At 45.1% G+C, this 71,398-nt stretch overlaps 1 protein-coding gene, 1 long non-coding RNA gene, 1 other non-coding gene and 1 pseudogene across 4 annotated transcripts; 1 reads left to right on the forward strand and 3 right to left on the reverse strand.

The window, feature by feature from the left end:
* Window positions 1-16,988: 16,988 nt before the first annotated feature.
* Window positions 16,989-18,876, reverse strand: LOC116558888 (annotated as a pseudogene).
* A 797-nt stretch (window positions 18,877-19,673) lies between these two features.
* NEK2 (NIMA related kinase 2) lies at window positions 19,674-32,976 on the reverse strand. 2 transcript variants are annotated; one of them, XM_032289158.1, is made up of 8 exons: window positions 32,715-32,976; window positions 31,636-31,853; window positions 30,825-31,065; window positions 28,556-28,638; window positions 27,632-27,758; window positions 26,492-26,711; window positions 24,003-24,128; window positions 19,674-20,589 (listed from the first exon to the last, which is right to left on the reverse strand). In XM_032289158.1, exons 1-8 carry the CDS (start codon window positions 32,808-32,810, stop codon window positions 20,387-20,389), a joined length of 1,314 nt encoding a protein of 437 aa, XP_032145049.1. In that variant the 5' UTR covers window positions 32,811-32,976; the 3' UTR covers window positions 19,674-20,386. The 2 variants fall into 2 exon arrangements, with proteins under 2 accessions (XP_032145049.1, XP_032145048.1); XM_032289157.1 differs by having other exon boundaries at window positions 19,674-20,613.
* Window positions 32,977-33,121: 145 nt separating this feature from the next.
* LOC116558889 lies at window positions 33,122-44,763 on the forward strand. The gene is made up of 4 exons (XR_004272220.1): window positions 33,122-33,188; window positions 38,342-38,344; window positions 40,625-40,628; window positions 43,452-44,763. It is a non-coding gene; the product is annotated as an uncharacterized LOC116558889 (long non-coding RNA).
* A 24,216-nt stretch (window positions 44,764-68,979) lies between these two features.
* On the reverse strand, window positions 68,980-69,084 carry LOC116559129. The gene has a single exon (XR_004272326.1). It is a non-coding gene; the product is annotated as a U6 spliceosomal RNA (small nuclear RNA).
* Window positions 69,085-71,398: the final 2,314 nt, after the last annotated feature.

Below are 71,398 nucleotides of genomic sequence, written 5' to 3' on the forward strand. Positions count from 1 at the left end.
TTAGACCAACTGAGCTCTTGGAAAATGGCCAAAGTTGCTGCGAAGCCCCTGGCTAAATCCTTCTCATCCTGAGACTCTCCTTCAGCATCACCTCCCCAGGGAGGCCTGGGCTGGATTTCACCCCCAAGTTCACCCACATAGCACTTTGCACTGTTAAAAGAAAAACTTCAGCCAAATTAAATTTAAAGGAGTTTAATTGAGCAATGAACGATTCGCCAATTGGGCAGCCCCCAAATCACAGCAGATTCGGAGACTCCAGTGCAGCCACGTGGTGGAAGAAAATTTATGGACAGAAAGAGGAAAGTGACATACGGAAAATGGAAGTGAGGTACAGAAACAGCTGGACTGGTTACAGCTCGGTTTTGCCTTATTTGAACATGATTCGAACAGTTGGCTACATTTGATTGGCCAAAACTCAGTGACTGGCACAGGTGCGGGCGACAGTCAGTTTACACCTCCGCTTATTAGAGTTCACAATGTACAGAGAAACCGTTAGGCCGAACTTAAATATGTAAAGATGTAGCTTTAGACTAAACTTGATTTAACAGCGTATTCCCATCAAAAAATCATCATACATGTACTTTGTATTTATATATTGCAGTAAATATTTATTGAGTGCCTACCATGTGCAGTTACTTGTTTATTGTCTGTCTTCACACTGGACTCCCTAAGTCAGGGCAACATCTTGCCACCACTGGCTCCTTGGTGCCCTGCATGGGGCCTCGTCCATGGCGCTTCTCCATCTGGTGAACATTGTTATATCGTTCAGTGAATGTCAGAAGCCCCAAAGTGTCATGATTCCACAGCATCATCACAGCTAACATGTATTCGGTGTTTTCCACATACACATACCAGGAATGGCATAGGTGTTGTCTAGTTAATTCACTCAACAACTCTGTGAAATGGAGTTTCCCTTCTCACTTATTTTTTAGTTTAAAAAAAAAATTGTAGAGATGGGGGGTCTCACCATATTGCTCAGGCTGGTCTCGAACTCCTGGGCTCAAGTGATCCTCCCGCCCTGGCCTCCCACAGTGTTGGGATGACAGACGTGAGCCACCATGCCCAGATCCTTTCCCACTTTTGCATCTCTAAGCTGCCACCTTGCTGACCCACACACAGCTGTGGGTGAAATCCAGTGGCTCAGCAGCTATGGGCTAATAGCCACATGCACTGCTCCTCCTGCATAAAGAAAGATTTATTGTTTTGAACCCTTGACTTAGCTTTGAAAACAAAAACAGTAGGCTCCAATTTTCCACGTTTTTAAGGTATGGTCTACTGGATGGATCCTGAGACAGCTTTCATCTCTAGGGTCAATTAGGGTCTGGGCATTGGTCATGCGAAGATAAGAGACTCTGAAACACGCAAATCAAATGCTCCATTTTTGGCTTCCTTGGGAACAGGTGGAGACTGGGATAGGATGGAATGGAAAATCACAGAGAAGCAAACAGCCCACCCAAGAAACGGCGAGCCCTCCTGCCTTCACCACCTCTGGCCACTAGAGTAGATCAGATAAAGGGACTAGGAGAAGGAAAGAATCCAGTGGGGGTAAAAGCGGGGGTCTTAATAAACTCAGCTCTCAGAAATAAATGTAGAGTTCAGATTCCACCTGAGTTTCCAATGTCCTTCTCAGTGGCAGTCAGGGACCACCAACCAGGGAGCGGGTATGAGAACTCATCTTGGTTCTAGAACTTTTGTAAACTCATGCTTGCTATTTTGGTGAACACTTACCTGACTTTCCAGAGGAAAACCAACCCAGGGAAGCAGGGAGGAGAAGCCCTGAGCCTGTGTTGGAGGCAGAAGAGGGGAGGTCAGCATTTCACCTTCAGCCACGTCCTAGCCAGAGAGGGGAGTGACAGCTTTCTCAAGGAGAGGAAACTGGGCAGATTCCTGGAAACTGATCAAGGATGCAAGGCAGTGAGCACAAGGGGCCTTTGGGTTGAGAAGGGCCTGGAGGGTTGCAGTGGCTGGGCCTAGGGGTGGGCTCCATAATGACCCAGAGCTGGGACAGCAGAGGTGCCTGGCTCAGGAATCTGGTGGATGTGGGTGTGTATCCATCCATCCCCAGCTAGCAATTCACTAGTTGTGTGACCATCCTCTATCTCCAAGCCTCAGTTTCCTCACCTGTGAAATAGAGATAATCCAGCAATTGTGACGAGAAATGTGAGAGAATGCATGTCTGCAGCTATTCCAGGGTCTGCCCTGGAGTAAAGGCTCCATGAATGCTGGCTGTCCTATGGCCTCCCCGACGTGTCCGCTCTGCTGGAAGGCTTTCCTCACTGTCTCCCTCATAAGCAAAGCCAAGGTCAAGGCTGCAGCCCATGGTGAGAACAGGGAGAGCTTGTGGGAAGTTCCCTGCCACAGCCCCTCCCACGTCCCTGAACGGTGAGCCTCCTTCCTGGGTGTGGGCTAACATCCATGGACTCAGAGGCCCAGAAAGAGTGAGACATGCCAAGGCTCGGACCCTGGGCTTCTGTTTCCTGGCACCCCTGAGCAGCCTGGGACACAGGTTGCCCTGGTGAGATACCCCATGGTTGGCACCCTAGGCCTTGGCATTTTGCAGGCTGCTGGTGTGAGCTCCACCTCTCCCTGCACAGAATTTGCCAGCCTCCCAGCATTCCTGCCAGCCCAGCCTGCTCCCAGACCCTGCCAAGTTTCACCCAGGCAGTCTGCATTCCCATTTTGTGCACCTTGTCCTGCCCAGAGGCACCAGCTGCTGAGGGGAGCGTGAGGTCCTTGGAAGGGAGCTGCCCCAGCAGGCTGCTGTGCTGGGAGCCCTCAGCCTCTTCTGGGCTCCTCCACCCCGAGCCCTGCATCCTGCCCCAAGCGGCCTGCCTGCCAGCTTCTCGCGTCTCGTCTCATTTACTTACTGCTGTTTGTTTTGGAGACTTCTGGGAAGCAAGGCTCCACCTGAGGGAATCTTTGGCTCTGGGGACTTGTGACACCTGAGACTTTTAACTTCAAGAAAACATAAGACTCCACTGACCGCTTCCCCAGGTATGGGGACAAATGTCACTGCAGTGCCTTGGGCTCGCAGGAGGCCCCTCCTCCTCTCCAAAGCAGCTAAGGCAGAGCTCATGGACAGGGATCTGCCTGAAGCAGCCGCCATCTGGGGGTTGGTGGCTGCCTGGTCTCTTGCTATATCTGAAAAAAGAAATCATAAGCATTTCAAATTTCTCTTATAATTCATTTGGATTTGTTTTCATATAAAAGTAATGTCGAGGGGAAGATTAGTCAATTGTGCACATGTTCTCGTGTTGACCTATTAGCAGAAGCCACAGATTTACCCCAGTTTGAGAAACAAGTATGCGATGTATCTTTCGCAGGTCGGGTGTGGTGGCTCACGTCTGTAATCCTAGCACTTTGGGAGGCCTGTGGATCTCCTGAGTTTGGGAGTTCAAGACCAGCCTGGCCAACATGGTGAAACCCCATCTCTACTGAAAAAAAAAAAAATTAACTGGGCATGGTAGCGTGTGCCTGTAGTGCCAGCTACTGAGGAGGCTGAGGCGGGGAATTGCTTGAACCTGGGAGGCAGAGGTTACAGAGAGCTAAGATTGTGCTACTGCACTCCAGCGAGACTCTGACAAAAAAAAAAAAAGGAGTATCTTTTGTAAAACCTCTGCTCAATAATTGACTGTTAAATGCACAAATTATCTGGAAATATACCAATATTTACTTTTTTTAGAGAGAGAGAGACAAGGTCTTGCTCTGTTGCTCAGGCTGGAAGTGCAGTGGCAAGATTATAGCTCACTTTGGCCTCAAACTTCTGGCCTTAAGCAATCTTTTCACCTCAGCCTTCCAAACCTTCCAAAGCCCTGAGATTACAGGCATGAGCCACCCAGCCCAGACCCCAATTTTTTTTAATTGCAAAATAAACTTTTAAAATCTCTGTGAAGGCTGGGTGTGGTGGCTGACTCATACTTGTAATCCCAGCACTTTGGAAGACCGAGTCAGGCAGATCACTGGAGCCCAGGAGTTTGAGACCAGCCTGGGCAACATGGTGAAACCCTGTCTCTACAAAGCAACAACAGCAACAACAATTAGCCTGGTGGAGTGCCATGTGCCTGTAGTCTCAACTACTCGAGGGGCTGAGGTGGGAGGTTTGATTCAACCTGGGAAGTTGAGGCTGCAGTGAGCCAAGATCATGCCACCACACTCCAGCCTGGGCAACGAGGCAAGACCATGTCTCAGAGAAAAAAAAATCACTATTAAATTTGGTAGAAATGTAATATAAGCAGATTTATTATAGTGAGTTTGGAAAGAATAAAGAAAAAGAACTAAGTTACTCCCCCACACAGAAGTAACCATTTTGGTGTATATTTTGGTATCTTTAAGATGTCATGCAATATATACTATTTTGTGCCCTGGTTAGTACTTTTATCTAAGTATTTCTTCCCAATCAATCAATTAATGTTCAGTAAGATTTTTTATTTTTACTTTTTTGAGATAGAGTCTCGCTCTGTCTCCTAGGCTGGAGTGTAGTGGTGCAGTCTTGGCTCACTGCAACCTCCACCTCCCAGGCTCAAGCGATTCTCATGCCTCAGCTTCCTGAGTAGTTGGGACTGCAGGTGTGTGCCACCATGCCCAGCTAACTTGTGTATTTTTAGAGAGATGGGGGTTTCACTATGTTGCCGATGCTGCTCTTGAATTCCTGGCCTCAAATAATCTGTCTGCCCTGGCCTTCCAAAGTGCTGGGATTATAGGTGTGAGCCACCGTGCCCAACTGGTAAGATTATTTTTAATTTTTAGTGGCAGCATAGTCCATTGTGTGGTTGAACAAAAATTTTGTTTGTTTTTTGAGACAGAAACTCTATCTGTCACCCAGGCTGGAGTGCACTGGCGTGATTTCAGCTCACTATAACCTCTGCTTTCTGGGTTCCAGTGATTCTCCTACCTCAGCCTCCTGAGTAGCTGGGATTACACGTGCCCACCACCATGCCCAGCTAATTTTTGTATTTTCAGTGGAGATGGGGTTTCACCATGTTGGCCGGGCTGGCCTTGAACTCCTGACCTCAAGTGCTCTGCCCTCCTCAGTCTCCCAAAGTGCTGGAATCACAGGCATGAGCCACTCTGGCCAGCCTAAAAGTTTTTTAACCATTCCTTTTTTGACACTCAAGTTGTTCCTATTTTTTGCTCTTATAAAAAACATTCAATAGCCACTTTTGCAGAAACATCTTTGCACATTTATCCGAGAACATACTTAGGATAAACTTCATAAAAGTGGAATTGCTGGGTCAAAGGATAAAGACATTTTAAGGTTGTTGGTACACCCTGCTTGGGTGGTTTCTTCCTTTGCTTCAATGAAAACCATTCCCACCTTGAGATCAGGGAAGTATTTGCCTAAACTTTCAGTAATGTTACGATTTTGCCATTAGATGTTTAGATTATAATTCATCTGGACTAATCATAACACTAATAATAATATGAGATAATACTGAGTGAAGACTGTGAGCTGGACATTGGGCTAAGAATTTCTCATGCATAATCTCACTTCACCCCTACAATTATGATAAGGGAACCATTTTTATCACCTCTTACTTAGGAAGAAACTAAGATTGTGAGTTTAACTTGGGATGAAGTAGGAATCTAGCTTTATTTTTCTTTCTTTCTTTCTTATTTTTTGTTCTAAAGACAAGGTCTCACTCTGTCACCTAGACTGGAGTGCAGTGGCAAGATCTCAGCTCACTGCAATCTTGACCTCCCTGGGCTCAGGTGATCCTTTCGCCTGACCCTCCCAAGGAGCTGGAACCGCAGGTACCGCACCCATGTCCAGCTAACTTTTCTTCTGTGTGTGTGTGTTTTGTAGAGATGGGATTTTGCTATGTTTCCCAGGCTAGTAGCTTTGTTTTTTCATATTATTCCAACATCATTTATTAAATAATAAATCTTTCTATTACTGATTTGAATATCCCATTCAACATACACTACCAATTTCTTGTTATACGTAGGATCTGCTGCTGGGCCTTCTCTTCTTTTCCATTGAGCTGCCTGTCTTGTTTCCATTTCACACTGTTTTTGTGTTTTGTTTATCACTGAAGCTTTAAAATGTATTTTACTGTCTGAGAATGCAGAACCACCCCGTCCCTTTTTCCCAGAAATTTTATGATTCTATTCACACATAATTTATTTCCAGGTGAATTCATTTTGTCACATTAAAAATAAACCTTAGATATTTTTTATTAGAATTGCATAAGACTCATACATTTGGGCAAATGGCATTTTACAATGTTGAGTTGTTGGTGTGGTATTTTTGCCTTTTATTTAATTTCCCTCAGTGTCATTCAGAAATTTTTCATTATGAGTATTGCACAGTTTCTGTACACTTCATTCCTTGGCTTTGCTATTGTAAGTGGAAATTCTTTGTGTTATATTTTCTGGCTAGTTCACACCAGTGTATAGGAGAGCTATGAATGGGTACTAGTATTTCTCATTTACAGATGAAGAAGTAGAACTTAAGGGCGCAGTGCCATGTGAGACTCTAGTTGAGGGCAGAGCTATCCAGAGGCGTGGCTGTGTCTGAACCTGCCTCGGTCATATCCGCCCTCTTGGAAGGAAGCTGCCTGTGCCCTCCAAAGGCAGTGTCTGGTCAGACCCAGCTCTCCTGGCATGGTATGTGCTGCCTAGACAGCTCCAGATTCAATGGCAGCCAAACATTTGAGGGCAGCAAGCTCCCTGGCCTGATCAAGCTCTGGGTCATGACTGTGCCCTGCAAACCCCAGAACCCAAAGAAAGGAGGCCCCATTAGGTGGGCACAGATGTGGGTGACTGCTGCACAGTAGGACTTTGGACCACTTATTCGAAAGTTGCTGTTCTTACTGTTTGGCAGCAAAAAGAATGTGATGAGCTCTATGGACTCTCAGACAAATGCCCCAAATGCTGTTGGCACTTTCAGAGGATGTATGGACAGCCCCCAAACACACCCACGGATCCTGGGTTAAATTAATATTCCTCCAGGGATTCCTCCAGCTGGGAGGTGCCCAGGGATGGGGTCACGTTCAGAGGACAGACGTCCTTGTGTCTGTGTGACCTTGGATAGGTCACTTCCCTCTCTGAATCATTATTTTCTCCATGAGAACAATATCTACCCAGTCTAGTTATAGTGTTGTTTGGGAATCTGGTATCCTGTCTTGCAAAAGAGCTTTGAAAACTGCAGCTAAATAACACAAAGGTAAAAAATGACTCATGCCAGGAAAGGGCATAGCATGAGGCCCAGCTCTGATATACAGCAAAGGCCTCTGAGATTCTTAGAGAATATTATTGGTTCTCACACCACCAGCTGCTCCCAGAGAACTTGGCCTTTGCCCCCAGGAATGGCTGATAAAGGCCTTCACTGATCTCCACTTCTGAGCTTATGGGACTGTTACGCTGACCTAGCTAAAACCATGATTAAGTGGTTGGATATTGGAAAAGAAGTGTTGGGGCTCATGGTTCACAGATGCCTTTCTGGGTTATTATAAAAATTAATAATTAGGCCAGGCATGGAGGCTCACTCCTGTAATCCCACACTTTGGGAGGCCAAGGCAGGAGGATTACTTGAAGTCAGGAGTTCGAGACTAGCCTGGCCAACAGGGTGAAACGCCATCTCTACTAAAAGTACAAAAAATTAGACAGGCGTGGTGGCAGGCACCTGTAGGCCCAGCTACTTGGAGGCTGAGGCAGGAGAATTGCTTGAACCTGGAAGGCGGAGGGGGCAGAGCTGAGACCGCGCCACTGCACTCTAGCCTGAACAACAGACCTTTCTCTTGTCAAAGCTTGACCTCTAGATGCTGCAAACTCCACTATCCTGCCTCTGTGCCTTGGATGTCACCGGCTGCATAAGGACTTTTTCCTTCTCTTGACATTCTTGCTGTAACAATCCCAATCCTCCTCAGGTCATTCTTCTTGAAAATGACGCTGGGGAGAGAGGCAAATATACAGAACTGAGAAAGAGAGAAACACACGAACATACTTCAAAACTACTTTCCCAGCAACAATTGCTTTTTCTGACTTGGGCTTGGGGTGATGCCAGCAGGCTACATGGAGAGTAGAGGTGAGAAGGGGTGGCCTACACTTCACAGATGCCACAGAGGAGGATACTCCTTCTATCACACCATCCCCTGTTTAAGGATGCAAAAGAGAAAACCCTCACCTTAGCATCAGAGTGGTTCATATTTCCCAAGCAAGTGAACTGCCATTTTAACATGCCTCTAGGGGATAACTATCCATTTGCCCTTTTTTGCTTTGGCCACGAGGAAGTTCAGAGCCAAATTTGTGGCCCAATAATGGTAAGTTATAATCACGTCTACTTCTCAAGCTGGACTGATTCCTGGCTCACCCTAGGTTTCTTCTTCCTCCTTACTTTTCATATATGCGTTTTATTATAGCCATATATTCGTACAAGCCACTTGGAATCTTTCCTGAAACAAAGTGGAATACCTTATACGCAGGTACTGTGTCAGGTCCTTGGCTACGGCTTTTTCCCTCTTGATCTTCGCCAGTGTTACTGTCCGCATTGCACAGGTGAGGACACCGAAGTTCAGAGAGGTGAACCGAGTAAGCCAGGCTCAGTGCAATGTGAGCATCTCAGCTCTCTGTGTTCAGAGTTTGGGCCCCAGCAAACCACCTGGATCCTGTCTTGGCGGCAGCAGGCCGACACGGTGCTGAGACGGAGCTGAGGGGAGGGGTGGGTCAGATTTCTGGCAAGCCCTGAGGCTGTCAGTGAACCACTGTGGGCTCTGCCCAGCATGTGCTTTGGGGCCACACCCTAATGGGGGGGTCTTCTTTATGTTATGAACACTCCCCCAGTTCATCAACCACAAGGCTCTTTTTTTTTTTTTTTTTGAGATAGTCTCACTTCATCGCCAGGCTGGAGTGCAGTGTGTGATCTTGGCTTACTGCACCCTCCACCTCCCAGGTTCAAGCGAGTCTCCTGCCTCCGCCTCCCAAGTAGCTGGGACTACAGATGCGTGCCACCATGCCCAGCTAATTTTTGTATTTTTAGTAGAGACGGGGTTTCCCATGATCCGCCCTCCTCGGCCTCCCAAAGTGTTGGGATTACAGGTGTGAGCCACCAAGCCTGGCCTTAAGCACGAGGTTCTTAAGGATAGTGCTGGGGCCAGTGATTCTGTGACTGGAGCCAGTGAACTGCTTTGTGGGAACAGGGAAGCGCTTCAAAGGCGTGTGCCCACCTTAGCCGCAAGGCCCTGAGTTCTTGAGGCAGGAGCTGACTCTCCCCCTTGCTGGCTGGTCTAGGCAGGCCAGTTCCCTAAAGACTTGAGGTACTTGGGGTGAAGGTAAATGATTGCACAAGGCAGCTGTCTGAAAAAGAAAGGTTTATTTATAAAACCAACAAGAAAAGATTGTTGGTTTTTTTTTTTGAGATACAGTCTCGCTCTGTTGCCCGGGCTGGAGTGCTATGGCCCGGTCTCGGCTCACTACAACCCCCATCTCCCAGGTTCAAGAGATTCTCCTGCCTCAGCCTCCTAAGTAGCTGGGATTATAGGCGCCTGCCACTATGCCCGGCTAATTTTTTGTAATTTTAATAGAGATGGGGTTTCACCATGTTGGCCAGGCTGGTCTTGAACTCCTGACCTCGTGATCTGCCTGCTTCGGCCTCCCAAAGTGCTGAGATTGCAGGCGTGAGCCACCGTGTCCAGCCAAGAAAGGGAGTCTTTTTAATTGAAAAAAAATTAAAGAACAGTACATGTATTCAGATCCCATTTTTCCTAGTGTGGTGGTGATGGTGTTGTTGAGATGAGGTCTCCCTCTGTCACCAGGCTGGAGTGCAGTGGCACAATCAAAGCTCACTGCAACCTCCACCTCCCAGGCTCAAGCAATCCTTCCACTTCAGCTTCCTGAGTAGCTGGGACCACAGACCTGCACCACCATGCCCAGCTAATTTTTTGTATTTTTGGGCTTCCCCATATTGCCCAGGCTGGTCTTGAACTCCTGAGCTCCAGTGATCTGCCTGCCTCAGCCTCCCAAAGTGCTGGGATTACAGGCACGAGCCATTACACCTGGGCTGAGTGTGTTTTAAATACACATACTCAGATATATCCACGAAGACACACACACACACAGACTCCCATACACAGAGACATTCCATCCCTACCCTGTAACACACACACACACCACACACACCACACACACACACACACACACACACACACACACACAGAGTCTGGAAAGGACCACCAAACACCAAATTGTTAATAGCTACTTCTGAAAAGAGAGATAGAAACTAGGGTAATGGGTAAGGAATGCTTACCTTTAAATTTTCACTAGATATACTTTCCATATTGTTATAATTTTTTACAATGATGTTGTCACTTCATAATTTAACTGTTTTTTTTTTCTTGTTTGTTTGTTTTTTTGTTTTGAGAGAGTTTCGCTCTGTCACCCAGGCTGGAGTGCAGTGGCACGATCTCAGCTCACTGCAACCTCCGCCTCCTGGGTTCAAGCGATTCTCCTGCCTCAGCATCCCAAGTAGCTGGAACTACAAGTGCGCACCACCACACCCAGCTAATTTTTATATTTTTAGTAGAGACAGAGTTTCACCATGTTGGCCAGGATGGTCCCGATCTCTTGACCTCGTGATCCACCTGCCTCGGCCTCCTGAAGTGCTGGGATTACAGGTGTGAGCCACTGCACCTGGCCTAATTTTTGTATTTTTTTAATTGGAGACAGGGTTTCACCATATTGGCCAGGCTGGTCTCGAACTCCTGACCTCAAGTGATCTACCCACCTCAGCTTCCAGAAGTGCTGGGATTACAGACGTGAGCCACTGCACCTGGCCTGTTTTTTTGTTTATTTGTTTTTGTTTTAATGGAGTGAATCATCTGTTGACGCTTTCTGTGAACGTGTGACTACAATTGTGGAACACTCTGTTGCATCAAGATTGCCAGAGATTGTCTCAGAGAGAGTCTGGGCAGCGGGAGAAGGGGGGATTTGTTTCCTGGCTGGGTGGTCGTAGGGCATCTAGGGATGAGCAGCCTTGGTTGTCTGGGATTTCAGCAGCTCGAGGGGAGCCGTGGGGCCCCGGAGCTGTGGCTGCGGCTACGGTGTGAGAAATGTAAGTAAGGTGCCTCCGCAGAGGTTAGCAAGGGTGTCCCTCTGAATGCGGGGTGGAATGCAACCTTTCACACAGAGGAGGCTCCTCAGCAGCTGACCTCTGTCCTCCTTGTGTAGAGGGAGGGAGGCTAAGGCTGGGACTGAGTGAGGGGTAAAGTAAGCCACACGTAAGCACAGCCTGGGCTGGTTCCATCCTCCCCCATGGTGTGAAATCCATCAATCTAACAGGGATCCCTATTTTCCCAGCCACCAAGTCACAATGAGCAATAATCTCTTCTTGCTGGTACATACAAATTCACTTCATTCTTTTTTAAACAGCTGCCCTGTATCACCTTTTGCATTCAGCCCCAGTCCAGCCGAGGAGGACAGCCTTGTGTTTAGTCACTGAGAAAACTAGCTTGCCTAACTGAAAGGGTGTTGCTCTGGAAGGAGAAGGGTCTTCTGGAAGTATAAAAGGCTTCAGGGGAGGGCAGTCCTGAATGAGGTGGCCCTAGGGAGTGGGGGACACTGGACTGCCTGAGGGCACTGGGCAGCTGGCCCAGGCTTTTGAGGAAATGCAAAGCCATGCTACAGAGGATGCTGAGCAAAGGTGGGAGGGAGGCATGAGGTCTTACTGGGGTCATCCGGAAACCCCCTCTCCGGCCTCCCCCGCGCTAACTCATCTCTCCTGGCACATAAGTCCAGAAAGGCCACTGGCCCTAACCATGCTGGCTCTGCGTCCACCTTCCTCTTCAATTCAAATGTCTTGGGTAAAGCCATGGGTTATGATGCTAAACCCATCCCAGTGGGAAACTGAATGGCTTGGGGAACAAAGCTAACCTTTTGCTGTCTTGGGGAGGCAGTGGAGGGTTATTGCCAAAAGCCTGAGCTCTGGAGCTGTGATCTCTGAATCAGTTTCCCCGTGTAAAATGTGACTTGATACCCCTACTTCACAGGAGTATTGTGAGGATTGAAGGAAATAATGGGGAGAAGGCATTTATCCAATGCCAGGTGCAGACTCTCACAGTAACTCCCAGCTGCTCATACTACTTGGGGAGGGTGGGACTGCAGCTCTAGCAGAGCCATGGCGCCACCTTGTGGTTTTGTCAGCCAGGACAGCTGGTTAACAGATTCAAATCCAGTGACCCTTTTTCAAGCGCCTGTGAGTAGGCTGTGCTGGGTTGAACTCATTATTATTTAAACATGTAAACTCTGTAATGGTAAGTACAGTGCTAGTATCTAGCAGAGCATCCTGCTGCACCCCAATCACCACCTCTTCTGAAATTGCAAGCTCCCAACTCCTGCTTCTCTCTCCCGCTTTGTTCTGCTCCTTCACACTTATTGCTAACATGCTCTATGGATGATTAGTTGCTGACTGTCTTGCCCCATTTGAAGGGGTCAGTAAGGGCAGGGATTTCAATGTTTCTTCATGGCTGTATCTTCAGCACCTTAAACAGTGTCTCGCTCATAGTGGGTGCTCAATAGCTGCTTGTTGGTTGAATTAAGCAGTGAATGAAAATAAAGGTGAAATCTGGGATGGGGAAAATTAGAGAAACTGTCCAGCATGCCTCAGGTTTCAAAATGAGAAGAAAATGTATTCTTTTCTAAAGTAGAAAGGTGTTTCCTAGAGAAAGGGGTGGTTTCATAGCCGAGTAACCTGCACAGCCACACAGGACCCCGCATGCAGAAAAACCTGGTATTTGGAATGGCTTGGCACCTGGAGTCTAGTGTTGCGAGATTGAAGTCTTGAAATTCTTAGTACTTGTATCTTTTTATTTGTTTGTTTGTTTCTTTTTGAGACAGAGTCTCACTCTGTCTCCCAGGCTGGGGTGCAGTGGCATGATCTCGGCTCACTGCAGCCTCCGCCTCCTGGGTTCAAGAGATTCTCCTTCTTCAGTCTCTTGAGTAGCTGGGACTACAGGCACCCACCACCATGCCCGGCTAATTTTTGTATTTTTAGTAGAGATGGAGTTTTACCATATTGGCCAGGCTGGTCTCAATCTCCTGACCTCAGGCGATCCACCCTCCTCAGCTTCCCAAAGTGCTGGGATTACAGGTGGGAGCCACCGCACCTGGCTAATACTTGTGTCTTTGAATTTGCCTTTTGTAAGTGGAGTTTGATGGGACAATGGAGCCTGCATGGGGGCTCAGGGCCTCTGCTCAAGCATGGTCCCACCTTCCATCAGCCCCATATACTCCCAGGATGGCTCTCAGACCCCTCCCTAACCTCTAGTGCACAGGGCCCCAACCAACTTCCCCTTCTCATAACCAGAAGGGGCCTACGCATAAGCAAGGGGAGGGTCAGTGTTGAGTATTCAGTCTCCAGTGCATTCCCAGGCAGGGCATGGCAGCAGCTGTCCTGAACCCATTTCCTCTCTCCCCCATGGCATGTCTGGTGGGCAGCCAGCTGGAGGCCATGTCTTGGCAAGGGCCATCCAGGTACTCTGTTCCAAGTATAAAGTCCCAGCTTGGAGGTTTAAAGATCCTCCTTGGAGGTGGCCCGTCTGCCATGGCCTGGGCCAGTTGGCCTGTGTGAAAGGAAGATGTCTGCTCCTGCTCCTCCAGGCCTGGCGTTGCGAAGGTCTGGCGCCTGGAGTGGGAGGAACCGAGCAGGTGTCAGAGTCAGGGGTTCCCAGATGACTGAAGGTCTTGTATGTCTGTCTCCTCTGGTCAACTTGAGGCACCCTCCAAGAAGAGCCACAAAATGTGAATTGTATAATTCATTCCCTATCTGAGCTGAATGCTCTGCTATTTACATTTAAAATCAGCATCGTACAACAGAAATGGTAAAATTCATGCTAATTATTTAAAATTTTAATTTTTCTTTACTTAGAATATTAAATAGCAAATAGCATCGCAATTGGAAGAAAGGGAAACGCTATATAGGTACCTTTGAAGGTACTTGTTTCCTGGGTTTTGGTTTTGTTTGTTTGGTTGGTTTGTTTGTTTGATTGTTTGGTTTTTGTTTCCTGCTTTTTGAACAAGAGTCCTACATTTCCATTTTGCACTGGGTCTTGCAAATTATATAGCTGGACAGGAGTTATACTCAATATCTATGTAAAGCTGATTCTATTAGGATTAAAGGCCTGGTAGTCAGTTTCTGATTGTGTTTGGATAGTATCATTTGTACTTGATGGAACTACGTTACCAGCTGAGTCATAACCCTACATATATGAAAGAGCTATTTCCTCTCACTGATTATTAACCCCTCATAACTTGGTCTTATTTCATTAAGCTAAAAGCACTAGCATTGCCAGGAAAATCTGATAAAGAAAAAGGCATAGCAGAGACTGCTAATTTATACTAAAAGTCAGATATATATATATATATATATATATATATATATACATTACACACACACACACACACACACATATATATATATATATATCAAAATCCAAAATAGCTTTCCTTCAAGGTTGAAATATATCCCAACAAGTTTGAGCTTATATCAGGTTTCTCAAAAGTGGCACTATTGACATAGTCCTGAGAGATACAATGTCAAATGCCATAATCCCCAATGTCATAATCCTGAAGTCCCAAAAGGTCAAAATCCTTAAAGTCTAAATCCTGAAAATCATAATCCTGAAAGAGCAGAAGCCTAAAAATGTAACTCTGGAAAAAATAATTCAGAAATTATTTCAAAGTTATTTATTTACTTTTTTTTTGCATTTACATTTATTTACATTTTTAAAAGGGAATTTGAAAACATATAAAAACACAGAATACATGCTGGGCATAGTGGCTCACGCCTGTAATCCCAGCACTTTGGGAGGCAGAGGCGGGTGCATCACCTGAAGTCAGGAATTTGAGATCAGCCTGACCAACATGGAGAAAGCCTGTCTCTACTAAAAATACAAAATTAGGTGGGCATGGTGGTGCATGCCTGTAATTCCAGCTACTCCAGAGGTTGGGACAGGGGAATCACTTGAACCCTGGAGGCAGGGGTTGCAGTGAGCCAAGATCATGCCATTGCACTCCAGCCTAGGCAACAAGAATGAAACTCCATCTCAAAAAAAAAAAAAAAAAACACAGAACACTTCATAGGTCACTTTATGCAATAAAATAGACAATAGTAACATACATTTTTGTGCAAGCATAAACATTCATATAGTAATGAAAGCTGCATAATTATATCAGTTACAAACAGACAGCCATATTTATAAAGAAATAGGTCATAAAGGGGTGGGGTGCAAAGGTTCCTGCCTTTAATCCCAGCCAAGGTGGGAGGATTGCTTGAGTCCATGAGTTCAAGACCAGCCTGGGCAACACAGTGAGACCCTATCACAGGAGACTGAGGTGAAAGGATCACTTAAGCCCACAAGGCCAAGGCCACGCTGAGCTGTGATTGCACCACTGCACTCTAGCCTGGGCAACAAAGTGAGACTCTGTCTCAAAAAAAAAAAAGAAGGAAAGAAGAAAAATAGGTCAAAAAGGGAACTGTGTAAATGCATAGCCCTGTGGTTGGTAAATGTGTGCACCCAGTCCTGCTATCATCTGAAATACCGTAACAAATAACCTAAGGTTCTTTTGATGAGATCTGTCCAAACCAGGATGGGTCACTACTGCATATATGACCATCTAAAGAGCCAAGAAGTTCAAAAATTTTATCTTTCACAAATGCAGATATACAAAAAGGACACCTTTTCACTTACTGAGGACGTCTCAATGTTTTTATGTACAGGAACGATGCTTACACACAGTCAATGTGATAATGTACTTTCATGGAGTCACTTGCAAGAAAATAGAACTTTCTAAAAGTGTCTACACAATTTATAACTTCAGTATCAGAAATGATTTGAAGCTGAATTATACAGCAGAGAAAACTGTAAAAAAAGAATGGTGACAATTTTAAATAATGAAAAAAACATAAAAAAGAAAAAACAAGAAAATTTGACATATGCATAAGTGTATTATAGGAATGGATTATGGGCAATTGCATAGAGATAGCCCATAAGAGCTGGCCAACCTCCACAATCATTAACTATATTTTGAAGTCTTGTATCATGAGGAATAGCTGCTTTTTCTCTTCTAGGGCATGGCTCTACTTGGAGAATGTGTTCACATTCATTTTCCACATGGTGCTGTATTTCCTGACATTCTTCTATGATTCCATATACACTGACATGAGCATTCCCTTCTAAATTTCCCTGTTTTCTGTGTCATGCTTCTATGTTGTTTTGGGTACTCAAAAATCCATTCTGCATGCACTCATTAGACCACAGATTTGACAGAAACAGTACTGGTGATCAAACAGCTACACCATTGTGTATTTTCTTATCCTACGATGTACACACTTATTTTCAACCAGTCAGTAACTTTGCTGGCGTCTTCAGGCAAATGTGGTTTTAATTCATTAAAAGCTTCTAGAATGTCTTTAGCTAGAAGGAATGCCAATGCAGGCAAATGACACATTCTTTCCCATCTCTTTTTTTTTTTTTTTTTTGAGAGGAGACGGAGTTTCACTCTTATTACCCAGGCTGGAGTGCAATGGCGCGATCTCGGCTCACTGCAACCTCCGCCTCCTGGGTTCAGGCAATTCTCCTGCCTCAACCTCCTGAGTAGCTGAGATTACAGGCACGCGCCACCACGCCCAGCTAATGTTTTGTATTTTTAGTAGAGACAGGGTTTCACCATGTTGACCAGGATGGTCTCGATCTCGACCTCGTAATCCACTCGCCTTCAGCCTCCCAAAGTGCTGGGATTACACTTTTTGAGCCACTGCGCCCAGCTTTTTCCCACCTCTTAATACATACTGCATACAAGAAAAAACCCCCTTTTTTTTTTTTTTTAATTTTTAAGACACAGGGCCCCTGTCTGTCTCCCAGGTTGGAGTACAGTGGCTTGATCGCAGCCTCCTGAGTAGCTGGGACTTTTAAAAAATTATTTCTACAGACAGTGTCTCACTACGTTGATCAGGCTGATCTGGAATTCCTAGGCACAAGTGATCCTCCCTTCTTGGCCACCACACCCAGCCAGAAAGTGCAGTTTTAAACTGAAGTTTTTTGTTTTGTTTTTAAGGTTACACAATAATTTACTAAGAGCCTCCTCTCTCTGCCGTTTCAGTCTCTAGGTCACCTTTTCCGCTTGCAGATTTTGCACACCAGCCCCAAAAAGATGGCGGCGGGCAGGGGCGCCACATACTGTTCAATGAGACCCATAACGTGGCTGTTAACTGTCTTCCTCATACCACAAGAGCACAGCCGGCAGATCCAGCTCCCTGTATAGTGCCTTCACCCAGGCCACCTTCTTGGCCTCCTTTTGCCCATAATTCTCCTTCAGGACCTGGTGCTGTTCCGGAGAGGCCCGTTGCAGACACTGAACCACCAGCCAGCTGCATTTGTTGTCCTGGATGTCAGTGCCAACTTTGCTGGTCACACTGGGGTCCTCAAAGAGGTCAAGGTGATCATCCTGACTCTGAAGGAACTCTCCCATCTCCAGCAGGATCTTGGCATTGGTGTGTGCCTTCTCACCATCAATGCCTGCCATATGCATAGCTGCAGCTACAGGAAGGTAGAAGGAGTAGAAAGCTATCTTGTACTTGACAATAGATTTGTACCTTTTTTCCGTGAATCTGCCAAGATCCGCATTGCCCTGGGGGTCTGTGATGAGCTCCAGGGTCTGCCCAGTCTGTCTGATAGCAACTCTGCAGGAAGAGCTCAGTCAGGTTCAGGTAATAGTGCTGCTCCCAGCAATAGAGCTTCAGCAGGCAGTAGATACATGTGCTTCTAGAAGCACTGCATCATTGACAGCATCCAAACCCACGCCTGGCTTCTGATACCAGCAGATCTGTCCCTGGTGGGTGAGGGATGAATCAGTGATGTCATCTGACACCAGGAAGAAAGCTTGCAGCAGTTCCACACACCAGCCCACAGTCAGGTTCCCCTGGAGATTCTCAGCATCCTGTTTCCTCGGCTCCACCAGCTCCCGGACTGCTAAGTACCATCAAACCCCAGTGATAACTTGCCTCCAATGGCATTGTACTCCAGGATCTCCTTGAGCCGGGTGATAGCATCTCCTGTCTCTGGGTGCCCCATCTCATCCTCAGTCAGCACCCTAACAATCTGGGAGAAGTGCTGAATGAAATCCTGCTTTTCTTGGGCATAAGCATCTGATTTCTGGTCTCCATTCATTCTGAGAGAGGAACAAAGGGCTCTGTTCCTGGATGCAGGTTCCTGCTTCTAAACTGAAGTGTTTGTCATTGCTGTATCTCATGGCCTGCCTACTCATCTAATTTTCTGTCAAATGCATTGGGCTGAATGGAAAAAAACAAACTTTATTGGTAACACTTTGAAATTCACTTTTAGAAGCTTTGATCATACCTAATTCCAAATCTGTTGTTATGGTTTGGGGATTCCATCGAAACCTATTTTTTTCTGTAAAGTGCAGCAAATCTTCAAATAAGTGTTTAAATGACTAGATAAGTTATAGAATCTTCAGATCCAAAATCTGAAGATTCATGAATCATGTATAGTTGATAAAAACCAGTGGGGACAGTTTCGAAAAGTGCCATCCACTAGCTGAAGTGAATTATATGCTAGTTTTTCTGTTCAATTTAGTGGTAAATATAAGCAGTCTGTCTTTGACTGTCAAATTCCTAAACTAGAACAGTTGGGTTAATGAGTTTTGTAACATTGGAGGAACCTCAATGTCAGCAAGTGTCTTGGTTCAGAAGGTTCCTCAGCTTGTCAAATTTTATTCTCTGACAAAGGGTGTTTTCTGAAGGCAAGCATGGCACTCTGCATGAAGGGGCAGAAGTAGTATCTAACTGAATAATTTGGCAGGAGAGATATCTTGTACTTTTCACCTGAAAAGTCACTTTTATGATCTTCAAAACAGTAAACATTGAGAAAAGATATTCCCCACCTAGTCTGAGGCTCACATATTAATCTCCTCTGGAAACACCCTCAACAGACACACCTAAAATAATGCTTTACCAGATTTCTAGGGATTCCTTAATCCAGTCAAGTTGACACATAAATCAACAAGTTCACCCCTTATTAACTCGATAAACATCCACATCTCTTAAACCATACTTCATTTCCAAATGAAGACCAGTAACAAAGTAACAGTTGTGCCTAACATGATGCAGTTATCCTGTATACAACTGAAACTGCTAATCCCTGACTTAGAATTTGACTTTCAGGATTTTAACATTTGGGATTTTAATCTTTTAGGATTGTAATTTTTGGAAGTTCACACGTTAGAGATTTTGATCTTTTGGGATTTAAGACATTAGGGATTTTGGTCTTTCAGGATTTTAGCATTTGAGATTGTGTCATTCAGGATTATGATCCAAACTCATTGACATTTTGTTGCCAGAGGCTGTCCTGTGCATTGTAAAATGTTTATAGTGTCCCCGGCCTCTATCCACTAGCAGCCAGTAGCACCCTACCCCCAATCATGACAATCAGAAAAACGTCTCCAGACATTGCCAAACGTCCCTTGTGGAGCAAAATCCCCTGTTAAGAACCACTGGCTTACATGGATTAATGAGAAGGGAGGTAAAGCGCCATACTGTTTAGGACTGGAATACCACTCTCCTGAGCATCAGATCCACATTTCCTTCCCTACCCTACAGTGAAGGCCTACAAATCATAAACACAACTTCCGTCAACTAAGAGACCAACAAATGCAAGACACATAAATACAGGGAAACTAAAGAATTCTTTTATTTAGTGGGAATGAGGTGGGTAAATGACAGCCAGCTCATATTCTGTTAAACAGAATAAAAAGGAAAAAAAGAATACAGGCATCACAGTGATGAATTTTCACAAAGCTAATAGATTTCAACTACAGAGCAATAGAATATTTATAAGCAAGATGTCATGGTATTAATGACCAAATTGCATCCAACTAGGTTTCTAAGCTCAAAAACATTTAAAACCTCAGACTTAAAATTTAAATCTAGACATGACAATCTTTTTTTCTTCTTTTTTCTTTTTTGTGTTTATCTTTTTTAGACATGACAATCTTAAGCATACCACTCAGTCATTTAAAACTTTTCAGTGAGTGCTACTCCCGGCTAAATATGTTTTTCCTAATATTATCTTTTTCTCCCAAGATTTAGAATGTCACATCTCATGTTCCTACTAGTAATCACACACAGGATTAAAAGCCCAACCAACCAAAAAAGTATTCTTTTTATAATGTGTCCTTAAAAGATGAAAGAAAAATTAAATGTGAACATTTTGTACAACAGTTGCTGAAGAACAGCAAAAGCAATTCCGAAATATCATGTGTACTACACAAAAAGGCATGGCTCATGGAACCAAGTATATAACACTACAGCATTTGAGTATCAGTCTTTACAGATTGGTAATATTACATCCTGTACACAGCTCTATGTCTCTCTACCTGGCTAGCGCATGCCCAGGATCTGTCTGCTTTTTAGTTGATAATTTTTTTCAATATCTGACAGGGCTTGAGCCCGCAGCTGGGCAGCATGAAGCCTTTTCTTCAGGTCCTTGCACTTGGACTTAGACGTGAGCTGACTCTCAGAATTCTCACTCTTCATGACGTTCTCTTTACTTTCCCCAATGAAATGAACTTTCTTCTTAATCACTAAGGATGGAAGATTAAGAAGTTCTTTAGAAAGAAAAAGAAAAAGGTCTTTGAGTTACCTGTACAGAATTCAACTCCTTATACTTACTTATCAAAAAGGATTTGCTCTTATGGCTCACATTTGAAATCTAGGTACCTGTTTTATTTTCTCAGGATAGGAAGTTAGGGGTGTAGGACTGGCAGAAATCAGCCTTTCAATCCACAGCACTGAGAAAAATAATATTGGAATGTGCCCAAAATCAAGGAGCCTAAGTTTTATTCTCTTAACAATCAACAATCAATTTTACTCTTAAGGTTAAACACACTGAGGATTATGGGCAATATAAAACTTTTGGAAATCAATGTTATTTATCCTTGAAAATAAGTGCTATCCTATGCAGAATACCTTACCTCCAGAAAAGTATAGAAGCAGAGGGTTTTTTTTTTTAATTTATTTTTTTGTTTTGTTTTATTTTTTAATAGAGAACACGTACAGTTTTGGTTAAATGTTCAAGAACACTTAGTTCAAAGCATCTTAACGGGCCAGAAATTTGTTTCCAGAAGTACCTAAACAAATTCTGTGTGGAAAAGGTAAATCAAGTAAGAGTAAATAAAAAATAATAATATTTATTATTATATAGTTAATAGTGGCAACACTATTAAATGCTGACAGAATTACTGGGGGCTGGAGGCTTATAGATGCCAGAATCTTTTTATTTTTTCTTTGTGTTGAAGGAAATATGTTCAAATATTTACTGAGCTTATAGGATGAGCCAATGTGAACCAAACAAAGGCCCTATTCTAGTAGGAGGAGATAAACCAAAAACAAATAAACAAGGACTGGTGGGGAATATTTGATGGTAATATGTGCTATTAGGAAAAATAACCCTGGAAAAGGGAGACGGATGTGCTGGGTGCTGGGTGTAGTGATAGAAAGCCTCATACAGTCATTTCTGAAGTAAGAAACTATAGGGCTATCTGGATGAAGAGTGCTCCAGGCAGAAGAAATGGAAAAGGCTGGCACACAGGCACACTGCCTTCCAAGGGTCCTGTGACTTCCTGCTTCATACATCGCTTCTGCTTCAAAGCAAACTGGATTGCCTTTAGACCTTATCTCCATTGTTTCAAATCTATCCACCTTCTTCTTACCACAGATACCTATACATTTGTAAGCCAACATTGTCTTACTAATGGGACAGTTTTATTTTGTTTTCCTTTGAGATGGGTTCTTGCCACGTTGTCCAGGCTGGAGTGCAGTGGCTATTCACAGTGCAACTGTAGTGCACTACAGCCTCAAATGCCTGCCTGGGCTAAAGTGATCTTTCTGCCTGAGCCCCCAGAGTAGCTGGGACTATAGGTGCACCACCACGCCTGGTTCTTCATGGGATAGTTTTATAAGAAAGAAAGTGTTTTTTAATTCTTCCATTAAATAGAAGAAAAAGAATGAATGTTTCATCAAATAGAAAAAGAACAGCTTTAAAAAAAGACACTGCTGCCTGCTGTGATGATCTCAATATACTTGTAATGGCTTCCTCATGTGTGGATTTTATAGCCCAAGGATGAGGAGAGGGTATTTCCAACTGTCCTCAGTTCAAAATGGCACCCGCAACCTACTGCTGCTTTGATGCTTATCTTTTTTTTTGGAGACAGAGTCTTGCTCTGTCGCCAGGCTGGAGTGCAATGGCATGATTCACAGTGGTGCGATCTCGGCTCACTGCAACCTCCACCTCCAGGTTCAAGCAATTGTCCTGCCTCAGTCTCCTGAGTAGCTGGGACTACAGGTGCGTGCCACCACACCCAGATAATTTTTGTATTTTTAGTAGAGACGGGGTTTCACCACATTGGGCAGGATGGTCTCAATCTCTGACCTCAAGTGATCCACCTGCCTTGGCCTCCCAAAGTGCTGGGATGACAGGCATGAGCCACCACGCCCGGCCTGTGATGCTTATCTTATAGCTCTGATGTATTCCCTACTTTCAGCACTCAATACTCTAAAATGTCTCCTTGCCCCAGTGGATATTCGATTCCTATGGCTCCTATTTGCCATGATTCACATATAAATAGATTCCCATACTTATCTGTGTATCCTATAAAGTAAAACACATCATCCTTACTTAGTTATGTTCATTCTTTGCTCAAAGACTATCAGCGCAAAATGTAAATATGCTCTTTAACTGAAGTGCCATCCCAACAGGGTCTTAAGTAATTCTCTGCAATGGGTTTGATGCATGAAATTTACCCAGGTAAAATTTTCTCCTCATTTTATCACCCTAATCATTATGTAAGTCTATTTCGTCTTTATGGGTTACAGTGTGAAATATATGAAAATCCTAAATAAATAATTTTATAATGTTGAAATGGTAGATGGCAATATTGAGAAAAAAAGAAGATACCTGAGCAGGATGAAGCCAAAAGTTTCCTATAATCCTTGTTTCATTTACGTCTATCAGTAGTTTCATTTCTTTCCATCACTTATTCACTACAAAGTTATTGTGATCATCAATCTAACTTAAGTAGGGTTTTTTTGTCTGTTCCATTTACAAAATGCTGCCAATGCTCACTAAATTGATCAGATTACATCTCAATTTATTAAAGATGGAAATAATAGTTTTCATATATGCTGTCCTACATGGGATAAGGGAGTTATAAAAACTCTAAATTATATTGAAAATTCAGATGCTTATTTGTTTGAAACCAACAAACAACTTTCTTTGTGTCATAAAGAAATCAAGCAAAACGATGTTTCACAGTTTGCATTTTACATAGAGTCGATTAAATTAGATTGAGGATTTCTATGAAATGGAGAAAGAATGTTAGACAATGGTTCACTGGTGTATACGATAACCACATCTCAGTGCGGCAGAGTGAAGGGACAATGCCACACAAAGGCAGGGCCCCGAGAAAGCTGAATATCAGAAGAAAATGCAGAGAACGTATGTAGACATTAAACAATCCAATTTTGACAAATATGTGTTTCAACTTGAAAGGGTGTTAGCAAAGATCCAAAAGTGACAGCCTATCCTGCAGGTGGCTTATCATGCCTTTTAAGCCATGATTTCTATGAAAGATGAAGCATGCCAGTATTAAATTGTTGATTTATATTTGAAATGTAGTTTATGTCTCTGAAATCTGAAACACAATAGTTTTATAAATCCCCTAATTTTTAAAAATAAGTATCAAATGCTAAACATGTAGTTTGGTAAAGAAAATCAAACATGAAATTATATGACTCATTGCCTCAGGTCTATGAACCCAGTAAATCATTGCTATAACAGAATTTTGTTTCCACTGAAATGCATATATTCAATGAAATCCGCCTTAAAATGTGAGACTTTGTAAATGAAAAAGGCTACCTAAGACACTTTGGGAGCAACACTGGTGCACATTTCTTCATTTGAAGCACCAGTTTCTGTTTACGGAGTTGCCTCTCATACCTGGACTACTTGCCAGAAACAGGAACTTCTCTTCCTTTAGCAAGCTGTAACTCTTCAGTAGATTTTCTGCTCTAGCCAGTTTGTCCTCTGCTAGCCTCTCACGAACACAAAGCTCCTGTTCCTTCTCTTTAAAAAGAGAATGGACAAAGAAAGAAAAAAATTAACAAGTGGCCTTGACTATAAAACAATTTACATTTGGCTGTCTTATCACTAAGACTAGCATGCCTGATACTGATAAGCAATGTTTTGGGAAAGGATTCTAACTGATTGCGCTAGTTTTTAACTGAGCGTTTTAGTAGGCTGTATGTTATTTTAGATTTTCTTCAAAGGACTTTTTAAACAAATACAAAGTTAGCTTCAACCTTTAGTCATCTTTTGTGGGAGTAACTCATTTGGGAAAACAAAAAACTAAAGCCATCTCTGTTCTTCAATGAAGATAGGCAACAGTTAATTTTTGGGGCATGATCTGGCCTCACAGTACAAAATCTCCTTCTGGTTAAATGACCACACCCAAATAAAAGGAAAAAAAATTCAGTTAGGCGGTAGTTTGTAAGATTAGTATTAATAACAAAGGCTACTATTTATTCGTGACCCCAAATTCAGAAAGTATTCAGATTTCAGTTGCTATACAAAATTATGGCTGGGTATGGTAGCTCATGCCTGTAATCCCACCACTTTGGGAGGCTGAGGCAGACAGATCACCTGAAGCCAGGAGTTCAAGACCAGCCTGGTCAACATGGCAAAACCTCGTCTCTACTAAAAATACAAAAATTAGCTGGGCATGGTGGTGGGCCCTTGTAATCCCAGCTACTCAGGAGGCTGAGGCAGGAGAACTGCTTGAACCCGGGTGGCGGAGGCTGCAGTGAGCCAAGATGGTGCCATTGCACTCCAGCCTGAGCAACAAGAGTAAAAGTCTGTCTCAAAAGAAAGGAAGAAAGAGAAAGGAAGAAAGAAAGAAAGATAAGAAGAAAGAAAGAAAGAAGAAAGAGAAAGAAAGAAAAAGAAAGAAAGAAAGAAAGAAAGAAAGAAAGAAGAAAGAAAGAGAAAGAAAGAACGGAAAGAAAGAAAGAGAGAGAGAAAGAGAGAGAAAAAAAGAGAAAGAAAAAAAGAGAAAGGAAGAAAGAAAAAAAGAAAGAAAAATTATGAAACACTGGGGAAAGTTATAAGAAAAAGTTTTCTTACTTTTTACAGAAGTTTCCAAGTAAGCAAAGGTTGTACCTATACAGTAAGCATATCTCACAGGACTATACAATATTTCATTACGTAAAGTCTGCATTGGGCATAAAGCTGCAGAAGTGAAATCAGGTGTCATGTGGGTGACAGGTCACAGATCTGACCCCATCTCACATCTCCTAATGTTAAAATGAAGAGCCTCATTGCTGTAGCTACCTTGCATAACCCTAAATGCTTGCTAGCAGCTCTCATCTTGGTGGAGTAGTCACACTTTCAACATCAAAACTAAATTAGCACCTAATCAGTTAATACCCATTAAGTCAACATTAATACCCACCAGAGTATTATTTATAGAATTAAAATATCTTGTACCTAGATTCTCTATTGAATTGCCTGAACAGACCAGGTGTGGTGGCTCACACCTGTAATCCCAGCACTCTGGGAGGTGAGGTGGGAGGATCACTTGAGCTTAGTTAAGAGTTCAAGACCAGCCTGGGCAATTTAGTGAGACACTATTTCATTTTCAAATATAGTTAAAAAAAATAAAATTGCCTGAACATATCTCATCTATATACTGTAGGATTTTAGACCTGAAATCCTGCTGGAGTGGCCATTTCAGAAGACAAAAGTCATGGTGTTTAGTATAGAAGGCAGCGAATTCTAAGGCCTTCCTTTATAGGGGGAAAACCTTAGGATGTTTATGGTAGAGACAAAAAATTAAAAAGTAGCTTTACAGTAAAGTATAAGGCTATCATGTTAGGGCCATCACAGTTAAGGCCCAAAATATAGATGTAGCAACTGATCTCAGAGAAAGATGTCCAACATGAAAGTGCCAGCAAGCCTGATTATTAAAAGTCTACAATATGGCCGGGCGCGGTGGCTCATGCCTGTAATCCCAGCACTTTGGGAGGCCGAGGCGGGTGGATCACGAGGTCAAGAGATCAAGACCATCCTGGTCAACATGGTGAAACCCCGTCTCTACTAAAAATACAAAAAATTAGCTGGGCATGGTGGCGCATGCCTGTAATCCCAGCTACTCAGGAGGCTGAGGCAGGAGAATTGCCTGAACCCAGGAGGCGGAGGTTGCGGTGAGCCGAGAGCGCGCCATTGCACTCCAGCCTGGGTAACAAGAGCGAAACTCCGTCTCAAAAAAAAAAAAAAAAAAAGTCTACAATACATATTTTGGTTTCTCAAGTATTCATAAAGTTTCTAATACAATCTATATGTACAAAATATTCTGCTCAAAGAGATATTCAGACACATCAAAATAACCCACTTGATAGTTCCGCTTTGCTTTGACCCCCATTCAGACTTACGCTCCAATCTTTCTTCTCTTGTTCTGAGAGCTCGCTCTCGCTCCTGTAACTGAATTTCCTTTAATTTCAGCTCGCTCAATACAGGGCTGGAATCCTGCAATTTTTCTGGCTCTCCTAATTGTCTCCCTCTTCTCTCAAGATTTCTTCTTTGCTCTTCTGCAACCAAATCTGCTATTAAAGGGTTCTCAAGAATTTCTTCAACAGAAGGTCTATGGTAATCCTGGGGAAAAAAATACTCAGTGTTATAGTCAGATTGCATAACAGAATAGTCATCCTAAGACAGCAGTTACAATGGAAGGACATATATGTATTTCCAAGACAAAAGAAAGGACTCTTTTATGGGTAGGTCTTACACTCTTAAAAAAATAAGTTTACTGATGGTTTTAACTCATGAGGTTCTGGGTCCACAAGGTAATGCAGATATTAACTTACCTTTCTCCCCTTTCCCCTTTTCACCTTTCTAAGAAGGTTCAGTCCCTGAAGTACTTTGGCACATCTTGTGCTGGTGCTTGATAGCATTGCTAGGGTCTGCCCTGGCATCTCAAAACTATATTTAGCACTATAGTTTCTCTCTCACTCTCAGTCCTGTCACTTCATCTGTATCCTTATCTGTGATCCTACAGCATTTTCCTTCTTCTCTTATGTCAGCCTGATCCCCAGAACATCTCTCTCCTCATCTATAGCCAGAGTTTTTCCATGTAATCTCTTTATTGATTTTTCCTCTACTCTTTTTGGCTGTCCTCTCTCCACCCTCCATTACCCCTCCCTTTCTTCTGGTCTCTAATCTCTCAATTAGAGCTAGAGGCAGAGTCTTACTTCTGGCCCCTTCCCTCACCACCTGCCACTATGAGGTAGGCAAAGACAAGGGGAATGAGGATTTGAATTCTTTTTGCAATCTTTCCTTGCTACCATCTGTTAGTATGGCAGAGTGGGAGGAGAAATAAAGCACAGAAGGTGGGCCAGCAAGGATGTACAATTTACCAAATTTACATATGCTTTCACTTGTGTTAACACAGTATATTTAGCTAAGAAAGTATATTTAATGTTTCTTCAGTCCCCACTGGTCTACAACAGAGAATGCATGCTCCAACACTTAACTGACAGCTAGAAGCAGATAATATATCATCTTATCAGCTTTACCTTTAAATTTAACATCCTCGTAATAATGTCATTCAATTCATCAGAGTAACGGTATGGAATTCTCCTGAATTTGCCTTCTCTGATTTTCCCAGCAAGTTCTTTCTGGTTAAAAGCTGTAAATGGGGGCCTAGGATTAAAAAAAAAAAAAGAAGAAAAAGATGATGAAGACATTTTCAAATTGTAAAAATGAAAATATACAACAGGAACAAAATCAAAAGCACATTTTCAGCTCTAGTTTGTATTTAAGTTTCTACTTCTGGGATTTTCTTCTATAAGTAAGTTTCCCAACCTTGGCACTATTGACATTTGAGGTCCTATAATTCTTTGTTGTGGGGGCCTGTCCTGTGCAGTGTAGGGTATTTTGTAGCCTTCCTGCCCTCTACCCTCTAGATGCCAGGGGCATTCACCAGTTGTGATAACTAAAAATGTATCAAAACATTGTCAAATGCCCCATGCAAAGCAAATTTGCTTCCCTCATCCCTGGTTGAGAACCACTGCTCTACAGAATAGTTTCAAAGGGAAAAAATGGAAAAGAAGAATAAAGGGAAATAACTGGAGCTCTTCCCTGCTCTACAGATCCCCAGACCTCTACCCCAGGCTTATATCATTTCTTCCATATCCTTACAGTGGCTTTACCTTACCTGCCTGACCTATGTGCTCTCCCTTGAGCTAAGTGTCAGTCTAACAGCGAAGCACCTAACCAGCCAAGACACTTCAACAGTCAGGACCCAGTCTCATGGGTAATAGTTTTAATTTATGAATAGTTTCTTTTAACCTGTCCGTCTACCTTAATTTTACCCAATGTACAATTCTTTCAGACTTGAATATGCTTTCCTTAGCATGCATGTTAAAAAAAAAAGAGCCCAGTGAAAGGTGACAAATGGTACAAACCTTAGACTAGGAATTTGTCTTCATCATACTTACATTAATGCACATAACTCATACAGCAAACAGCCCAAAGACCAGATATCTGATTTCTCATTGTAGGACATGCGATTCATTTGTTCCTATACAGGAAAAAAGGGCAAGAAAGTGGAAGGTGTTAAGAGTTTATCTTGTTTTGAAACTTATGAAACATATTAAATTACTCCTGAGATAAAAACAGAACCTCAAAGTTTTTAGCCTATACTTTATCTTCAAATTCATAATGGAAAAAAGGCATTGATCTTGTCCCAATACACTCTGTCATATATAATTCATTCACTCATTTTTCATTCACAAATAAAAGTGCTTAGTATAGACTAAGCACTGACAGTTCAGAGGTGAATATGAGAGACTTCCACTCTCAAGGCAAATCAAGAAACACCATTTTAAAAGAACTAGAGAAAATTTAAGAATAATCAAAATACATATCTAGTACACATTTCAATGGATATACATATAGCTAATTGAATTATCCATTTATATTTTTCTTAGCCCACTGCACAAATCATAGAACTAATATTATCATTACCTATTTTATTGTTTGCCCTTCTTCCACATCTACAGTAACAACAGTCTACCAGAGCTCTTATTCTCAATAGAGGGAACAGAAGCAAGCACCACCCAAATCTCTAGGAGGTTGATTAGTGTTTTCTAGTCCAACTGGTGAATCTGATGCCACCTTTTGACAATCAGGGCCTTAGGGAAGCTGAACCACTCTAATTACAAGGGCAGGAGGGAAAAGCAACAAAAGAATAGGTTTCAAATTTTCCAAGAACCACTTATGGATAATTGTCTTTTATGTTAAAAGTGTTCTATCTGTAATATGATACAGTGAGAAAATGGTACTGTTCTGGCCATTCTAATCTTAGTCAAAACCAAAATCATTAATTTACAAAGTTTTATACTATGGTCAGATCTGTTAACATAATTTCTAAAGATTTGGAAAATCTTAGAAAGGTGAACTACTAAAATGCTAATGTTTCTTCATCTTTATCTGTTCAGATGTCATATAGTAACATGTTAGTGCTATCCCAATTGACTTAAACATTTAAAAGCCATCAGGCAATATCTAACAACAGCCATAAACTGTTTATACCTTTTACCCCAGCAATTTAATTTTATGAGCTACACTCCAAGGAAATAGCCAAAAAGGAAGAAAGAATAATTCATACAAATGGTGAAATATTTTGGAAACAAAATATCCAGCAATATAGGTAATGAGTGAGTGGACTCAGCAAGATATTTCAGGAAAAGACAACAAAAAATAACATGTACAGAAAGTTAACATTGTAAAAACATGTTATCTGAAGTGAGCAAGCTCTCTGAGCTCTGAATCTGCATGCACAAGAATCATTTACAGAGTCTGTTAAAACGCAAAGTCCAAAATCAAAAGTATAATATTAAAACAAAAACAAAAATCAGAGTTCAAGAACCTACCCAGAGATCAAAATTCACTGGATGGATCTGGGTTTGGGTTTGGGACCCAGAACTCTGCATTTTAAACAAACACTCCAAGTCAGTTTGATGCAGATCACCAGGACCTACACACTGGGAAACAGCTCTTGAGGGCAGGGACAAAATCCATTTTATTTTTGTAATCCTTGAGTTTAATGCATGGTAGTCATTCCATAAAGCTTAAACTGAATATGCTTTAATTTGCATGGATGCTCAAAAAATTGAACGTAGTGAGAGATGACAAACAGTGTAAACCTTAGACTAGGAATTTGTCTTCATCATATTTACATTAATGCATATAACTCATACAGCAAACAAAAACTGATAGAGACTTTATTGGTCTGGTAGTCCATGTGGAAAAATATAACAGTATTATTAATTCTTGGCTTCTAGATATTGCTAAACAAACAGAAAACTCAATTTCCCTGCTTCACAATGCTTAACATTAAAAGATGTTTTGGCCAGGTGCGGTGGCCCATGCCTGTAATCCCAGCACTTTGGGAGGCTGAGGTGGGCGGATCACTTGAGGTCAGGAGTTCGAGACCAGCCTGGCCAACATGGTGAAACCACGTCTCCACTAAAAATACAAAAATTAGCTGGGCATAGTGGCATGCACCTGCAGTCCTAGCTACTCTACTCAGGAGGCTGAGGCAGGAGAGTCAAATCATTTCAATCCGGGAGATGGAGGGTGCAGTGAGCTGAGATCGCACCACTGCACTCCAGCCTGAGCAACAGAGCGAAACTCCATCTCCAAAAAATAAAAAATAAATAAATAAAAGATGTTTGAAAAGTATCTAAATTCTGATATACTTACAGGAGACATATAATAAGGTGTGCCAACAAATGTTTTTGCAAAACTCGTGTCATGATTTAATATTCTAGCTAGCCCAAAGTCTCCAAGCTTGACGTTTTGCTTGCCATCCAGGAAAACATTCGCTGGTTTCAGATCCCGATGCAATACAGTATGACCACCATCACTTCGTCGGTGGCATTCTTTCAGGGCCAGAGTCAACTGAGTCATCACTCGTAGAACAAACTCTTCATCTAAGTATTGCCTGAAAGCAAAGCAGTCATACAGCACATAACTTCTAAAAAAATCACTGCAAAGATAGGATGATGTAAATTATCTAGTGTACATATAGAGAAATAAATTATTGATTGACATTTTTTTGAGACAAGGTCTTTCTCTGTCACCCAGGCTGGAGTACAGTGGCATGTTCATGGCTCACTGCAGCCTCGACCTCCCAGGCTCAAGCAATCCTCTTGCCTCAGCCTCCCAAGTAGCTGGGACTACAGGCATGTGTCACCATATCCAGCTAATTTTTGTAGAAACAGGGTCCCACTATGTTGCCCAGGCTGGTCTTGAAATCCTGGGTTCAAATAATCCTCCTGCATCGGCCTCCCAAAGTGTTGGGATTACAGGTGTGAGCCACCATATTCAGCCTATAAATTGTTATTTTGATATAAAATACGGGTGTTGATTCCCTGGGAATTTTCTAAAGTACTATGGACCTACCAAACAAATACAAGTCCACTCTTCCATATTACTGATCCTAAAAGAAGATGTTTAAAAGAAATGAAACTAGACCCATTTTCAGCTTACATTTTTAAAAGATTGCATTTACCTTTCCTTGGTTCCCTTTGTAATTACACTAGCCAGATCCCCTCCTTCACAATATTCCATTACAATGTACAGTGTTGTGTTGGTCCGGTCAATAATCCGATCATAGTAACGAACGATGTTTGGATGTTTCAGTTCACGAAGCAAATTCACTTCAGAAACAAGCATCTGTTTCTCAGCTTCTGTCATGGAGCCATAGTCAAGTTCTTTCCAAACTAATATCTGAAAAAAGAATTTCCAAGGTATGAATGAACTCCTTATGCTGGAAAACAAAGAATGAAAGTTCCAAGATTTATAAAATGACCTCCCTTTTAACTATATCCTACAATTAAGGTCATTATCTAATTAAGCTCAATAAACTTAAGGAGATCTGCGTGTGCTTCCATAATCTTCCTCCAATTTTTAAGCAATAAATAATGCTGTGGAGAAATAAGAGGAGAATGAGGCACATGAGGCCTTCCCCAACCCCTATCCTCAGTTTGTTAGTGGGAAGTTGGCAAAAAGGTACTTGAGTCAAAATGGGGTTAGAGGTGGTCAAAGTCCCTGCCCCATTCCACCCAGGACGAGACACCTTGGTAAAGATTCCTCCATCAGCAGCCAGGAAGTTTTCTGTCCAATGTTACTTTCCGTAAAAGGTCTACCTACATACATTGGGAAATATGAATCCAATAATCCGAATAATGGGCATTTTGAGTGAATCTGACTGCAGATACAAAGCTTCGGGTTCTGGTGGCCCTGCCCCTTTCTTGTGTCTCAGAGGCCACTCTTAGAGCTCTAAAAACACCTCAGGAGTTAGCTACGTGTCACCAATGGAAGGCCCTCAGCAAGCCAAAGCAGGAGAAACAGAGAAATTGGGAGACAAATGGGAAAAGATGGAAATATATATATGTATATCAAAAGACGCAGTCTCCCATCCTTTAAGCGACCCAGGACAGGCTGTCAGATGCAGACCCAGGGAAGACAGCTGAGTCTTCCGGGAACCCACTTCCCCAGCCCTCTCGGTTCCCTTCGGCGGCACAGGGTGGTCGCCCCAGGGCGATGAAACCTAAGCACAGGCGGGCACAGGGAAGGGCCCACGCTCACTTTGCCATCACTCTTCCTCCGGATCTTCTGGCAGCGGCCATAGGAGCCTGTGCCAATCGTGTACAGCACTTCATAGTCCTCAACACGGGACGGCATGGCCAGGCCAGTCGCCAGAGTCGCGCTGCCTCACGCAGTTGCGTCCCCAAGTGCGGAGCTCCAGGCAACGACCCGGACGGAGAAGCCCCAGAGCAGCACTAACCCGCCGCTCCTACCTTTGGCCTCGTTTAACCGTCGCGGGCCATGGCCTCGCAGGCTATTGGCAGGTATTAAGCCCGCTTCGCCTCTCTCATTGGCTAAGAAGAACACAACACTATCCTAGGCATCTTGGGAAAAGTGTCGCTAGGCAACCGCGTCGGCGTCGGCCTTTAACCTCTAGGGCGAAAGGGGAGGAGCTAAACCAAAGGGAAGGCGGGAGAGAGGAAGTGGTAGCTGCAGCCTCTCGGCACCTCTGGCCCTCTGGTGGAGATCGCCAAGGTAAGCAAGATCTAACGACCTCCCCTCAGACTCCTTTGCACACCGCTTCAACCAACTGCCTTCTGACCTTTGCACTCTGACTCCTCACACTACCTACTCTCCCCGGCACAACGCCCTTCTTGCTCAGGTTCCAGCACCCTGAACCTGAGGTGGGGTCACGTTGAGGACATGCTGAGAGCTGAATACAAATTAGAAATACAGTCTCCCAGCCGGGCGCGGTGGCTCACGCACGGTGGGAAGCCTAGGCGGGTGGATTGCTTGTGCCCAGGAGTTCCAGACCAGCCTGGCCAACATGGCAAACCTCGGCTATACTAAAAATACGAAAATTAGGCCGGGCACTGTGGCTCACGCCTGTAATCCTAGCACTTTGGGAGGCTGAGGCGGGCGGATTGCATGAGGGCAGGAGTTCAAGACCATCCTGGCCAACATGGCGAAACCCCGTCTCTACTAAAAATGCCCCCCCTCAAAAAAAAGAAAAACCAACATGGTGGTGTATGCCTGTAATCCCGGCTACTTGGGAGGCTGAGGCATGAGGAATTGCTTGAACCCGGGAGGCGGAGGTTGCAGTGAGCCGAGATTGTGCCACTGCACTCCAGCCTGGGCCACAAAGCAAGGACCCAGTCTCCAAAAAAAAAAGAAATGCATTCTGTCTCCGACCAAGCACTTTACACGTCTTGTCCCGTTTATGTGTGCCAAACACATAATTAACCCTGTTGACAATACTTCATTGAACACAGACTCTCTTTTAGGCACCCAAACAAACCAGCGTTCTCAGCTTACCTAGCCAAATGAACAGCCCCATGTTAACCAGGGAGGGAGCACCTAGAGGCCTCCATCTAGGGCTTATGGGGGGAATATGTACATTACCAGAAAGCTAATAATTTGGCAATGTGTAAATTGCCAGTTTTCTTTAAATACCTGTTCAGCATAGGATTGAAAGAAACCTGATTTTCTATTAATAAGAATTAAAAAGCTCTTTATGTTAAAAATAAGGGACTTATTACATGCACTGAATATAACAAGATAATTGGAATTGCCAGCCAGGAGAATTTTTAAATTAACATTCAAGGGCACTGTCTTTCTTACCTCAAGGGAATAGGACCAATTTAGGTTTCAAAAGTTATGTAAGGCACTGCAAGTGGCTGAGTTAATTAGCATCATTTTTTATTTTTGTGCCTCTTACAGATTGGTATACATAGAGTTTGCTGTGGTTTGAATGTGTCCCCCAAAAGTTCACATGTTGAAAGCTTTATCCTTAATGCAACAGTGTTAAGAGGTGAGAGCTTTAAATTGACTAGGTTATGAGGGCTATGCCCTCATGAATGGATTAATGTAAACAGGAGTGGGTTGAGAAAAGGCTGGTATTGCTCATAAAAATGAGTTTGGCTTTCCCTTGCTGTTTCTCCTACCATGTAATGCCTTCTGCTATGTTATGACCCAGAAAAAAGGCCGCTGTCAGATGCTACTTCTTGATCCTAGACTTCCTAACTTCCAGAACCATAAGCCAAATAAACTGTTATTTATAAATTGTGGTATCCTGTTACAGCAACACAAAACTGTGTAAGACAGAGCCCTTTGGTAATCCTGCCCCAAATCCATTCCTGCACCTTCTCTCTGGCCACTTCTGCTTTTGCTTTAAATGCTCACTTTCTCAGTTCCTCACCAGTACCACCACCATCTTTGCACCTGTTATTGCATTTGTCTAGAATACTGTCTAACTCACTCCCTTATCCACTCCAGACATGTCTGTCCAGAGGACGCAACATGTCCTTCAAGAATCAATTCCAACTTTCTCTCCTCTAATCTGAGAAGCCTCTCTGGGATACTTGAACAGTCAATCCTCTGCGGCGTTCATAGACCACTTTATACATAAGTCAGACTTATTATTTGTTTACATGGGTCTCACAGTAGCTGAACTCCAAACTGCTTATAGCTAGCATAAGTCCTGTAAGAGAGAAGGGATGCAATAAAGCTTTGTTAAATAAAAATCTGAGAAAGCCCTTATTAATAATTATGCAAGGATTTTGACTGGGGCCTCAAGTACTCAATTTTCAAATGCCCCAGCTCTAGGCAGAGAGTAAATATCTGGGAGGGAGCCATCCCAGAAGTACGGAATGTGGCTCCTAGGCACACATGCTCATTCAACAAGTATTTATTGAGCATTTGCTATGGGCCTGGTATAATGATAGGCATTGACATGCTGGGTTTTCATTTTAAAAAAGGCAGCAGAGCCACAAAGACAATGATAAAGAGTAACATAGGAGGCCAGGCATGGTGTCTCATGCCTGTAATCCCAGTACTTTGGGAGGCCAAGGCAGGCAGATCACCTGAGGTCAGTAGTTCAAGGCCAGTGTGGCCAATATGGTGAAACCCCATCTCTACTAAAAGTACAAAAATTAGCTGGACATGCTAGTACATCTGTAGTCTCAGGTACTCGGGAGGCTGAGGCAGGAGAATCACTTAAACTCGGGAGGTTGAGGTTGCATCCAGCTGAGATCGCACCGCTGCACTCCAGCCTGTGCAACAGAGCAAGACTCTGTCTCAAAACAAAAACAAACAAACAAACAGAGTAGCATAGGAATCACATGACAAATCCTAATCGTTGGCCAGAGTTAGCCCACATCATGAATGGGCAGTCCAGCAGAGACCACTAGACACCAGAATATATAGAGACACTGGGCTGGGCACGGTGGCTCACGCCTGTAATCCCAGCACTTTTGGAGGCTGAGGCAGACGGATCACTTGAGGTTAGGAGTTCAAGACCATCCTGACCAATATGGTGAAACCCCATCTCTACTAAAAATACAAAAATTTGCTGGGGGTTGTGGCGGGCACCTGTAATCCAAGATACTCAGGAGGGTGAAGCAGGAGAATTGCTTAAAACCCAGGAGGCAGAGGTTTCAGTGAGCTGAGATCGCACCACTGCATTAAGAGATTCCATCTTAAAAAAAAAAAAAAAAGAGAGAGACACTGGGGGCTGAGGAGCATGTGGGAGTCAAACAGGGACAGGTTACAGGGAACATTCCTTCCCCCGTAACTTCTTTCCTTTTTCCTTCATATTCCATCCATTCTTCAAATCTCAGCTCATTCCCAGTTTCTTCCCTGAAATTTTTCCTGATTGACTTTAACCCACTATGATCTTCTAATTACTCTTAAGAGTAATCAACTGTGTTTTTACTCATTTAGTATTATACTAGACTATATTACTAGCTTCTCATGTTATCTGCCTTATTAAATAGAAAATTCATCCTCCAACAAGTATAAATTGAGGAACAGCCAGGTTCCAGATGCTGAGAACACCACAGTGAATAGGACAGACATATAGTCCTGTAGGTGGAAGAGATGGACGTAACCTAAGTACATAGAGAAGCTCAACTGTGACAAATGGTGGTAAGAGTTAAGAAGAAAACAAACGAAGAACTGAGATGATTACATTTAAACAGAGGGCAAAGATGAGCAGCTCCATAAGAGTGGGACCAACCCTTGATCTTCTCTGTCATCAGTCTCCCCACACCCATGGTCTAATTCACTGTCTGCACACTTTTCTTGCTAACTGTGCTCACGTTGCCAGTTTTCATTTAAATTTGGTGAAATCTCAAATAAGAGCGTATTTGCACTTGTGTTTTCTCCCACAGGCACTCTATATGTGGCCATGGACACACTGATTACTATTATTGTTATTTTTTGAGACAGGGTATCACTCTGTAGCCCAGGCTGGAGTGCAGTGGCCCGATCACAGCTCACTGCAGTCTCAGCCTCCTGGGTTCAAAGCAGTCCTCCCACCTCAGCCTCCCGAATAGTTGTGACCACTGGTGCATACCACCATGCCCAGCCAATTTTTTTTTTTTATTTTGTAGAGACAAGGTCTCACTAAGTTGCCCAGGCTGATCTTGAACTCCCAGGCTCAAGCCCCTCAGCCTCCCAAAATGCTGAGATTTCAGGCATGAGCACCATGCCTGGCCTGATTAATTTTAATTTTAATTTTAATTTTTTTTTGTTTTTTTGAGATGGAGTCTCGCTGTGTCACCCAGACTAGAGTACAGTGGCTCAATCTTGGTTCACTGCAACCTCCACCTCCCAGGTTCAAGAGATTCTCCTGCCTCAGCCTCCCGAGTAGCTGGGACTACAGATGTGTGCCACCACACCTGGCTAATTTTTGTATTTTTAGTAGAGACATGGTTTCACCATGTTGGCCAGGCTGATCTTGAACTCCTGACCTCAAGTGATCTACCCGCCTCCACTTCCCAAAATGCTGGGATTTACAGGTGTGAGCCACTGCGTTCAGCATGTAATTAATTTTTAAAAGAAGCTACTTGGAAGATTGAGTATCCCAAACTTAACATGGCAAAAATCCAGTTCCTGATCTTTATCCCAAATTTGTTCTCTTCTCCATCTTCTTAGTCTCCAGTAACTAATGCATCTGATTTTGTTGTTGTTTGTTTGATTTACTGCTGTATTCCCAGCACCTAAAATGTGCCTGGAACAAAGCCGGCTCTTCGCATTTGTACATCAAATGAATGGATGAATGAATGAAGCCATACTTCATTGCCCTCCACTTCTTTTTTTTTTTTTTTTTATGTTGCATTAAAAACCCACTAGAGGGCTGTACATCACTGCATAATAAACTAGGAGCTGGTGCCAGCAAGGATGCACTACTCCACCTGCAGAAGCCTGTCCCTACAGGAAACCCCAAGATTTGCATGTGTGAGGATTTAAAATTACACAAGACATTTGTATATAAGTCTTATCTCCACAATTACTTGGAGCAGGTTGAAGTCAGGGATTATGTAAATTCTTTAGAGTGATAATAAATATTTCTAGAAAGGAAAAAGGAGAGATTATTTCTTTATAACAATCAGAAGCTAAGAACTGAGGTTTTTAAAAAAGATGCATGACATACTACATGCTCAACAAATAACCATGTTCTAGAAGAACGAATGTGGGGTTAGGCAGACTGTCCTTAATAGCCACGTACCACTTGAGATAAATAGGACAAGATGCAGACTAAGAGACAGCTCAGCTTAATGGCAGGCAGCTATGGAAGAATATGATGAGAAGAAAGTTGTCTTTGAAACCAAACAGTGTTTGGTTAAGAGCTCCACCACATTTTAAAAGGGAACACTTTTAAATTTACACCCAAGGGTACAAATTAGGGTGTTCAATACAAGGATAAACTTTTAGACAAAGAGAGCCATTCATAATTTTCTATGATTTTTTCCTGTTATTTGTTAATTCAGGACATTTGCTATTTCTAAGGATATTCATCACCTAAATGTGATAAGACAAATGTTAAAACTAATTATGGACTGTGAGGCCTGCTATAGTCTGAATGTTTGTGTCCTCCCTAAATTCGTATGTTGAAACCTAACCACCAAGGTCATGGTATTAAGAGGTGAAGCCGTTGGGGAGTGATTAGTGCCCTTATATTAATAAAAAAGGCCCCAGGGAGCTTGTTTGCCATGCGTTTGCCCTACTACCATGAAAGGACACATAGATGACGCCATGTATGAGAAACAGGCCCTCATCAGACACTGAATCTGCTGGCGCCTTGATCTTGGACTTTCCAGCCTCCAGAACAGTAAGCAATAAGCTTCTGCTGTTCATAAACTACCTAAAGCATTTTGTTATAGCAGCCTGAACCACCTTGCATAGGACCATAATGTGTTTCTAAGGGACTTAGGAGCTTTTAGAGAACACGCCTACCTTTTCCATCGGGGCAGCACAATGCCGATGGTAGCCAGGTTCCCAGGCTCTTCTAGTTCTGTCTTTTTTTTTTTTTTTTTTTTTTGAGACAGAGTCTTGCTCTGTCACCCAGGTGGCTGGAGTGCAGTGGTGGCATCTCAGCTCACTGCAGCTTCCATCTTCTGGGTTCAAGCAATTTTCCTGCTTCAGCCTCCCGAGTAGCTGGAATTACAGGCACCTGCCACCGTGCTTGGCTAATTTTCGTATTTTTGGTAGAGGCAAGGTGTCATCATGTTGGCCAGACTGGTCTTGAACTCCTGACCTTAGGTGATCCTCCTGCCTTGGACTCCCAAAGTGCTGGGATTACAGGCGTGAGTTGCCGTGCCTGGCCTCGTTCTGTCTTAACGAGTTATGTGATCAAGGAAATCTATTTCACCTCTCTAGGCTATATAAAATGAGGATGTTAAACACTTCCTGCTGTAAATGTTGTGATTCTATCCCCTCTCACCAAAACTTCATTGGAACTGTTGTCAGGACTGGAACATTAGACTGTTTAGTCATTGGTCTGACCCTGAATGACAGTTTCTGTTAAGTAGCTCTGTCTGCATTAACTTTTCAGCATCCCTTCTCTCCATAATTTTTTTTTTTTTTTTTTGAGGTAAGGTCTTGCTCTGTCACCCAGGCTGAAGTGCAGTGGTGCAATCTCAGCTCACTGCAACTATGCCTTTTGGGCTCAAGTGATCCTCCCACCTCAACCTCCAGAGTAGCTGGGACTACAGGTACTGCCATTCTCCACTGATTTTTTTAATGTTTTACAGAGGTGAGATCTCGCTATATTGCCCAGGCTGGTCTCAAACTCCTGGGCTCCAACGATCCTCCTGCCTTGGCCTCCCAAAGTGCTAGGATTATAGGTGGGAGCCACTGCACCTGGCCATTCTTTACTTTTACCTGCAACATTTGTTATGTGACAGGCACAGTGATAGGTGCTGGAGATAGAAGGATGCAATACCAGCCCTTGATCCCTGGATCACGAGCTGGTATAAATCAACTCTCTCTGTATGTAGTATAATAATTGCTCTGAAAGAGCTTTGCCTATAATGCAAAGGGGAGGGTCCCAATTCTGATAAAGATGGCAGGGCATGGGGGTCAGGGCAAATGTTTCTGGGGAGGTGACACTTGATTCCCATCTAAAGGAGCAGTTGAAATTAGGAGAAGGGAAACTGTAGGGAAAATCATTGAGGCCTGCTGTGGCCTGCAGGTTGGGCTGATGGAGGGTACCTGTGGTTCATTACCTGTAAGACAAGTGAACGGACAAGCAAACAGGAAGACCCAAGAATTGAGGTGGTCTTCTGAAGGTGATGGACTCCCAGTGGAAGCTTTGAGTAGATAAGCACTACTAGATGTGTGCTCTAGAAAAACTTCCCTGGGCCGGGCACGGTGGCTCAAGCCTGTAATCCCAGCACTTTGGGAGGCCGAGGCGGGTGGATCACGAGGTCAAGAGATCGAGACCATCCTGGTCAACATGGTGAAACCCCGTCTCTACTAAAAATACAAAAAATTAGCTGGGCATGGTGGTGCGTGCCTGTAATCCCAGCTACTCAGGAGGCTGAGGCAGGAGAATTGCCTGAACCCAGGAGGTGGAGGTTGCGGTGAGCCGAGATCGCGCCATTGCACTCCAGCCTGGGTAACATGAGTGAAACTCCGTCTCAAAAAAAAAAAAAAAAGGAAAAATTCCCTGGTAGCCCGGTGCAGAGCACAGTGGCTCACGCCTGTAATCCCAGCACTTTGGGAGGCTGTTGCAGGTACATCACGAGGTCAGGAGTTCAAGACCAGCCTGGCCAAGATGATGAAACCCCGTCTCTACTAAAAATACAAAAATTAGCTGGGTGTGGTGGTGGGTGCCTGTAATCCCAGCTACTCAGGAGGCTGAGGCAGAAAATTGCTTGAACCTGGGAGGCAAAGGTTGCAGTGAGCCGAGATCACACCACTGCACTCCAGCTGGGTTGACAAAAGAAAAGAAAGACTTCTCTGATAAAGAATGAATATGGGGCATAGGAATACAGCATGGGAGGCTATGGCAGCAACCCGGGGAAATGACACTGACTAAACTGAGGCAATGGCTATGGGAATGAAGAGGAGGAGTCCAGAAATGCCTGGGAGGTGGATTAGATGAGACATGGTGATCAGTTGTACATAAGGCAAACAGGGAGGGAAATTCCTAGCTTGAGTGACCAGATGGATGGTAGCATAGTTCACCACAGGAGAAAATGCTGGGGGAGGAGCAGCTTGAGGATTGCTGATACTGAGTTCGTGTTGAGCCCCAAAGGCCTATAAGGAGCTAGCTGGTTAATAGGCATTTGGATACAAGGTCTCAACAGAGTGGTCTAGGCCAGAAACAGAGACCTGGGAGGTGATAACAGAAGCCAGGTTTGGGAATGAATATGTCCCAAGAGTGGCAGAGCAGGAAGGGAGACAGAAAGGAACCCCGGAGGTTATTCTGTGCCAGAGGAGGAAGAAAACTCGGTGAAGGAGACCAAGGAAAGCATCCAGAGGAGTAGGAGAGAGTATGGGAAAAAACTGTCACACAGGTTCCCTAGAAGAAATGGTTTCCAGAATGCAGAAGGGTCCATGACGCCAGATGTTGCAGAAAGAGCAAATCAGGCAAGGGCAGAGTTGTAAACACTGGATTTGGTCATTTGGAGAGTATAGTGACCTCCCTAAGAGCATTTGCAAGTGGGGTGGGGCTGAAGCCCGCCGGCAGAAGTTACAGTGGGACCAGATGGTGAGGGAGGGTCAATGGAGTGTGTATGGAGGTCAGCCTTCCAGAGCAGCCGTGGGACCTGGCCTTCTGCCTGTTCCTGTGCCTGACCTGGCCTTGTTCCTGTGCCCCAGGAGAATAAGGATCCTGCCCAGGAGGCCTCCCACCCTCACATGGGAGGGCACTATACACATGGCATCAGCCTGCAGCTGATTTCATATTACATGTTCATGATAGCACCTCATAGGACATGTCACAACCCACGCCTTCCCCTTATCAGCCATCAGTGAGTTCCCCAAGCAAGCTGTGCCACTGTCAAGGTGATGACCACAATGGCTGAATGCAACCCAGCCCAGACCTTGGAAAGGGCTAAGGGAGTGGGGAAAAGGCACTTTCTTCGTGTGAGGAGGGTTCAGAAGGAAGTCAGTGATACAGGGCAGGCAAGCCCAAAAGTGGAGCTTAGCCTGCTGAGTTCCTGGCTTTGCCGGGGCAAAACTTCAAGGGCAAGCCAGAGATAGAAGAAAGCTTTATTGAAGAGGCAGTGTTAAACTCCATGACTGCTCCTGCGGAAGAGGGCTATCCTAGGCAGGGAGTGGCGGCTCAGGGCAGTTTTGCAGTTGTATTTATACCCACTTTTTTTTTTTTTTTTTTTTTTGAGATGGAGTCTTGCTGTATTGCCCAGGCTGGAGTGCAATGTCTTGGCTCACTGCAACCTCTGCCTTTCGGGTTCAAGTGATTCTCCTGCCTCAGCCTCCCAAGCAGCTGGGATTACAGGCACCACCACGCTCAGCTAATTTTTGTATTTTTAGTGGAGATGGGGTTTCACCATGTTGGGCAGGCTGGTCTCGGACTCCTGACCTCAGGTGATCCACCTGTCTCAGCCTCCCAAAGTGCTGGGATTACACGTGCAAGGCAACTTTACCCACTTTTAACTGCACGCAGATTTAGGGACAGTTTATGCAGAAATTTCTAGAGGAGGGGTAGGCACTTCTGAGTTGTTGGGTCATTACCGTGGAAAGGGGTGGTAATGCCCAGGTGTTGCCATGGCTACAGTAAATTGATGTGTCTCGCTGGTGTACATGTTTGATTCAAAGCTGCTTTCACCCCAGCTCTATTTTAGTTAGTCCTCAATCTAGTCTGGTGTCCAAGCCCCACCTCCAGAGCCGAAGCCCACCTCCTATCTCAAGAGGAGAAACTTTTGTTTTGACTTTCAGCGGATAGAAGAGAAAGACATAAGCACTGGCATGGGCCTATTCCACAGCCAAGGCAGATAATGAGCTCTCAGGTTCTTGCAATAAACTTGAGAGTGCATTTGGTCCAGAAGGAAGAGCTCCACGCCCTTTTTCGTTGCTGTTCAGTGTTAATGCTTTGATGGAACCCACCAGGAGAGCAGCCTCAGTGCTATTGTTTTGCCAGGAAGAACATCCCAGGACAGAAAGGAAAGCCTAAAGCTATTGCCTGTTCCTCCAGTTCTTAGAAAGGTTGGTTACTGAGTCTCAGGCCAGGTGCTGGGTAAGCATCATCTCATTCTGTTTTACAACAGCCTGCAGGGAATTTATCAATGAGAAACTTGAGGCACAAAGACCTTAAGTATTTGACTCAGGGTGGTGAGTGGCAGATACAAACTGAAGACCAGCTGGGATCTACCGGAGATCCAACATATTGAAAGCTAGTTTATGCGGCTTACCTAGCTTAGTTTAAGACGCAGGGGATTTTTTAAAAAACAACAGCAGCAACCCAATTTCCAGTTCAGGAAATGGAAATTGCTATTTGTTGCTATTTGTTGCTAAATTATGTTGCTATTGCAACAGCTGGGCCGTGAGGCCTGGCATCTGCCCTCTGACCGGACTTCACCATCCTTGCTAGACCCTGGAGAGCTTGCCCATGGCAACAGTGCAACACACTGAGGGCTGTGTGGCAGCGCAGGGGCTCTGAGCTCCTGACCTGAGTCACATGGACCTGAGGCTAACACCCAGCCCTGCACCTACAATCAGGGCAAGACCCTGGCAGTTGTCCACACCCCTCCTGAGATCCAGTACCTCCCTATAAAATGAGGGAAGTAAACCCCTGCCTCACGGGGTTTCAATGAAGGGTAAGTGAAATAAGGTATGTAGTGTCTGACCCGCTTAGATGCCCCAGACACGACAGCTATTAGGGTTGTTGGCATAATTATTTTGGGGGAGGGATGAAGTCGTAGAGGAAACATAACACCCCAAGCTTTCTGCTGACTATTGAGGCACCATGATGAGCATTTTACACAACCTGCAGCAGGGCCGCCTGGCCAGCATTTCTGAGGGGTCACTTCCACAGCTGGCCTGGCTCTGTTGCCTGACTTTTGCTCTGCCTGTCCCCATGTGTCATCCTGCCCTAGGACGGTCCTCAAACCTGCAGTTAGGGGCATTTGAGTGTGTAGCTGCCCTGTCAGCCAAGACAAGGGGAGTGAGGCCAAGGCATGAGCTTTCTGAACAGGGTGGTTTTCAATACACTCCCTAATCAAGAAGCAGGTGTGAGCTGCTCCCAAGCACCCACACCCTCCTGCTGCTCCTGCCTTCTCTCTCTCTCTCTCTCTCTCTCTCTCTCTTTCTTTTTCTATCTCTTCTTTCTCTTCCCCCTTCAGCTACCCATTTAGGGCAGAGAGGCAGTCGAGGGGCAGCTGAGGAGAGGCAGGCCTCGGTCCATGGCCCTCCAGACCTAATTTCTTTCCTAACAGGCCACAAGTTCCAAAACTGGCCTCACTCAGATCTGAGACAAGATGCAGAGACCTCTGTTTCTCTTCTCGTCTTTTTCAGGAAACATCTGGAAACCCCTGGTGGGAGATCTGCCACATGGCCTCAAGTGAATTTTAGATTCCGGCATATCCTTCCAAAGTTCTTCATTTGATGAATATTATGAGAAATGACACGTATGTCTTTCTCCCAGATTCATAGCTTGAACCCAAAGTACAGTGAAATCAGAACTAACCACACAGAGTAATTTGGGGAAGGGAGTTATTTGTGACACAAAGACTTCATCACTTTGTAAAAGTATTTGCTACTGATTACGTTAAATACCAGTCTTCCTGAGTGCCTGCAAAACATACTTTTTTTTTTTTTTTTTTTTTGAGACAGAGTCTCACTCTTTCACCAAGGCTGGAGTTCAGTGGCACGATCTCGGCTCACTGCAACCCCCGCCTTCTGGGTTCAAGGATTCTCCTGCCTCAGCCTCCCGAGTAGCCGGGATTACAGGTGCCCGCCACCATGCCCGGCTAATTTTTTAAAAAGTTTTAGTAGAGGCATGGTTCACATGTTGACGAGGTTGATCTTGAACTCCTGACCGCAGGTGATTCATCCCCCTCAGACTCCCCAAGTGCTGAGATTACAAGTGTGAGCCACTGAGCCTGGTCATTAAACATGTTTTAAATTAGAAGATGTTCTTTGCACTTTTGTCTTTCTGGAGGAATGTCATGGTACACAGAGAGAAGACCTAACTTAGGGAGGCCTTGGAGCCTGTCAAGCATACAATGATTCAAGCCTGTGCTGGGATATGGCACTCCTTCACTCCCCTCCACCCTGGGGAGCGGCAGAGGGTGGGAGAATCTGGTGAGCTGAGGCCACATGTACACCTGGCGTGGCTGGTATGGCCCACACAGCTGGGAATGATAAAAGCACCACACTCATCTGTGCCAGGCCCAGTGCAGCTCACACTTCTCCTTCACTCTTCACCACATTCCCAGGACTGAAGCATTGGTTTATTCCCGTTTTCTGAAAAAGGAAACTGAGGCTCATAGTGGTTAAGCCTCAAGCCTCAGGCCACCATGAATACTTCTCATCTGAAAAAGAGAACACCCAAATATGCCCACCCATCCTACAGATTCTTGGAGGTCTGGCTCACTTATCTCTGAGAGAGCCCCCTCTGGACCATCCGGAAGCCAGGAGATGGTAACAGTGCCTCCTCTGCAGGGGCTCTGATCGACCTTGGGCCTGCAGGGGTAGCAGTCAGAGGTCACCTGGCCTAGCTCACTGGGTGTGCTCCTCACAATGGATGGCCCATGATGTGGGTGGGCCTGTATACACAAAGGAAAAGGTGCAGGTGGCGATCGAGGTCACTTTCACAAACAGAAAAGCTGCAGCATCTCCATAACTCAGCTCATGGGCTGGACCCTCACCACAGAAAAAAGGAAGCCAGACAAAAACCGAACCACTGGACCACAGCAAGCCCACCCCAGCAGGGAGCCGGTGCAGGACTCCCTGTGAGAAATGGGAACACTCTGTACTATCTTTACAGCTTTTCTATACATCTAAAACTCTTCAAAAATAAAGGATTTATTAACAACAAAAGCATTGATTCATCTTTAAGCTCTGTAAACTGAGAATTTTGTTCTCTACCAAATAGGGGTTTCTAACACATCTTTTGAAGTGGTTTGGCAGCATTTTGGAGCTTCCTGTTGCTGACAGTGTGCTAATGACAACTGCCCTTAAAGGAGGCCCCGCAGAGTGCCTGCCTTGCCAGGCGACCCTCCTCCAGCAGTCTGTGAGATAAGGAGCTGCTCTTGAGGGAGCATTGACTGTGTGCCCGCCAAGGCCCAGCGAACCCAAAGAGGATGCATTTTTACTATCTCTAGTTTACAGATGAGGAAACCCAGGCTCTAGATGGGGAGAAAATGCCAGAGCTGGACCTGCAGTCAGATCTACCTGATTCCAAAGTTCAAATCTTAACCACAGCTAAAGAAATAAAGCTGCACACACACCCCCCCCCCACACACACACATACATACACACATATACACATACACACACAAATATATGCATAAATATATATTTTTTTCTTTTTTAATTGAGACAGGCTGGAATGCACATAGCTGTGATCACAGGCACACAATCCCATGCCCAGCAAAGTTTTTATTTTATTTTATTTTAGTAGAAACAGGCTCTTGTTATGTTGCCCAGGCTGGTCTCAAACTCCAGAGCTCAAGCAATCCTCCTGCCTTGGCCTCCCAGAGTGCTGGGATTACAGGCGTGAGCCACCATGCCCAGCCTTATATATTTTATAATTAAGAAGCCTCCCTTAGGCCGAACGTGGTGGCTCATGCCTGTAATGCCAGCACTTTGGGAGGCTGAGGCAGGTGGATCACCTGACGTCAGTTGAGACCAGGACTGGCCAACATGGAGAAACCCCCTCTGTACTAAAAATACAATAGCCAGGAGTGGTGGCATATGCATCATCCCAGCTACTTGGGAGGCTGAGGCAGGAGAATCACTTGAACCTGGAAGGTGGAGGTTGCAGTGAGCTGAGACCCCGCCATTGCACTCCAGCCTGGGCAACAAGAGCAAAACCTTAAAACTCAGGTTTATTACAGTGGTAATAAACCATACCTTTTGGGATGAAATATAGGGAGGCTTCTTTTTTTTACACACTCAGGAAATCCACATACTTTGAGTTCTAGGAACCAAACCCATAGGCCAGAGTATGGCTACCCTCCAAAAAGTACTGTGTGCAGTCTTTGTTGTGAAATGCTTTCTCAGGGTGGGCAAGAGGTTTTTCCAGACTCATATATTGGCAAGGTTCTGTGTGTCTCCAGGGCTTTCAGAGCCCTCATGCCTCAGGCATTCCTGTAGAGGAAGGGGGACAGGTAGATGCTGACTCTCTTCCTACTTAGGTCACATGGCACACGGCAGGGCAGAGACAGGACCACATCCAGACCAGGGCTGTGGTCACCAGAGAAGGCCATTAAACCACTACATTATGTGACAATCTCTAGAAGCCACCTGGGCATGGAGGCCAGGGCAACTCAGGTTTGGGGCCACGTTAACTGCCATGGCATTTGGGGAGAGAAAGTGGCCTCCAATACATAGATACAGGAATTTAATACAAATACAGCAGCACACACTTGAATATGATTTTAATGGTCTGGTAGGTTCTGACAACCCATATGAACTTGGCTTTTCAGGAAATCAGTGCTAAACAAAGCTGGCATGTGTAGCAATGGGAGCCCTTTCCTTCATCCCAGTTTAGATCATTCCCTAATCCCTTTTCTTTCCCATCCCACTCAGAGCTCAGTTCTCAAGAAGCTCAGTTTCACAATGACTTTGAATTTAATCTGCCTTCCCATGGTGCTTTTTTATTTTTTCCTTGAGATGGGGTTTTTGCTCCTGTAGCCTAGGCAGGAGTACAGTGGCTCAATCTCGGCTCACTGCAATCTCCACCTCCCAGGTCCAAGCAATTCTCCTGCCTCAACCTCCCAAGTAGCTGGGATTACAGGCACCCACTACTATGCCCAGCTAATTTTTGTATTTTTAGTAGAGATGGGGTTTCACCATGTTGGCCAGGCTGGTCCTGAACTCCTGACCTCAGGTGATCTGCCTGTCTCAGCCTCCCAAAATGCTGGGATTACAGGCATGAGCCACCGTCCCCCTCTGTACTTTAAGAGTATTTTTTCTGCACTATATTGTAACACCTTGTTTGTTCCTTTGTAAACATTCTTGAGCCTTTCTCAGATGTTTATGTCAAGGCTTTACCTAAACTAATTGTATTGGCCCATGTCTTTGCACAGGGTAACCAAGAATTCTAGTTTCCCTGGGACCATCCCAGGTTTCAAGTCTGGGCAAACCCCTGAGCCCCAGGCAAACCAGGAGGGTTGGTCAGCTTAGTTATGGAGTTCCTCTTCGGAAGCCCTTACAGCTGGTCATAGCTCGAGCAGTGCTGTCAGTAAGTGCTGTAAACGCTCACATGTGGGCCTTGGAGAGCAGCAAGATGTCTCCTGGGAGCTTGTTAGAGATGCAGACTCTCAGGCCCCACCCGGCCCTGCTCGTCAGAATCTGCTCTTCAGCACAGTCCCCCAGGGCTCCTGTGCTTGTCACAGTGGAGAACATCTGTGCTGGAGGGGATGGGGGGTGGGGCGACTTCCTGCTGAGAAACACAGTGTGGACAGCATCTGCTTTTGAGGCATACTTCCATGGGAGTCCCCCACTTAACTTAGCCCAGAGCTTTTGGGAAGCCAATAAAGCACTAGACTAGACCAATTTGAAACCATCTTAACTGGGGGCAGAGGTCAGTGACAGTCTCCAGCAAGGCTCGGGAGGGCTGCAGGCTTGTAGGACGCCGGCACAGCCCCCACACTGGACTTTACTTTCCAAGAATGCAAGGGAAAGAGAGTTAGAGGAATGGCCTCATATCTGCTCTAATGATACATCCGTGTGTGTGTGTGTGTGTGTGTGTGTATTTTTTTTTTTTTTTTTTTGAGACAAGATCTCAATGTTGCCTAGGCTGGAGTGCTGTGGAGCAATCGCAGCTCACTGCAGCCTTGACCTCTAGGCTCAAGCAGTCCTCTCACCTCAGCCTCTCCAGTAGCTGGGACTACAGGTGCTCACTGCCAGGCCTGGCTAATTTGCTTTTATTTTTAGTAGAGACAGGGTCTCACCATGTTGCCCAGACTGGTCTCAAGCTCCCAAGCTCAAGTGATCCACCTGCCTCAGCCTCCCAGAGTGCTGTGATTACAGCATGAGCCACTGCCACAGGCCTCTAATTTACATATAATGACAAATGATTCACAAGTGTTGGCACCTTAACTATTATTAGCTAGAAGCCATTTGTGACATCTCATTTCTGATCTTAACAGAGTAACCAAGAATTCTAGTTTCCTGCAGTTCTCAACTTGGGTGTTGATCGGAAGCCCTATAGAGCTTGTTTTTGGGTTTTTTAATGCCTGGGGCACACCTCGTACTTCCTGATTCAGGGTCTGTGGTGAGGGTCCAGGTTTCTGTAATTTGGGGATGTCCCGGGTGGTTCTGAGGGGCACCCAGGGACAAGACCACCAGGAGAGGCCCCTGCTCTCTTTCAGCCCTGGCCTCTTGCGGCCATCCTGACTGTCGCCAGGTGGGGGCGCACACTCCCTCCTGGCGCTGAAGGAGACCAGGGACAGCCCCGCCGCTCAACTACCTGGACCCGCACGCTCTTTTTTGCAGGGGGAGGGAGGTGTGGATTATGAGTCTGGACTCCGGAGAACGCAAACCCCTGGGAGACCTAAAGACTGCGCAGTGTCCGAATATAGAAATATTGGCCCCGTTACTGAACCAGTAACAGCAGACTGCAGCTTTTCACGGACAGAGATGTTCCCGAAGGTGCCATGGGGCCTGTTGGCCCAGGCCTGCGAGTGTTTGCTCGGAGCCCTTCACTCTGCACGTCAGTTTCGGCCGCCGCCCCCCCACCCCGCCTGCTGTGACTTTGAGACAAGCCCAGGTGAGGTGAAATTTCAGTCCAGGGCTGTAGGACTTTTTCGCATGAAGTGTCATGAAAGCTCCTCCTAGAAGCCTTTGTGGACACAGCCGCCGCCCCCCCTCCGCCTCCACGGTGCCCTTGGGCCTTTAGAGGTGAGCTTCCAGGGTCTGGGCGACCCCGCACCCCCTTTCCTCTAGGCCAAATGAGACTGAAGGCGCTGCGGCTGGGGAGTTGCCTGGGCGGCACAGCGCAGGCCACAGCGACAAAGAGGGCAGGTCAGGGGCCTGACTCCAGCCCCAGCTTCCTAGGAAGTCGTGACCCTGCAGCTGTGGACCGTCCCTCCCCATCTCGGAGCCTCAGCTCTCCTTTCTATGTGGTGTGGGTGGTGCAGATGATCTCCGCCTTGTGCTCTGCCTTTAGCCAGCCATGATTTCCTGAGTGCTTCATGTGGACAAGGGGCCCTGTCTGCCAATGCCCCAGCAGAGAACACACACAGGGCACATGCATGCAAACAGACTTACGATCCAGGTTCTGAGGAGTACATTCTGGAAGGCTCATCTGCCCTCCTCCCCTGCTGGAGGCACAGGCCACTCCCAACCCAGCAATAGTCCCAGCACTAGGGACTCTCACCCGTCAATGTCCTGGATGTGCCTGGCACTGTGCAAACTCTTTGCACATGAATCTCACTCCACACCTTCCCACAACTCCATGAGGAAATACCACCATCCCCATTTTATTTTATCTTAGTTTTAGAAGACAATTTTTATGTCAGTTTAAGCTATCAAATGTACCAGGTCTGCTGAAATGTATAATTTTTGCCTTTTTCTCTGTTGGACTAAAATAGGGCCAGTTGTGTCACCATTTGGCATATAAAGCACCAAGCATTTTTCCATTAAGAATGAACAGATCTCCACAGCATTTTGGGAGGCCCAGGTGGGAGGATCGCTTGATCCCAGGAGTCTGAGACCAGTCTGGGTGACATAGTGAGACCCTGTCTCTACAAAAAAGTTTAAAATTAGCTGGACTGGGTGACACACACCTGTGGTTCCAGCTACTCGCAGGAGTTGAGGAAGGAGGCTCTCTTGAGCCCAGGAGGTCCAGGCTGCAGTGAGCCAAGATTGCGCCACTGCACCGCACTCCAGCCTGGGAGATAGAGTCTCTGTCTCAAAACAAACAAACAAACAAACAAATGAACAGATCTGAAGGTGGGACCAAACTGAGATTGGATTTTAAATCATCGCCAAGTATTCAACACCTCTTTATCACAAAACTGATTGCCTTGAGAGGAAACTGAACTCTTCTAGAATATCAGGCACGGGCGTGACTCAGTGCATCCCAAAACAATGAGGCCTCGGGCTTGTTTGGTTTGGTTGTTTGGCTGGTTGTTTTTTGTTTTGTTTTGTTTTGCTTTTTTTTGTGGGATTGGTTGTTTTGTCTTGCTTTGTTTGTCAAAAATTCTGGACATAAATGGCTCAAGATTTTATTTAAAACTGCTGCAGCATCATCAATACGTATGATTTCAAACCCAACCCCACCTACCCCACCCACCCTTCAGCCTCTGGGAATGGGAGTTGGGGGCTGGATTTTGAAGTCTGTGAAAACTCTTGAACAGTGGGATCCGATGAGCTTCTAGATTGCGGAACACTTGGAGGCGCTGGAGGGTGGGTGCCTGGAGAGGACGTGGAAGTCCCGCCACCTCCCCCACCCCTACCTTGCCCTATTTGTCTCCCCTCTGACTGTTCCTGAGTTGCATCCTTTATAATAAGCTGGTAAATGTAGTAGTGTTTCTCTGAGATTCATGGGTCATTGAATCTGTGGTCCATTCTAGCAGATTATTAAACCGAAGGAGGGAGCCATGGGAACAGCTAACTTATAGCTGGTTGGTCAGAAGTACTTGAGGCCCAGACTTGTTATTGGCATCTGCAATGGGGACAGTCTGGTGGGACTGGGACCTTTTTTTTTTTTTTTTTTTTTTTTGGAGAGGGAGTTTCGCTCTTGTTACCCAGGCTGGAGTGCAATGGCGCGATCTCGGCTCACCGCAACCTCCGCCTCCTGGGTTCAAGCAATTCTCCTGCCTCAGCCTCCTGAGTAGCTGGGATTACAGGCACACACCACCATGCCCAGCTAATTTTTTGTAGCTTTAGTAGAGACGGGGTTTCACCATGTTGACCAGGATGGTCTCGATCTCTTGACCTTGTGATCCACCCGCCTCGGCCTCCCAAAGTGCTGGGATTACAGGCTTGAGCCACCGCGCCCGGCTGGGACTGGGCCCTTAACGTGTGGGATCCGACGGGAACTGCAGCTTGATAGTGTCAGAATTAAATTGTAGGACACCGAGCTGGTGTTGGAGAATTGGTCACTGGGGGAAATAACCCACACCTCTGGTGTCAGAAATGTTGTGTGAGGATAAAGAAACTGTGTTTTTCTCATCTATCCAAGACCTTGTTTTTTGACTAACTCCTACTTGACTTTTAAAACCCAACTCAAGGCTCACCTCCTGGGCATCCTTCCCTGATCCCCAAGGCAGGAGGTAGGTGGTGCTCTTACCTGTGAGCACAAGCACATGTACTTACCTCTGTCAAAGCACAGAAGACAGTAAATGGCCATAATCAATTTTTTTTCTTGGAGTCTTAGAGAGCAAGACTGTGTCTTAGGCAACTTGGGATCCCAACACCTGGAACACAGCCTGGCACAACACAAATGGGTAGTTTTGGTTTGTCAGTTCGATTACATCGTATAGAACCAGTGCTTGGATCAGCATGCGGTGTGGAAGGGAGCTCATGTGCTCACCTCATCACTAAAATGGCACAGCATGCTGGTATAACAGCATGGGCTTTGAGAACAGTCACACTTGGGTCCAAATATCTGCTTTACCATAACTCACTAGCTGTGTGCCTCTGGGCAAGTGTTTTAACCTCTCTGAGCTTCAGTTGTCTGGACAAGCAACCAGGTGAGTGAATAGTGTCACTTGCCATAAGGAGGAAGGAGGAGCAGGTCTGGGGAGGAGGACGTCATTCCTGCAGCCTTCCAACTGGAAATTCCTGTAGGCAGTGGATAGATGATCTGGGAAGGAGATATTAGAGATCTGGGGTCACCAATAGGTAATGGCAGTGGAAGCCACAGAGGCGGGTGTGGAGGAGGTGTCTACAGGGGCAGGTGGAGGGGAGCCTGCAGGGTAGAGTGAGGTGAGCAGAGGGTCACAGGCGGACAGTCACCAGCAAAACAGAATGTGTGGGGAGGGGGTCTGTGTCTTCATGACTTTGCCAAGCTCCTATTCTGATGAATCTGAAACCAGCTAAATTCTGCAACATTCATCAAATGAGGAATCTAAAATAGCTCTCCAATAAATGATTTATGTAATTACTGGCTGCTGCTTTCATTAGGAGCTGTTGCTAAGTGTTAAATGTTTTTTTAGCCTAATTGAATGAGAAAGAAAATTAGAATAGAGGAGCAAATTAGAGATGTTCTCCTCTCCACCGCCCCCCCCCCCCCCCCCATCCTGTGCATGTATAAACACTGCCCACTGTGATTCTTGGAAGGAGGAGATGGGGTGGTGAAAGGGGGCTGAAATAGGGCCCCTAGGGCATGCGAAGGTCAGGCACCAGACGGCAGCAGATCAGCCTGGCCTGGCCGGGTCCATTCCCCAGAGATGACCTTCCTTTCTTCCTGTGCCAAATGAAAGAGGTAGCAGCAGGGGGGGAGGGGCGGTGGATGTTGTAATTTGTACCCACGATGGGACAGTCCCAGAAAGGGAAGTCCAAAATTCAAGGAGGAGCCAATCCTCTGGCCACTTTTGCTCTTGCCATGAGTGCAGCGAGCAAGGCTCACTGAGGCAGCCTCCTCGGAGGACAGCTGTGTCCAGGACTTGCAGCACCTGGGCCAGCAGGCTTTACCTGGCCCCTCAGGTCCTCAGTCCTTATCTACCTGTCCCAGGGAACAGCCGTAGCTGCGTAAAAATTCCTGGTGTGCTCCACTGCACTCCAGCCTGGGCGACAGAGCAAGACTCCATCTCAAAAAAAAAAAAAAAAAAATTCCCGGGGGCGTGCAGTAAATTCGCTGCCTGGGGACACAGTCCCTGCTCAGACAGCCTGAAGGCAAAGAGCTGCAGAGAGCAGGGGCCTCCGACCACCTTCTCAGCAGGTCTCACAAGTCACAGCATCCCACTGCTTCCAACACAGCTTCCTAACAGATGAAAAGGCATTCAACAGAAAGCCTCCAGAAACAAAGGAAAAAAAACCTATGTTTGCAAATTGTGCCTAGAAGCAGAATTACTAATTACACCTCTGTTATGGGTGGAATTTTGTCCCTCAGAAAAGATATGTTGGAATCTTAGCCTCCAGTACTTCTGAATATGACTTTTATTTGGAAGTAGAGTCTTTGCAGATGTATTTACAGCTAGTGCTCGACTTACGACCACGATTGGGACCGGCAGACTGGTCGTAACACGATTTGGTCGTAAGTTGAGTAGGCTATATGTACAGTTGAAATGGTGCACGCGGAGATGGTAGTGCTGCCGGAAGCTGGTCCGCACTGTCATACGCCCAGCTGGGCAACGTTTGCGCTGCCAGACGCGGAGCAGTCATGGCTAGTGATTGTGGTTGTAAAGTCGAATGGTCGTAAGTTGCATAGGTCGTAAGTCGATCAATACCTGTAGTTAAGATGAGATCATATTGGAACAGGATAGGCCCGTAATCCAATATGACTGGTGTCCCTATAAAAAGGGGAAATTTGGCTACAGACACACACACACACACGCACGCGCACACACACACACACAGCCCCATGTGAAGATGAAGACAGATTGAGATGAATCATCTCCAAGCCAAGAAACTCCAAAGATTGCCTGCAAACCATCAGAAACTAGGGGAGAGGACTGGAGCAGATTCTCCCTCACAGCCTGCAGGGGAAACCCACCCAGGAATTTTTTTGTTTTGTTTTGTTTTGAGATGGAGTCTTGCTCTGTCGCCCAGGCTGGAGTGCAGTGGCGCACACCCAGGAATTTTTACACAGCTTCGGCTGTTCCCTGGGACAGGTAGATAAGGACTGAGGGCCTGAGGGGCCAGGTAATGCTGCTGACACCTTGATCTCAGACTTCCAGCCTCTTGGACTGTGAGACAACAAAGGTCTGTTGTGTAAACCTCCCATTGTGTGCTACTATGTTACTGCCATCCCAGCAAATGAATACACCTCTGTCCAGATCACTGTGTGGGCAAGACGAGCACCACACCTTTCACGCCTGTGAAAAAGGGGCCTCTTTCAGCTGGGAAACTCAGCTTCCCCTCTGGTTTCTCTGTCCAGCCAAGGCTTGCAGCTTCTCCCAGCAAGTCACACGCGTCCCTACTCCACGGTCTGCCCATGGCCCTCTCTGCACTTGTTTACTCACTGACTCACGTTTCTTTGTCCACCTGTGCATTTGTTTTTTTGTTCATCCAACACATTTTCTTGCCCACACCTGTATGCCAGCCGCTGGTCCAATTGCTGGGCACACAGCAGGAACAAGACAGACAAGATCCATGTCCTTGTGGAATTTTTCTTGTGGGAGGAAAGGTCGCTGATTAAACAATACTGACATCAGTGTAACATGACAATGGTGTACTGCCCCTGACAGCAAGTGGGTGCAAGAGTGATTAGCTGGCATCTTCATCCCCCAGCTAACCCTGAGGTTGTCCCTGGCCTGTTTGTGAAATCTGTTCTTCCATGTGAGGACAAAGCCCACTCGGGTGTGGAAGAGCCTCATTGTGCTGTCAAGTGTTTTGCCAGTTGCAGAACATGCATCTTGGGCACAGATGTGTGCATTAGTTTGTGCCTGTCCCCACAGCACATTGTTTTTGGCAGAGGACTGAGGGACGCTGTGGCTGAAGTGGCAGGGATGCATGACACCATTTAGGGAGTGGATTTCCTGGATAAAGACCAAGCAGTGATAACACTAGAGGGTTGTAAAAGTCCCAGGTGGTCTCTGCAGGAAGCTTGGGACCCCAGGTGTAGTGCAGGGCACTGCTCTCAAAGGGTGGGTGCCAGACCAGCAGTACTGCCTGAGCTTTTGAGAAAGGCAAATCCAGGCCCCATGCAGACCTAGTGAATCAGGAACTGGGAGGGCCCAGCAGGTGGCTTTATCATGCCCTCGGGGGTCACTGAGGCAGGATGTTGGTGCTCCTGGAAGTTGAGAAACCTGGGACAGGGTATAAGCATGGCTCTGGGGACAAGTGGATTCCAGCTTAAGAACTGGCCTTCCACTTACTAAGGCTTAGTTCTCTTATCCTTTTTGAGACGGCATCTTGCTGTGTTGCCGAGTCACCCAGGCTGGAGTGTAGTCGCGTGATCTCGGCTCACTGCAACCTCTGCCTCCTGGACTCAAGCAATTCTCCTGCCTTAGCTTCCTGAGTAGTGAGGATCACAGGTGTGCTACCATGCCCAGCTGATTTTTGTATTTTTAGTAGACACAGGGTTTCGTTATGTTGGCCAAGTTGGTCTCAAACTCCTGACCTCAAATGATCCACCCACATGGACCTCCCAAAGTGCTGGGCTTATAGGCATGAGCCACTGCTCCAGGCCCATTTCTCTTACCTTTAATAAGGAGATAAAAATAGCACCTAACTTCTAGTACAGATTTCCAAAATTGAAGAGATTCCATTAGGTAATTCATGTCAAGTGACTGGGACCTATAAACATTAGCTAGTTATTATTTTATTAGAATGATTAGCTAACCATTAGCTAGTTATTATTTTATTAAAATGATTATTCTCCTGTGTGCTTATGCAGAACAGGCCTACTTAGCCCATACACTGGAGCATTAGGAGGTTGGCAAGCAAACCTCAGTGTAACTGGAGCCCTTTCTTGAGCTGGCTGCCTGCCTGGCTCTGTGCTCGCTGCCCACCAAACAGAACTGGTGAGGCCAGAGGTGTTTCCTGGTTCAGCACCTCCTTAGCTCGAGGGCTTATAGGACAAGGGTTGTCAGGAATCTGGGCCTCAACTTGCTCCGGGAACTGCAGCCTATGATCAGGTTACATTTGCAAACTGTCATCACAGCACCAGACAGTGCAAAATCAGGGCCTCATGCATGATCTAAACAAGGGTGTTGGCTTTGTGGGGAGAAGAGGGCATGGGAGGGTGATGTGCTAAATAGGTGTGTGTGAGGGGCAGAGTGGCATAGAGTTTTCCACAGACGAGCCCCAGCACTCCAGGGGTTCATGTGCCAGGAAGAGCCGAGGCTGTCCTGCCTCTTTGACTTCTTGATTAGTTTGTCCCTTCAAGCACCCCTATTTGTTCACCCAAATAGGAGGTTGCTCTAAGCTGTAATAAAGCTCTCAGCTGTGCCACTGCAGGGGACAGCTGCAGGGGCAGGTCAGAAAGGCCAAGGGACGTTTGCAAATGCACTGAGCCAATTTCCAGAACATGCACATTCTGCCCGCCCCATTCCTGTGCACCGAAGTTTTCACTGAGTAATGCTGGAGGAGGCCTCCTGTGTCTTTAAGACTTCCAGGGCCTGCAGGGCTTGGTGGCTCATGCCTGTAATCCTAGTACTTTGGGAGGCCAAGGCAGGCGGATCACATGAGGTCGGAAGGTTGAGACTAGGCTGGGCAACATGGCAAAATCCCGTCTCTACTAAAAATACAAAAATTAGCCGGGCGTGGTAGTGCACATTTGTGATCCCAGCTACTCAGGAGGCTGAGGCAGGAGAAATGCTTGAACCCGGGAGGTGGAGGCAGTGAGCTGAGATTACACTACTGCACTCCAATCTGTGTGACAGAGCGAGACTGTCTAAAAGACTTTTGACTTTCAGGGTTGGTTGCATGGTACAACTGAGTCACAGGCACACCTGCTTCCCCCACTTGGGGTCCCGGGTGCAGCCTTGTCAGAGAAGACAGAAAAGGTTTTCCTCAGAATTTCCTGGGAGATGGTCAAGTTGTTGGGCCATCGTATCAGGTTCCCAGGTTCGTCCTGTCCCAAAGGAGGAGACACAGGCCAGTTTGGGGACTGTCTTAGTCTGTGTTGTGCTGCTAGAACAGAATACCTGAGACTGGGTACTTTATAAAGAACAGAACAGAGCTCTTACAGTTCTACAGGCTGGGAAGTCCAAGTGTCAGAGGCGTGTGAACCAGAGCAACTCCATCTTAAATAGGAGCTGGGTAAAATGAGGCTGAAACCTACTGGGCTGCATTCCCAGATGGTTACAGCATTCTAAGTCTCAGGATGAGCTAGGAGGTCAGTACAAAACATAAGTCATAAAGACCTTGCTGATAAAATGGGTTGCAGTAAAGGAGCCGGCCAAAACCTACCAAAACCAAAATGGCAATGAGAATGCCCTAAAACTCTGTACGCCCACATCTTTTTTTTTTTTTTAGACAGGATCTTGTTCTGTCACCCAGGCTGGAGTGTAGTGGCATGATCACAGCTCACTGCAACTTCTGCCTTCCAGACTCAAGTGATCCTCTTACCTCAACCTCCCAAGTAGCTAGAACTACAGGTATGTACCACTATGCCTGGCTAATTTTTGTACTTTTAGTGGAGAGGAGGTTTCGCCATGTTGTGAAGGCTGGTCTCGAATTCCTGGCCTCACATGAACCACCTGCCTCATCCTCCCAAATTGGTGGTATTACAAGCATGAGCCAGTGCACCGGCCACCTCATTTCTTTTTGCCTCTATTTCTTCATCTGTAAATTGGGAATAATCAGAATGTCTACCTCTTAGGGTTGTGGTGAGGATTGGCTCAGGTAATCATTTTTCTTGGTGCCTGGCCATCTAATTGCCCTTGTGTTGGCCATTATTTCATTTTGAGAAGGGCAGGAAGCAGGTGGTATTAGACAATGGATTTTTCGGAGGAAGGGGATGGGGGTGGTATTGTGGGAAAGAAGTCCATTCTGGGTCCTTGGGAATCAACTCTGCAAGAGGAGTTCATCAACGCTTATTTGAACATCTGAATCCCAGGAGAACTGCTGAATCTTCCTAATTATGCAGACTCTGATAATTTTGAATTTGTGATCATTTATAAAAAGAAGGCAGATGTTTCTGAGTCTTTTACCAGGCAAGAGTGAGGCTGACCTCATTTTTGACACATACTAGACACACGCTAGGTTGAGTGCAGAAAAGATTTCTAAATTTCTTTCTTTTTTCTTTTTTTGAGATAGGGTCTCACTCTGTCACCCAGGCTGGAGTACAGCGGCAATCTTGGCTCACTGCAACCTCCACCTTTTGGACTCAAGCAATCCTCCCACCTCAGCCTCCCCAATAGCTGAGACTACAGGTGCACACCACCACACCTGACTACTTTTTTCTTGCATTTTTGGTAGAAATGAGGTTTTACCATGTTGTTCAGGCTGGTGTCAAACTCCTGAGCTCAGGTGATCTGCCTGCCTCGGCCTCCCAAACAGCTGAAATTACAGGCATGAGCCACTGGAGGCCAGAGATTTCTACATTTCTTAAACTGCCTCCCAGACCTTCAGCAGGAGTTTCTAGGAATACAGTTGCAAGTTATCTCACCTTCTAGTTAAGCAGATGTTCACATAATTTTTTTCTTAATTCATTATTTTAAAAAAATTGATGGTTAATTTTGGTAAAATATACATAATATTTACTATCTCTTTTTTTTTTTTTTGAGACAGAGTCTTGCTCTGTCACCCAGGCTGGAGTGTAGTGGCACAGTCTCTGATGACTGCAACCTCCACCTTGTAGGTTCAAGCGATTCTCCTGCCTCAGCTTCCCAAGTAGCTGGGACTACAGGCATGCACCACCATGCCTCGCTAAATTTTGTATTTTTAGTAGAGATGGGGTTTTACCATGTTGGCCAGGATGGTCTCGATCTCCTGACCGCACGATCCACCTATTTTGGCCTCCCAAAATGCTGGGATTACAGGTGTGAGCCCAGCCCGGCCAACATTTACTATCTTAACCATTTTTAAGTGTACAGTACAGTGGTGTTAAGTGCATTCACATTGTTGTGCAAACCATTTTAAAATATACAACCATAAAAAGTCTTACAAAACTATAAAGTGTAATTACATTTAATTAAAAATTTTATTAAAAGGAATAAAATAGCCAAGTATGGTGGCGGCGCACCACCACCATAGAGTAGACCTTCCAGAGTAGCTGGAAGGTAATCCCAGCTACTCTGGAGGCTAAGGTAGGAAGATCACTTGAGTCCAGGTGTTCGAGGCTGTAGTGAACCCTCCTAGCCTGGGCAACACAGCAAGACCCTGTCTCAAAAAAAAGCAACAAAAATCGAAAACAAACAAAAAGAAAAAAAAAATCACATCTTTTAAAATCTGGAAGACGTAGACCCCAATTCCATTAAATCTCACCGTACCAGCCAGAGGCCTGGACTCTCCCCTCCTCCCAGTACTCACTACATGACTGGGAGGGGGCATCTGAGCAGAGTCCCTAGTCTCAGGAAAGATCCAGCTGTAGATGGCCGGCAAAGGTAAATGAAGCAAAGAAAAGAGATTACTCCAAGGGATTTTATAGCATCTGTTGGCAATAACTCTCTTGGGATCTTACTCTGAGGACTCTAATGGCCTCATTTCCCCTAATTTCCTCCTCCAACCAACCCTCAGGCAAGCCAGGAACGTTCTCTTGCTGGTGAAGGGACTGACAAAGCCTGGGGCTGAGAAGGGTGAGGGGCAGGAGGTGCTGCCTGCCGTCCATCCAGTCCTGCAGGTGTGTATGTGCAGGCACAGGGGCTGACACTCTGCCGGCAGGGAGACCTCCCAAGCCCCTCAATGCTTCATCCTCTCCCTCTGCCTCCATCCTAATGTTGTGGCCACAGCACTCAATGCTGGGAACACTGGAGACATCAGCTTTTCATTTTTTTTTTTTCTTTTTTTGAGATGGAGTTTTGCTCTGTTGCCCAGGCTGGTGTGCAGTGGTGTGATTTTGGCTCACTGCAACCTCTGCCTCCCAGGTTCAACCAATTCTCCTGCCTCAGCCTCATGAGTAGCTGGGATTACAGGCATGCACCACCATGCCCAGCTAATTTGTGTATTTTTAGTAGAGACAGGATTTCATCATGTTGGCCAGGCGGATCTCAAACTCCTGGCCTCAGATGATCTGCCCACATTGGCTTCCCAAAGTGCTAGGATTACAGGCCTGAGCCACTGCACCTGGCCAACATTGGCTTTTATCTTTTGGTTTATAGCTTTACTGAGGTATAATTGATATACAATAAACTGGACATATTCAAAGGATACACTTTGATAAGTTTTGACATATGTATATACCCATGAAACCATCACTACCAGATAGTGAGCATATACATCTTCCCTGAATGTTCCCTCCAGCCTCTTGCAATCCTTTCCTCCCCTCTGTATCCCAGTCCCATCCCCCTACTCTGAAGTAACCATTGATCTGCTTTCAAATTATAGGCTGATTTTCTTTTATAGAATCTTATATATATGGAACAGCACATTATGTACTTTTTTCAGTCCAGGGTTTTTCACTCAGCATAATTATTTTGAGATCCATCCATTGTTGCACATATCAATTGTTCATTCCTTTAATAGCTGAGCTGTATTCCTTTGTATTCATATACCATAATTGGTTTATACATTCAACTGCTGAAGGACATTTGGGTTGTTTCCAATGTGGAGATGATAGGATCTGGCTCTGTGTCCCCACCCAAATCTCATCTTGAATTGTAATCCGAATTGTAATCTCCACATGTTGGGGGAAGGACCTCATGGGAGGTGACTAGATCATGGGGCTAGTTCCCCCATGCTGTTCTTATGATAATGAGTGAGTTCTCACGAGATCTGATAATTTTATAAGGGACTTTTCCCTGCTTTGCTCTGCACTTCTCCTTCCTGCTGCCATGTGAAGAAAGACATGTTTGCTTCCCCTTCTGCCATGATTGTAAGTTTCCTGAGGTCTCCTCAGCCATGTGGAACTGTGAATCAATTAAATTTGTCTTTTCATTTTCTTAATAGTGTCTTATGAAGAACAGAAGATTTATTTTTAAAATTCCAACTCATCTATTTAAAAATTTTATGGACCATATTTTGGTGTCATGTGTAAGAAATCTTTGCTTAACAGAAGGGCACAAAAGTTTTTTCTTATGAGCTCCTCCGGAGGTTTTATAGCTTTGGTTTTATACTGATCCATTTTGAGTTAATTTTTATATAGTAGTCCCTCCTTATCTGAAGTCTTACTTTCCACAGTTTCAATTACCCATGATCTGAAAGTATTAAACAGTAAATTCCAGAAATGAACAATTTTATAAGCTTTAATGTGTATGCTGTCCTGCTCCGTCTCACTGTAGGTGTGAAGGAGCCCTTTGTCCAGTGTATCCATGCTATGCAGTATATATGTACAGGAAAAAAACATGGTGTATACACTATAGGGTCCACTACTATCCCTATTCAGGCATTCACTAGGGGTTTTGTAATGTACCCCATTTGGATAAGGGGGGTGCCTATTGTATATAGTAAAAGGTGTGAATAAAAGTATATTTATTTGTTTGCATTTGCATATCCAATTGTTGATCATCATTTGTTGGAAATACTTTTTTCTTCATAGAATTGCCTTTGCATTTTTGTCAAAATCAGTTATGTATTGTATTTGTTTCCTAGGGTTACATAGCAAATTGCCACAAACTTGGTGGCTTAAAACAACAGAAATGTATTCTCTCTCAGTTCTGGAGGCCAGAGTCTGAAATCAATGTGTCACAGGGCCATCCTCCCTCTGGAGACTCTAGGGGAGAACCCTTCCTGGCCTCTTCAAGCTTCTGGTGGCTCCCAACATTCCTTGGCTTGCAGTAGCCTCCATTTTTACAAGGCCTTCTAGCCAAGGTTCTCAGTGTGGCCCTCTTAAGAATACCTGTCATTGGATTTAGGGCATATTCTAAATGCAGGATAATCTCGAGATCTTTAATCACATCTGAAAAGATCCTTTTTCCAAATAAGGTCATATTCACAAGTCTCAGTGAACACATTTTTTTGGGTGCGACACAAGTCAGTCCACTTCACACATTTATGTGCAGGTCTATTTCTGGATTCTCTTTTTTTGTTCCATTGATCTATTTTGGCAATATTACATTGACTTAGTGTAAACTGTAAACGATATGTCTTGTTTTGTTTTGTTTTGTTTTGTTTTGTTTTGTTGTTTTGTTTTGTTTTAGACAGAGTCTTGCTCTGTTGCCAGGTACCAGGCTGAAGTGCAGTGGCGCATTCTCAGCTCACTGCAATCTCTGCCTCCTGGGTTTAAGCAATTCTCCTGCCTCAGCCTCCCGAGTAGCTGGGACTACAGGTGTGCACCACCACGCCCAGCTAATTTTTGTACTTTTTAGTAGAGACAGAGTTTCACCATGTTGGCCAGGATGGTCTCGATCACTTGACCCTGTGATCCACCTGCCTTGGCCTCCCAAAGTGCTGGGATTACAGGCGTGAGCCACCGTGCCCGGCACAAGATATGTCTCTCCATTTATTCAGATCTTTCAAAATTTATCTCAGCAATGTTTTATAGTTTTTGGTGTACAGGTCTTTCACATCTATTGTCAGATTTATCCCTAAAAAAAAATCCAAACCTTTTATTTATTTAATTATTTTAGAGACAGGGTTTCCAGCCTGTCACTCAGGCTGGAGTGCAGTGGTACAATTGTAGCTTACTTTGGCCTTGAACTCCAGGCCTCAAGCAATCCTCCCACCTCTGCCTTCCAAACCTATTTCATACTTTTTATGTGCTTGAAAAAGATACCTTATATGGTTTGACTGTGTCCCCACCCAAACCTCATCTTGAATTGTAGCTCCCATAATACCCATGTGTTGTGGGAAGGACTGAATTGAACCCTGGGGGTGGTTTCCTCCATACTGCTCTCATGGTAGTGAATAAGTCTCATGAAATCTGATGGTTTTATAAGGGGAAACTCCTTTCACTTGGTTCTTATTCTCTCTCTTGCCTGCCACCATGTAAGACATGCCTTTCAGCTTCCACCATGATTGTGAGGCCTCCCCAGCCATGTGGAACTGTGAATCCATTAAACCTCTTTTCCTTTATAAATTACCTAGTCTCAGGTATTGTCTTTATCAGCAGCATGGAAAGAAACTAATACAATACCATTATTTTAATTTCAATTAATTGTTAGCATATACAAATACAATTGATTTGTGGATACCCACCTGAATCTTGCAGTTTTGCTAAACTCACTTATTAGCTCCAGTGGCTTCTTTGTAGAGTCAATCAGATTTTCTTCCTTGATGATTACATCATCTGAGAATAAAGACAGTTTAACTTCTTTCTTTCTAATTTGTGTTTCTTTTCTTTCTTTACTTATGCATTGGTTGAAGTCTCTAGCAAAATGTTAACACAAGTGGTGAGAGCAGACATTCTGATGGGCTCTTGATCTTAGGAGGGAGGCATTCAGTCTTTCACCATTAAGTCTGATATTAGTTGTAGGTAGGGTGACCAGTGAGCTTGGTTTTCCTGGGACTGAAGGGTTTACAGGGATGCACAACTTTCACTGCTAAAATTGGGATAGTCCTGAGCAAACCAGGAGAGCTGGTCTCTTTGCTTGTAGGTTCTGGGTCTATTTCAAGGATTAATTTTCCTCCTCATTATGGGTTACATTTTTCAGTTTCTCTGCACACCTGGTAAGTTTTTCATTGAATACTAGACATTGTGAATTTTACTTTTTGGATGCTGGATTTTTTTTTTTTTTTTTTGAAACAGAATCTCACTCTGTCACCCAGGCTGGAGTACAGTGGCGCAATCTTGGCTCATTGTAATCTCCACCTCCTGGGTTCAAGCAATTCTCATGCTTCAGCCTCCCAAATAGCTGGGACCACAGGCGCACCCCACCGTGCCTGGCTAATTTTTGTATTTTTAGTACAGATGGGGTTTCACCATGTTGGCCAGGCTGATCTCGAACTCCTGACCTCAAGTGATCCGCCTGCCTTGGCCTCCCAAAGTGTTGGGATTACAGGCTTGAGCCACCACACCCAGTCTGGATATTTTTTATATTCCTATACATATTCTGGAATTGGAATTTTGTTCTGGGATGCAGTGAAATTAAATAACTTGAAGCAGTTTTATATTTCAGGTCTTTAAAATTTGTTAAGTGGAATGAAAGCAGTATTTAGCCTGGAGCTAATTCTTTTCCACTGCTGAAGCAAAATCCTCCTGAGTACTCTTCCCAATGTTCCATTGATGATGAGTTTTCCCAGGCTGACTGGTGGGGCTGGAAAGTAGTCCCAGGCCTATGTGAACTCTGGCTCTCTTATCCTTTTGGATGGTTCTTTTCTGGCACACATGCTGGTCAGTGCTCTGCTCAGTACTTGAAGAGAAGGCTTTGCAGATTTCTGGGGTTTTCTTCTGTGTGACCCTCTCCTCTTGGTTACTCTGTTCTGTGTGCTGCAGCTGCCTCGACCTCCCTAGACTCCCAGCTCCTCTTCACTTACAAAATTTGCTGGGCTCCACTTTGGTGTCTCTTCCCTGCACATTTCTCTCCCAAGGCAGCAAATAGAACATTGTAAGTCTTGCCTAGTTTGTTTCCCATTTCTCAGGTGTCACTGTCTTTTGTTGCCTGTATCCCGCCATTGGGCTAGGAGCTCTCAGAAGGCAGGGGCTATGCTTTTTTTTTTAATCAGACTAGGTGCCACTTGAGAGCAGGCAAGATCTAAACCTCTTCTTCCTCCTCATCCTTCCCTTAAAACATGCAAAACAAGCCCATTTCAACAGATATTTAACACCATAGCATTTTACAGAGTGGTTATTCTCACCCAAGTTCATCTTTGCTTTTGTGTGACTCAAATTAAGCTTCTGTCCCTTCAGTTCGCTCTTTCTTCCACCAAGTGGCTTCTGAGGTAAGACATCCTCCAGGAAGTCTTCCTGGATGGAGAAAGGTGACACTTCTTGCCACATTATCAGCCCAGGAGTTTGCAAATCCTCTTTCCTTTGTTTTCCATTATCACAGAGAACTCCTTAGAACTCCTCTCCCCAGTCTTGGGTTTCTCCAGGAAAGTTTTAATCAACTCTACCAATCCTATGAAACATATGTGATTTACAGTTCAAATAACTTTGGGAAATATTGTTGGCCACATCTCAATGGTAGTACCGAAACCTGTTTGTTTTGTTGACGTTTCCCAAATGTATTTGATCCCATTAACTCTTACTTGCTCTCAGAACTTCCCTGGATTATTTATTATTCTGAGGAACATACTTGAAGGAACACTAAGCCAAGTCATCATGAACAAATATGATATTATTCTTTTCTTCCTTTTTCCCTGAGAGCTCCAGAGATTGCATCAGATGAATGTTTCTTGAGTAAATGATTAAATGAAATAAGTGAAATCATTCTCAACAACCCATTGTGAATGTAACTGTCCTCATAGATTGTGCTGGATTTCCACAGGACTGCCCTCAGCCTCTCCCACTGCAGGTGCAGCTGCTCCCCCACCCCTGTTCTTCAAACTCCACTTTAGTTCATTTCCTCCCATTTGGAATTGGTTAAATGCAACATGAGTAAGGCTGTGTGCACAGGCTGATAAGAACACAGCTGAAGGGCAGGACCACAGCATTGCACAAGCTCAGGAGACACCCTGAGGTGTCCCTTGGAGTTGTAAGGGAGTGTCTGCAAGTAGAAGCTCCATGGCTTTTTCATTTCTAGATCTTTGATCACACCATTCCCCTGCTTGGAATGCTGTTCTGCTCATTTACTTGTCAAAATTCGATTCAACTTTCATGGCCTGGCTAAATGTGAACTCAATGAAGTCTTCCTAGCTTCCTCAGGGGGCATTAGAATTTTCTCTGTCCTTCCATGGTTTATCAGAGTCTGTCTTTGAACTTGATTAGCTGTGTCCAGGCTTTCCTTCTCAACTAGAGTATGCATTTCATAAAAACAGGAGCCATGTCTTACTGATTTCTGTATTTCTGTTTCTTAACACAGCACCTGGCCTGGAAGAAGCTCAGTGGTAGTTTTGGGATTGAATGAATGAACAAGTGAGCCGACATCCAGTGGAAACACAAAAGAGCAGGTGTTCTCAGCCCTTCTGGGAAAGTCTTGCGTGTAGCATACAATAATTTTCAGGAACTCATGGCAGACTGACAAGGGAGGAAGAAAGTTTGGGACATTGGAGTACATGTGGGAAGTGTACTCTAGGGAAGTGGTGAGGCCCCGTTCAATGTCCAGCCTGCTGTGTTGATGTCATCATGCTGCTGGACATTAAAACCTGATACATGAATGCTCCGTGTGTTTGCAAAAGAGGGTCCAGAGTGCACACAACTATACACACTCATGTATGCACAGGGACAGCTTAAGCAAAAACAGAAATTGTCACACATGATCACAGCCACATGGATATCTGCAAACATACACTTGGATGGCCAGCCACACAGAAATACTTGTAAAGTGTCCATGAACACACACACGCTCGGCAATCTTTGCAGCCCAAGAAACAAAGCTGAGTGTGATAACAGGTGTTAAGAGGCAGACACGTGAGAGCTCAAAGCAAACATCTGGGTTCTCTCTTGATCACCAAAGTCAAATAAAGTTGTAGAAGCTGAATGTTGAACTATTCTTTCTCTTTTCCAGAAAGTAGGACTTCAGGCAATAGGCAGGCGAGATCCTTGAAGCTACTGCCTCCTATAAGGACCACAGCATCCTTTGAGGATGCGCAGAAAGCAGCAAGCCAGTTCAGATCTTGAACTGGCTCAGCTCTGCACTAGATGGTAGGGAGGCCTCAGGGAGGTGGGCAGCTTCTATGCTGACCTTCACCTTTGGGCCATGCCCCTACTGCAGTGGGGTTAGTTCTGGCCTCCTGTTCAGTGCTTATACTTTGCCTGTAACTTGTTCTAGTTGCTATCAGTTGCAACCATGGTGTGGTGTGGGGTGTGTGTGTGTGTGTGTGTGTGTGTGTGTGTGTGTGTGTGTCTGTGTCCATGTCCTCTATCTGGCCAGGAGCTTCCTAAGAGCAAGGGTCATGCCTCCCCCAGTTAAGCTGAGCATCTCTTTAGGGGAGACCATGCCTCTCCTGGGATCCTCCAGTGGGAAAAAAAAGTATTTTTGTTTGTTTGTTTGTTTTTGAGACAGTCTTACTCTGTCACCTAAGCTGGAATGCAGTGGTACGACCTCAGCTCACTGCAACCTCCACCTCCTGAGTTCAAGTGATCCTTATGCTTCAGCCTCCTGGGTATCTGGGACTATAAGTGTACACTACCATGCCTGGCTAATTTCTGTATTCTTTTGGTAGAGACGTGGTTTCACCATGTTGGCCAGGCTGATCTTGAACTCCTGACCTCAAGTGATCCTCCGGCCTTGGCCTCCCAAAGTGCTGGGATTACAGGTGTGAGTCACCACGCCTGGCCAGAAAAAAGCACTGCTTTTTCCTTGTCTTCACACTTGCTGAGGGCCCCGAATAAGCATGGTTTCTGAGTTGGGTTTCTATTAATGGGCTGTTGCTGTCTCAACCCTATAGATCTTTTGAGAAATCCTGGCTGCAGAGGGCTTTTCACATGGGGCCCTAGTGAGCCATCAGACTTTGGGGTTTAATCATTGGCAGGCTCGGAGGTCTGCAGGCCTGGGAAGTGATGCCAGTTCAATCCCAGCTGCAGCACCTCAAGGGCTGAGCTCTCTCAGGTTTCTTGGCATATTTGAATCTCTAGGGAAGTGTTGAGAACCTGAGATTTCCTTAATAATTTATATCCATGCTCCTCCCTTTATGGGATCACAGGGCCCTGGACAAAGTCAGTGAACATTATCCTGGGGTAACCCAATCTCCCAGGTTCAGTGACAACAACAAGGGGAACAATCCAAAGGATTACCTTGAACTCTGGCCAGCACCAGGGGAGACTTGGACCTAGTGGAGGCCAGTGACCCAGAAGGGCCCCTTAAGCTCGGTAATGGGCCTCCACTTGCTGGGAGGTAAAGGGTAATTGAGAAAAAGAAAGTCGAATGCTTTGGAAGACTTAGGAAAAAATACAGAGGCTCTGTTTTTCCCTACCTTGTGGCCTGGCGGAGGCTGAGTGAGGTTACTGTCACCATCCACGGCATTGTCTAAACTGGAGTGTCTGTTGGTCACTCTTGTTCCTTTTCCTTCCACCTGTGCTCTGGGCCCATCCCCTCCCCTTGTCCCGTGGTCTTGCTTCTACTCCCTCCTCTTCTTTTCGCTCCACTGTCTCCATCCCATCAACATATAAATACTCCAGGTCTTTGGAATCTTCTTCTTTTTATTTTTATTTTTTAATATGGAATGGTCACAAATTTGCTGTCATCCTTATGCAGAGGCCATGCTAATCTTTTCTGTATTGTTCCAATTTTAGTATATGTGCTGCCGAAGTGAGCACAGTCTTGGGAATCTTAAAGTCCCTTTTGTCCTTCCAGTTGCTACTCTACCTCTGTCCTTCCCTTCCTGAATAAGCCACTGGGAAGTGACTGAGCGTTGTACCCCCTTCCTCTCCTCCCACTGCCCACTGCCCCCTGGTTTCCTCCTCCTGGTCCACAGAAGTGGAGCCTCACTGTGATTTATTTTATTTCTTTTTTTTTTTGAGATGGAGTCTTGCTCTGTTGCCCAGGCTGGAGTGCAGTGGAGCAATCTCAACCCCTGCAAACTTTACCTCCCGGGTTCAAGTGATTCTCCTGCCCCAGCCTTTCAAGGAGCTGGAACTACTAGTGTGCGCCACCACACCAATCTAATTTTGTATTTTTAACAGAGATGGGGTTTCACTATGTTGGCCATGCTGGTCTCGAACTCCTGACCTCAGGTGATCTGACCACCTTGGCCTCCCAAAGTGGTGGAATTACAGGCCTGAGCCACTGTACCAGGCCCCCCTCTGTGATTTAAATACCCAAATACATCACAGACACCTGAGTGTTCCACAGAAAACTACAAACTTGATTTTCATCAAAAGCTGATTGAACACCTCCTCTGCACCAGACATTTAACTATGAAGTCAATACAATGAGGTTCAAGAAACTTATGACTTGATGGGAAACAGAGATGTGAACTGCCTATTACCAGTCTGGTTGCTAAGGGATACAAATGATACATGCACAGATGTTATGGGGACCCAGGGAAGAGCATTGTACTTGGAGGGGAAGAGCGACTGGTCCTTCAGAGAAGGCTTTCTGGAGGAACAGGACTGGAACTGAGGTTTGAAGAGTGTGTAGAAAGTGAGAAGAAGAAACTGGGATTTTGGCTATGGAATGGTTTCAATTTCAAATGACAGAAACCTTACTCAGGCCAGATGAAGCAAACCAGGGAACTGTATAACTGGGACGACTGTCTGAAGCTGGCCTCGGACACACAGGCATTCAGGTTTGCTGCGCCTCACTCTCATCTCTGCTGCTGCTTCCTCTGTATTGGACTCATTCTCTCCTAATCAGATTAGCTTCCTCCAGGTTGCAGGGGCAGGAGGGCCCTCACCACAGGCAGTTCGAGGCTTATAGCTACCCAGTTTTTTCGGCTCCAGAAAAAGAGAACTGTCCCAGCACCCATATATAAAATCCCAGGGAAGGGCTCTGATGGGCCCACCTTGGGACATGGGCCAATCCCAGGTTAATCACTGTGGTCAGGGTATGTGATTGAAGGGGCCTGGATCTGCTACCCAGCACTGGGGCCAGGGGACAGGATACTGTGGTTGGCAGTTCCATTAGGACCACATGGAATGAGGCAGGTGATAATCAAAGGGCGGATGCTGAGAACACTAAAGCAACAGATGTTCATAACAGAGAGCTTTCTAGGCAGACAGAATCACATGCAAAACCATTCAACAGCCAGGGAACGTGGCTGAGAATTACTGGTAGTTTTATGTTGCTAGATCTAAGGATGAACTTGGGTGAGTGACAAGAAATAAACCTAAAGAAGAATGAATGTAGAGAGCCATATGTGCTAAACAATACAGTTTGAATGTTATCCTGAAAGCTATAGAGAATTTTTCAAAAATGTTATATCAGATATTTATATGATCAGATTATATTATTTGGGGAAAAATCCTTTTGCCTATAGATCTATTCTCTTTCCTTATTCTCTGTCCTTATCTATTCTCTTTCCTTATTTCAGTTAATGGTATCCTCCATCCCTGCAACATCATGAACTGCAAACTGTGGGAATCTTGGGTCCCTCTCAAGGAGCCATTCCATTTTATTCTGTGGCATTGCCTGTGTCTGTTCAGGCCTGTGCCTATTCTTGCCAGGACTACTATCATGGACCCTCCTAACCTGTATCAAGGCATCTGCTCTTTCAAGGAATTTCCTGTTCCCCAGCCTAGCCTGGGTCAGACCTGGCTTTGGTAGCTAATATGGTTGGACATTTGTCCCTTCCAAATCTCGTGTTGAAATGTAGTCTCTAGTGTTGGAGGTAGGGCCTGGTGGGAGGTGTTAGGATCGGGGGGTGGATCCCTCATGAATGTCTTAGTGTCCACCTTGCAGTAATGAGTTCTCATTCTGTTAGTTCACAAGAGAGCTGGTTGTTTAAAGAGCCTGGTACCTCTTCCCTTCTCTCTCTTGTCCTCTCCCCCTTCGCCTTCTGCCATGATTGTAGGCTTCCAGAGGTCTCACCAGAAGTAGATGCTGGTGCCACACTTCCTGGACAGGCTGCAGACCTATGAGCCAAAATAAACTCTTTACTTTATAAAATACCCAGTGTCAGGTATTTCTGTT

Source organism: Sapajus apella, unplaced genomic scaffold, assembly GCF_009761245.1.
Source record: "Sapajus apella isolate SASKATOON/1434 unplaced genomic scaffold, GSC_monkey_1.0 scaffold22, whole genome shotgun sequence".
Lineage (NCBI taxonomy): Eukaryota > Metazoa > Chordata > Mammalia > Primates > Cebidae > Sapajus > Sapajus apella.

Bases quoted from the DNA above. Each gene is read 5' to 3' on its own strand.
- NEK2 (XM_032289157.1), bottom strand. From the start codon at position 32,810: ATGCCGTCCCGTGTTGAGGACTATGAAGTGCTGTACACGATTGGCACA. The intron at 26,712-27,631 runs GTAAAGCTGATA...TTTTTTCCCCAG, and splicing joins CGAGGATGTTAAATTTAAAG to GATTACCATAGACCTTCTGT. The intron at 20,614-24,002 runs GTATGAGAGGCA...TTCTTTCTAAAG, and splicing joins GTTTCTGGCAAGTAGTCCAG to AACTTCTTAATCTTCCATCC.